This window comes from Gossypium raimondii, chromosome 6 (genome assembly GCF_025698545.1).
Source record: "Gossypium raimondii isolate GPD5lz chromosome 6, ASM2569854v1, whole genome shotgun sequence".
Taxonomy (NCBI): domain Eukaryota; kingdom Viridiplantae; phylum Streptophyta; class Magnoliopsida; order Malvales; family Malvaceae; genus Gossypium; species Gossypium raimondii.
The window spans coordinates 50,494,504-50,566,592 of NC_068570.1; the positions used below are offsets into that span (position 1 = coordinate 50,494,504).

Below are 72,089 nucleotides of genomic sequence, written 5' to 3' on the forward strand. Positions count from 1 at the left end.
CTTAAGGCCTTAATTGTAAAGTTTATTATTTTTAAATTTAGTACTAGACAGTTTTACTTTTAGACTGTTTTATAGCAACTAAGTTAGCAAAATTAAGTACAAGTCCATTGTGATGCTCTATACCCAAATTCGGCGAGCAAGTCGGGTGTAGGGTGTTACAATTACAAATTCAACTAAATCTTTGCATACATGCAAAGGTTCTTATACAAATATCTATTAGATTTGGTGCCCTAAGTGTAGTATATTTTTTATATACTTGTATTTTTCAAACAAATTGGTTTAATATTAACATCCATTAATTACATTAATAAATTTTGTATATTGTCCTCAATGTTTTTGAATGAAAAACAAAATGGAAGAAAATATTGACTAATTGGTTATCTAATGTTAACTAATACTAAGCTCAGATCGTAATATGTAAATACAGCTTTTATTAGTAGATAAACCTAGACATGTCCTTAGTCAAATCGAAAATGAGAAAACTGATTGAAAGGTTAATATATTTTCTATTAAGTCAAATTCGAAAAATGCTTTGTCTTGAGCATCGAAGCGAATGACTCCTAGAATATAGAGACATAAATGTGACTGACTGGACTGACAGTACATTGGATAGGACCCAAGCATAATAGACCCTAGATCTATTTGTGGATTTATTCACTTGTGACATTCATAGTGTGACATACCTTAATTCTAAGTGGATGATGAACTATGTACACTTAACTTGTATACTTTGATGTAAGTAAAACCTTGAGTTCAAATAGATAAAGAATTGAAAACTGGTGCGTTGGGTATACGACTTCTGTAATATGTAGCATCATTCACAATAGCTGAATTCATAGTCCAACTAATGACTAAATGATATGCTCTCATCGGCATTACATGATAGACGAAAAGTCGTGTCCACAGGTCATTTTTCTTTGTGATCAACGACTTAATTACTATTTGATAGTAATTGACTTTTCATGAAGGAAGATGTAATAGTCACCATAAGATAAAATAGGATCATATTAGGAGAACAAATTTATTCCAAAGAGATTAAGTATATCCTATGGGGGTTTGACAAGGTCATTGGAAAAGCATTGATTGAGTAACTTTCGTACGGATATGTAATTAGGGAGAGTTTAGTCATGATACTATAGTGGAATAACTTCGTGACTAAATAAGTTTATAAGCAATAGGCAAAAAGCTAGAACTTAACTATAAATTATTTGAATCCTAATTACATATATCCAGTTGGTCCCGTTGCTAGCTCATTGAAACCATAAATGAATTGCATGTAGAACCAAATAAACAAAAATAAAGAGAAATGATGAAGTTAGAGAAATTTCACAAATGAATTCATTTTCTCACTAAGTATATTAATGACTTAAGAATTAATTTAAGGTTTTCAAATTATTATTTAAATAAAATAATTGAAGTTTGAAAATAAAATTAAATTAATTAGTCATTATGAATTGTTGAATATGAAAATTAAATATATTTCCTCTTAGATTCTTTTATGGTAAAGTTGTCATGACTTTAACGAAATTAGAATTGATTTGGGAAAATTATTTAATTGAGAAACTAATTATTTAATTTGATTAATTAAATTAATTAATTAATATTTTCTTTTGGAAGTATAAAAAAAATATCAGGTTAGATTATATTATAAAAGTTAGGTCAAAAAACCAAGAAGCACATATAATTCGATTCAATACGTGAGAGACCCAATCTGCCTCACATAAACAAGTAAGGGGCAGCAACCCTAAAGGAATTGAGAGGGTGTGCCACCCCTCCCCCCTTCTAGTTAAACTAGAAGACTATTTTTCTAAATATTATTTGTGTTATACTTATTCAACTAGGATTCTCCTATCTCTCCCTATAAATAGATGATACTGGTAGAGCTATTAACACAAGTTTTTACGCATAAACTGCATATATTGTTATTCAGCCAAAAAGTAGTGGAAATTTATTTTCTGAGAATAAATTTGATTTTTTGGAAATAATAATTTCTAGTGGTTTCTATTGAGAGAATTACTTTCCTACTAAAAGTAATATATCTCTTTTGGTTTTGTGTTTGATTCTTTTTATTTGAGCCCACACTCGAAGCAATTTGGGGCATGAGGATAGCGGTGAAGGTCACCCAGTTGAAAGTCGAGAACGTTTTGGATTTATCTCACGCAAAATATTTATTGCTATAAATTGTTTATTTAAACCAATTTCACGTTGGGGAAATTGTTTATTGCTATAAATATCAATAACTGGCTCGTTTTCAAAATATTTAAACTTTCGCTGTAACTAAAAATCATTTTCTTAATCAGATTTTTTGAACAATATCAATTAATGAAAATATATTACAACCTCATTTCAAGGGTGGCGCGAAGCTTCCTAATCAAACCCATTAACTTCTTGATGAATTCGATACCTACATGTTCAAGCAACTAACACACTAATCTCGAAGAGCTTAGTAAGTATAGTCAAATTTCCTATCTTACCCTTATTGGATCAACATTGAGTCTTTTATAACATAGATTTAATATTATTTTATGCTTTCTTCAAGCTAATTTCAGATTAAGACTTGAGTACTTGCAATGAGGTTAATTTAAAATGTTCAAGCCATAGACTAAGGAGGTTATTAATTGTCAACACATGTTTACTCATTAAATTAGTACCTATTCAAACCAAACTTGTCTTCAGTCCATTTCCAATCTATATACACTTTTATTAATAATTTCATATTCATTCACATTTCGTCTACTTACCATATCGAAAATCAATTCCTTGCTTCCTATTAAGGCAATAGCTCTCTAGTACCAAAATTTTCATTATCACACGTACTAACATTTAACCCACTATAATCAATTAATAATTTATTTCACATTTCCTCATACATACTTAACTCATATTTAGGTTTATGGCATTTATTTTATCCTCATTTAACAAATTACTAATTAATCTCGCCATTTTCCTATTTTAGTCAAGTCACTATATCCAAGTTTATTGTTAATGCATGACATACTTATAAATTAATTTTTCTTTAATTATGAACACATAATTTTTAGTAAACACTAGTGGAATATGACTCGAATTCTCGGGATCCCAATAGATCATACCCACATATTTTGCACTAATTGTGCATCAAATCTAAACACACCAACATATAAGGCCCAAAGTGCACCAAAGTGCAATGTCGTAAGGCTATATATCTCCATTCATGAAACATATTTTTCATTCAAGTCGAGTGCACATTGATCCCATAACATGCATACATATCCTAAATATTCAACTAAACTTACTAGGGAAATTCATTTATTAAGGCAATAAAGAAATTAAGATTTCACATCATGGTCCACATATTAACACATAAATATGTACACATCATTCAAAATATAACATTCTTATTATTTATGCTTCATATAAATATATATAGATACACAAATCACATATTTTCATTTATCCCTAGGTGACCATGTCACCATATCAAATTATCAATGTATATTATATAATCCCAAAGACCAAAAATCAAATTAATATTAAATGATTGTTAATTCACTTCATTGTCTTTCCATTTGTATATCACATATTAGCTTCTGTATCCCTAGTTGATTCTTATAATTTATTCATCCATATATATTCCAACAATAGAATTTCACATGACATTTAAAGTTTCTACAATTCATCACTAGTTCATTCCCATGCAATTAAAACTAAGATTTAATCAATGGCTTTTTAAAAGTAATTGTGATATAAAGATGGAACAAACTTTTTGTCCCTTATATATATATATATGCCCTTTTGGTTCCCTTCCGATCATAACTTAACACATGTATTAAATCTTTTCTATACTAATAAGTGTTCGTTCGTTAACGTTAAATCTTGTTTCATTCAACTTCATATAAACGGAAAAAAACAATTGTTAAATTTTAAAATAAATTCACATTATCAATTTTTATAAATGTAAAAGTATTATTATACATTCATCCATATTTAATATCTTCTCTAACTTAATTTAACTTTAATTAAATTATTTAACAAATTAAAATTTTAATAAACAAACAAACATGTTTTCTTATTTTATAATTTTTAAATTATTTTAGTTTTTTTAATTTAATAGTATTTTATTTATTTTCTTTCAAATCATGTTTTATTTTTATGCAATCAAGTTTTAATTCCTTTAATTTTTAGGCTTTTTAAATTCTTTTTAATATCTAGACAGGTTATTTTTCTTTTTAATTTCTGTTTCTATTTCTTTAATTTTTAATCAAATTTTAGAATTTGATAAAACCACCGATGGTTATAATTTTTCAAATTTTGATTTTTTTTACTAGTGTGTTTTTTTTCTAGATTTTTAATGGTTGATTTTAGTTTTTTTTCAATTTGTACTTATGATTTTTATTCTTTTTTAATTATTGATTTAAATATTTTCAAATTTTATTTCTTTTTGTTATGTTTTTTCCGGCATTCAACGTTTCCCCAAAGTTTTAATTATTTTAATTAAAATTAAATAAATTTAGAGATGATAATGTGATTGAGGGTAGAATAATATTTGTATTTCTTTAAAAATTAATGATGTGTCATTATTATATTGGTACTTAAAAATTATATATTTTAATATTATGTTAATATAAGTTTTTTTTAATAGAAAAAGACGTGGAAGCCTAAGTGCAAGCAACAAACTTATTCTTCTCCATCAACATTCACCCTGGATTTGCAAGAATCCATGAGTAATATACAAATATTCCTCTTGGTGGCACCTTTAAAACACTTTTTCTATGTCTTATAGAAAATATTAACGATGGACTGCCTCCTACTGGGTTCCACAACTACCCCATATTCGGCTTAAAGCAAAAAGGCAACAACATCAAATTTGGAGTTGGGTTCTAAGTGGTAGGAAAGGTCAGGTTCTGATTGAAATGCAGAAGGAAACAGAGTGATGAGAAGATGAAGAGAAGTTATGAAGTGGAAGCATTAAGTTAGATGATGAATAAGATTAGGTTCCCAAAGGAAAAAAAATAAAATACAGTTGGTAGGACCTAAAACTGACTTGCCATTAACTGAACTGAAGGCTAATATAATGGAGGCACTTTCCATTTTAATGCAGCAAACTGCATCAACTTTATCGATCTCTCTAATCTCTCCCACCTATATCAATACATATATACATTGAATTTCATCTCTAAATCAAACTTGATAAACTTCTCTTTTCTTGCCTTAAAATAATAGTAATGACAGCTTTAAGGAATTCTTTTATTATGTGATTTCACTCTTGGAAATTTTAGAACAGTTTGCTCATATTCTCAGGCAAAGCAATGGAGTCAGAATTCTATTGGAATATTTTCAACAATATTTATAACATTCCAATAAATATAAATGAAAAGGCGTAATTAATAAAAAATTATATATTTTGGTTATTGAAAAGAATTATAACTATTTAAACAATATTATTTGAATAGTTATGTTTAATCAAGAGATATTAGATGAATAATTATGTCTGCTTTGAAGATATTATTATTCAAAAAGACACCTATTGAAAGATGTCTCTATGAAGAGACATGAAAATTCCTATAAATTGGAATTAGATTTTATTTGGAAATATACCAACAAGTTCTAAAATTATTTTATCTTTCCTCCATATTCTAATATTATTAGATTGTTCTATAAAGATTTACTACAGAAATTCTTTTTAGAAATTGATTTTCTTGTTATGCTTTGTAAAGTGCTTAGTGGACTGTTTTCGTCAGTGCAAAACGCAAATAGTCATTGGGCTTCATTATATCCTCGAGGTTCATTTGCTTGAAACTCATTTGCACACCAAATATAGGTGGGGGCGAATAGAGTCTTAAAGATAGTGGCTTGATACACGCCTTGAAGCCTTGTCCTATTTCTTCGTTTTCTGTTCGAGTTGTTGTTCGTTTTTCATTCGTGTGCTCGAGATTTTCCTCACTGAAGTTTTGTACTAATAACTTTAAGGTTCTATTCTTCATGATTACTACAATAATTTTGAAAAATGCAATACACATATGTTGACTAAAGTTACTAGAAACCCTTTCCCTAAGGTTAAAAGAAAAACAAAATCACTTGATTTGATACATAGTGATTTATGTGGCACGCATAATACTCCTACATTAGGTGGAAAGAAATATTTTGTTACTTTTATTAATGATTGTTCTATATATTTTATGTATATTTATTGCATTCAAAAGATGAAGCGCTTAATAAATTTAAAGCTTATAAATCAAGTTGAAATTGATGTTATTGATATTGTTTTGAATCAAGATATATTATTTTTATGAAAATAGATTTAATGCTATTTCAAGATAATTACAACCAAAACAATTAATTCATTATTCAAATGAGAATGAGATTTTATTTGAACAAATTGATAATAATGATGAATCTTGTCAGGAATTAGGATGAAGTAAAAGGATTAAAAAGGTAAAAGATTTTGGACCAGATTTCATTATGTTCCTTGTAGAAGGTAAAGGTGAAAGTATAGACAATAAGATACCTTATTGTTATAATATGAAATCTGATCCTTTTACATTTGAAGAGGCAATAAAATCTCAAGACTCTGCTTTTCGGAAAGAAACAATAAATGATGAGATGGATTCAATAATGGGAAATCAAACTTGGATCTTAGTTTATCTTCCATCGGGTTTCAAACCAATAGGTTGTAAATAGATCCTCAAAAAGAAAATGAAGGTCAATGGAGCCATTAATAAAATTAAAACAAGGTTGTTAGCCATAGGTTTTACAAAAAAATAAGGTATTGATTACTTGGATATGTATGCTCCAGTAGCAAGAATTGCTACGATTAGACTCTTAATATCACTTACCTTAATATATAATTTGGTTGTTCGCCAAATGAATGTTAAAACTGCATTTTTAAATGGTGAATTGGAAAAGGAAGTGCACATAGAACAACTGAAAGGATTTGTTGTTCCAGGACAGGATCATAAGGTATGTAAGCTTATTAAATCTCTAAATGGACTTAAACAAGCACCAAAGCAATGACGCCAAAAGTTTGACAAGGTTGTTCTAGCTAATGGCTATAAAATAAATGAATTTGATAAGTCCATATATAGCAAATTTGAAAATGGAAAAGGTGTCATAATTTGCTTATATGTAGATAACATGCTCATATTTGGCATGAATTTGGAACAAATTAAAAACACAAAGAAATTCTCGCCAAACAACTTTGCTATGAAGGATATAGGTGTAGCAGATGTTGTTCTTGGGATTAAAATAACCTAAGAGGAAAGCACTATAGCTTTATTACAATCACATTACATTGAAAAGATGTTTAAAAAGTTTGATGTTTTCAATTGTTTACCAGCATTTACACCCATGGATCCTCAAATAAAATTAGTATCTAATGTTGGTGGAAACATTGATCAATTGAAATATGTCTAATTGGTTGTCTTATGTACATAATGACTTGTACAAGACATGATATTGCATATGTTTTTGGGAAATTAAGTAGATAAAGAAGTAATCCAAGTAGTTTGCATTAACAAGCTTTGAATAGAGTACTTAGGTACTTAAAGAAAACTATTAACTGCGGTTTGTGCTATAATGGATATCCTTCAATTTTAAAAGGGTATTTGGATGCTAGTTGGATTACAAGTTTGGAAGATCATGCTTCTACTAGTGGATGGATCTTCATTCTTGATGGAGGAGTCATTTCTTGGGGTTCTGAAAAACAAAAATGTATTATTGATTGCACCATGGCAACCAAATTTATTGCATTAGTTGCTGCATCTAAAAAAGCACAATGGTTAAGAAAATTGCTTTATGATGTACCTCTATGACCTAAACCAATTTCACCTGTTTCTATCCGTTGTGAAAGTGTGACTACTCTAGCAAAGGCATATACCCAAGTATATAATGTAAAGTCTATACACATTAGATTAAGACATAGCTATGTCCGAAAATTAATCTTTGATGGAGTGATCACTATTAATTATGTGAGGTCAAGTGAAAATTTGGTGGATCCTTTGACAAAAAGTCTTGCTAGAGATGTAGTCAACAAGATCTCAAAAGGGATGTGACTCAAGCCCATTAATGAGAGTTACCTATGATGGAAACTCAACTCAACGCTTGGTATAACATTAGGTCTTAAGTTCAATAAGACAAAGTACATTATTAGTATGTGACTGCTAGCACTATAAATATATCTATCCTAATATTAAAGTGTTAGATACCCGTAATGATAAGGGAATGATGAGTAATATAGATCCATAACTTAAATATGTTAGAGTGTTATAATTATGAGAGCACTCTTGATGGGATCTACCTATGTGAGTAGAAGTGTGACCACTTTTAAGAGCTCAAAAGGGTTGACTCTGACAACATTCATAAAAAGAGGACACAAGCACATGGTCATAATAGTGTCCCTGGATACTATGCATTAACCAGTGTTGAAATTATTGTGTGAGATATTTTTGGTTAATCAAATGGAATAGTTGATTCAAAGCTTAGTCTACCATATAATTTCGATTAACTTTAACATGTTTTCGTTAAGTGAAGGTTCAATTGTAGCACAACTTCATTTATGCAAATTGATTTCAAAGAATATCAAAATCTAAAATATCTTGAAAATGGGGGGAGATTGTTGGAACATTTTCAAAAATATTTATAGTGTTCCAATAACTATAAATGGAAGGGTGTAATTAATCAAAAGTTATATCTTTTTTGTTATTGACAAAGAATTATAACTATTTAGACAATATTATTTGAATAGTTATGTTTGATCAAGAGATACTAGATCAATAATTGTGTCTCTTTTAAAGATATTATTATTCGAAACGACATCTCTTGAAAAATGTCTATATGAAGAAACATTAAAATTCCTATAAATAGAAATAAGATTTTATTTGGAAATATACCAACAAGTTCTAAAATTCTTTCTATATTTCCTCCATATTCTAATATTATTAGATTATTCTATAAAGAGTTACCACAGAAATTTTTTATAGAAATTGATTTTCTTATTATACATTACCCAGTGCTTAGTGGACAATTTTCGTCAATGCAAAACGCAAATAGTCATCAGGCTTCATTGTATCCTCAAGATTCATTTGCTTGAAACTCATTTCCACACTGAGTATAGGTGAGGGGCGATTAGATCCTTAAAGATAGTGGTTTGATACACGTTTTGAAGCCTTGTCCTATTTATTCGTTTTCTGTTCGAGTTATTATTTGTGTATTCGAAATTTTCCTCACCGAACTTTTGTACTAACAATTTCATCATGAATATGTTCTTCAGACCTAAACTTTTTTGTTTCACTGGTTTAAGGAGAAGGAAATGAGATTTTAACATTTACCGTAAACAAATGTTAGTGAGAAAATAATTGAATACGTGTCTCAAGGAGAGCAACAGAAGAAGCATATCTAAGGAGCAAAAGAAGAATGAGCAACAAAATGTTTGGTGTACACCCATAGATACATGACCAAATAAGCTTGCTATTTTTGAATTCAAGCATGGTTACAAAGAAAAATGTATATGTTTAATCGTATACGGAATATGGTAGTTTTATTTAATGAATCACTTTATAGTTCATGTCCCATCAAAAAAGGAAAAGAATGAATTACTTGTTATTAGAAAAAAATAATGAAAGATAATAAATGTTAGAGTAGTTAGGTAGCTAATGCAAAGGAGCTACCTAGGCACAATATTATAACAAAATCTTGGGTAATATTTCAAATATGGAAGGAAAAATAGCGTTAAATTTATACTATTCTCTCTTTTTTGTGAAAAAAAAAAGAAACATCTAATTAGTTACATCCAAATGGTCTGAGAAAAAACCTCTAGACTGATCCACATTTAAGAATTTCCGAACCATAATAGGGGGAAAATCAAAAAATTGCAAATCAACTCTAAAAGATAAAGCTCCTTTTTCCATACAATCAGCAACTTCATTTTGCTCCCTTGGAATATAACACAATAACCAAAAGTTCTCTTAAGATAGAATACTCTGGATTCACCGAATCAAAGCAGAGTTCGATGTGTCTGAAAACCTCCCTTGAATGGCCTGAACAACGTCCAGACTGTTTGAAAGGATTATTACACAATAATGACCTCTTCGCTGGACGAGCTTAATCCCTTCAAAAATGCCCCAAAGTTCAGCTTCAAAAATCGAGCACTTTCCAAGATATCGATTAAAACCAAAGAGCCACTGTCCGTTCCTATCTCTCGCAACCCCCCAACATATGCATTTCCAGTATCTAGTGGCATTGCCCCATCTGTATTAAGAAAGATCTTAGAACCATAAGCTTGCTCTTCCAAGGGAAGACCAAAATCGCCACTAGGAGTAACTCTAGAGGGTGAATAACATTGAGTAGCCCAACATAAGGCATTGTTGACAATCTCTCTCAAACTCCAAGAATGACCTTCAAAAATGAGAAGATTACGGTTCTTCCAAAGCCGCCAAATCAGAATTCCAAAAAGACAATCCCAGCTAATTCCTCCCTCTGAGATCACTGAAGCATCTTGCACATTCAAAAGAATCCAGTCTTGTAAATTAAGAGAGAGAAAATTCGTTAAACGATTACATGTTATGACCTGGCTCCACATATCCTTAGTTGCATTACAATCTCTGAGAATATGAAGAATATCTTCTGAAGGAAAACTACATATAGAGCATGAAGGATCAACTACTAAACCTCTTTTAACCCTTTCAACATTACTGAGGAGACGCTACTTAAGAACCAACCAAATAAAGAAACGAACTCTTTGTGGGCTTGGAGTCTTCCAAACGCACTTCCTTTTTTCATCCTTCGAATTCCACTCATCACCATTGCAAATATTATAAGCACTTTTAACTGAGAAATTTCCAGACAAAGTATGGCACCAAGTGATTTTGTCTGGGCCCTCTGAGAGAAGAGAAGGAGGAATACCCATAATCAACTCGATCACCTCATTCGGAAGCCAAAGTCTGAACAAATCAAGGTTTCACAAACCATCCTCATTGACCATATCATTGAGATAGCACCCTGGGCCAATATTGACATTAGCCGGAATAAACCTGATCAGCTGCTAAACACTAGGAACCCAAACATCTTCCCAACAGCGAATTTGGCACCTGTTCCCAATAGACCAACATAAGTTTTCTTGAAGCAACGACCAAATTTTAGTTAGAGAATTCCAAAGAAAAGAATGGTCTCGCCTAATAAAGTCAGGAAGAGTATCCTTTATACGGTATTTAGCCCTGATAACCTGAACCCATAGGGCCTCTTTATCAGTTATGATATTAAACCCGAGCTTTAGCAGGAATGAGATATTCTGGTCTCGTAGTTTCCGTAAACCAAGCCCTCCACAACATTTAGGTTGGCAAATGGAATCCCACCCAACCAGAGGCATTTTCTTTTTATGCTCAGAAGAACACTAAATGAATTGATTCACCAAACTCTTAATTTCATCGCAAACTTTCCTAGGGATCATCATGGACTGCATAAAGTAGCTAGGAATAGACATGAGAATCGACTGTGCCAGAGTGATGCGGCCAGCAATGGATAATCTTTTTACATCCCAGCTTTGGAGTTTTCCTCTAACTTTCTCAACAACGAAGTGCATAGTAATATTAGTCACCCTCTTATGAAAAAGTGGAACTCCAAAGTAATGACCAAAATTTTGGACTTTTTGGAAACCAAACAAAGAACTAATCGATTTCACCACCGTCACATCCACACCTTTAGAAAAAAATATGTTCATTTTCCTAGCATTTATTTTATGCCCAGAAAAATCTCAAAAACTGCCCAGAATGTCCTTTATGAGTCTATTTTGCTTCGTATCTGCTTTATTGAAAATAACTAAATCATCCACAAAGAATAAATGAGAGATAGGAGGACTAGACCGAGAAAGGTGAATGGGGCTCCATTTACCCTTCGAGATAGCCGATTGAACTATTTGGCCAAGCCAATCCATGCATAAGACGAAAAAATAAGGGGGTAGCAGTCATCTTTGCCTAATTCCTCTAGTTGGACTGAACATAGACAAAGAAACTCGGTTTTACAAAACCAACATCGAAGAGTTAGAAATAGAGGACATAATAACATTTATGAGAAAAGTAGGGATACCGACTGCTTGAAGCGAAGCATTGATGAAGTCCCATCGCACTCTGTCGTAGGCCTTCTCCAAATCTATCTTGATAGTCATCCACTTTCTTTTAGAAGAACTCCGCATATAGTGAATTACCTCTTGGGTAATAATGACGTTATCAGTTATATTCCTTCCTGCAATAAACACAACCTGCTCAGGACCAATCATCTTTGAAAAAATAATCTTAAAACGATTCACAATAACCTTCATCACGAGTTTGTATAATACAGAGTAGAGGCTAATCGGACGATATTGAGCAAAATCCTCAGGACTATCAACCTTGGGAATGAGGACAATTAAGGTATTATTCATATCAACATCGATGGTGTCCCCATTGAAAATACTTCTAACCTAATTGCAAACTGCATCTCCAACAGTATTCCATTGCTTTTGGAAAAAAAACTGCATGAAAGCCATCCCTACCAGGAGCTTTGAGAGGAGACATGTCAAAAAGAGCCCCATTAATTTCCTCATTAGTGACCTGCTTCCCCAAAAAATAAATATCATCTTGACCAAGGCGAGGAAATTTACTAGGAGGCAAACATCTTATAGGACCAGAAGGCTCCCATACAAATTCTAGAAGAATTTATTAGCCTCGGCTTCAATAGCTTCTGAATCATAAATCCAGTCCCCACAATCATTACGGATCACAGTAATACGGCTATTCTTCCTTTGACACAACATGCAAGCATGAAAAAACTTAGTATTGCGATCTCCAAGATGAAGCCAATCATAGCGGGCCTTCTGTTTCCAAAAGAGTCATTTATGATGAAGAACATTCTCCAACTCCTTCCGAATCTTTAACTCCACCTAAGCTAGATGATTAAAACCTGAGAAATCCATAATTTTTGGGAGATGCGTGACCAAACTATTAGGAAAGTGCTAGACCCAAGCTTCATTTTCCAAATCCTAATCAAGCCTCTCAAAAAGCAAACCCCTGTGCCAAGTAAAGGGGGGCCTCTGTACCCTAAATCATGAAGCTTTGCCTTGTCCATAAAGTCACCAAAGAAAGGGCATTGCCTACCTTTAAACATACCACCTAATTTCTCAGAGAAAGAAAGAATAGCATTGAAATCACCAATTGCAACCCATGGGTAATTTCCCATAGGAATTGAACATTTCAAAATATCCCACAAATCCTTACGTTTCTGCCTATTTGGGCTCCCATAAACGAATGAGATGAAGACTAAAATTGAGGAAGACGTAGATCTAACCTGAGCCAGAATAAACTGAGAATGATTATAAATGATCTCAAGAGGGACAGAATTTTTTCAACCAATCCAAATGCCCCTCGAGAAACCAATCGCTTCAACGCGATGAGAACAAGGGAATCCCAGCTTGGCAATAATATTATCAGCTTTGGAACCACTTACTATTGTCTTAAGCAAACTAAGAATATCAATACTATATTCCTGATTATATTACCCAAAAGTACGAGGAAACTTATCGCTGGCACATCCCTAACAATTCCAAGAAAATATAGTGAAATTCATAATAAAATACAAAAATTAGAAACCGTACCTTTTACTGTCAAGAGACAGTATCCCCATCCGAGATCAAAGCCGCATCATCCGAATCAGAGTTAAGGTCATTACTAATATTTGAATTTGAAATGAATTTAGCCATTTCCTCCATAGATTCAGCTAACGAAACTCTAGAATTCTCGGAAGCTTTGAAATGACTTCCCCGACCACACAATGCATTAGAAGCTTTTCGACTACTACGCCCATTCGAATCTCTACCTCCATGCCTCTCTTTGGAAATGGAAATTCTGTTACCTAACCTTTTTCGGGATAGACTGATCGAAGTAATTTTTTCTTTCTTGTGAGAAGTATCTTTAAAACTAATTGCTGAATGTTTTTCGAGGTCTAAAACACCATCAAAAATGGGAACAGGGGTACCCCCAGAGCCTTCGAAAGCAGGATTAAAATGAGCTTTAATGTTTTCAAAAATTCCAGCATTTAAATCCCCTTAAACCTCAATCGATAAATCACCACGAACAACATTGTCCAAAACCATGTCCTTACTAGAAGAGAAGTGATGTGATGATCCTGCAACACCAAAATTTAAATTAGAATTAGAAACAAAATCATCAATGTTAAAATCTTCATTCGAAATCTGTGTAGTTGCATTGCTTATCAAAGGCCTCTTCTCCAGAACTTTTCCAAACTTCCCATTAGCAGCCTGGCCCGAAGATATCTGCTTAGCAGGCTCCACCGCAAGCCCAAAATCTAGACGACCCAAGTCCTTCATTTCCTAAGCCACCGTAGCAGCCCCCTTAGAAGACCCAACATCTGAAGTAGGCTTATAACTTGGACCAGAGATTGAGCCCAAAACCCTTAATGATTTGTCCTTAACCCTGGTACTAAAGCCAACAACTCCCTTAGAATTTATTCCAGCCCCTTTCACCGACAAAGAATCACCAGCAGAGACAGCGTGATTATCGCTAGTCTCTCTCACCTTCTTTAACGCTGAAAATCGAGAGCTCAACGACTCTTTACGAAATTTTGCTCCGTTATTCACTCTGGCGTTGCCTCGAGCATTCATCAACCCTCGTCGAGATCTTCTCTCTACCAACATCCAGGGATTGAACTTCAGCCCCGTTTCTTCAACAGCACCACCGGTGGTCGCATTTGAACCAATATTCACCACCTCTGAAGGGGATTCAAGGGTCTGATGCACAACCAACATTGGGCATAAATCCTTGACGTACCCATATTTGCCGCAACCAAAACAAATTGTAAGAAAGGCCTCATACTCCACCCTCTGAACGGCACCGTCAACCAAGACCTGAAAAATTAGGGGCTTCTCGAGATTTGAGAACACAGCAAGATGAGCAAAGCGGCCTCTAATTCTATTATCCGTCTGGAAGTCCAATTTGACAACCTTCCCGATAAACTTCCTAATAGCCTCCACAATTTACCGTCGAAACAAAAAGCCCAAGAGACCCAGCAGTTAAATCCAAGCCAAAACCACACTGCGATACGGTTGCATGGGGCTAAAATCCTTAGTCCAAGGTTGAACGGTGAGATATTGTCCAAAAATAATCCAAGGTCCCTGCGACAAGATACGATCATAGTCAGCCCTATTCAAAAAACCAACCAGGTAATACCCATTCTCAATAACCATGAGATCAGACGGGGAAATAGTGTTGAAGTCAACCCCCATGCAGCAGCCAAGGTGGCCATGCAGGGAACGTGCTTCAACAGCAAACCGAAACTGCATTGTTTCATTTGGTTACTCAAATGAACATTTTGTATTTTAGTTTGTTTTGAACTTAGTTGGTAGCTGCATTTTGATGTAATTAGGTGATGAATGACAAGTTTAGGTAGTTGCTTATGTGTTCAAACAAGTTTACCAAGTTACTAGGCAATTTAGTGGTGTTAGGTATGTTATTAGGTGGTAACTTGTTTGTTTTGATGTTGTTATCTCATATATGTATTGGCATTATGCCTTGTGAAGTTGTTAATGAAAAATTCAGCTCATTTTCATTCAAATTTATCTTTTTCTTTTCTGTTTTCCATTGCAAATTTCTTTTTCTTTCTTCTTCGATAATGTCTTCAGCAAGGCTCGACACTTGCTGTCCAAGCAAAGTAAAAACAAGCTTGTTGCTGCCTCTTGCACCAACAATTGGTATCTAGAGCCCTTGTCTTAGTGGACCTGTTGCTTCAAACTAAGGAACCTGATGGCTTCTTCAGGATTTTCACCATCAGCCCCACCAGTCTTCAATGGAGAAGGCTTTCACATATGGCTGGTAAAGATGAAGACTTACATGTAGGCCTTTGATCTGTGGGAAGTTGTCAACGCAGATGCTGAGCCAACACCACTGAGGGCCAATCCCACAATAGCTCAGATCAGGCAACATGCTGATGAGAGGACCAAAAGGCACAAAGCCATGTCCTGCATTCAAAACTGTGTGTCAGATGTCATCTTTACCAGAATTATGGCCTGTGAGACTCCAAAACAGGCCTGGGATAAGCTTAAGGAGGAGTTTTAAGGCACTGAGAGGACAAGGCAACAACAGCTATTGAATTTTAGAAGGGATTTCAAGAATCTGAAGATGAAGGAAGAAGAAACAGTGAAGCAGTATGCAGATAGAATCATGGCAGTGGTTAACAGTATAAGGCTACTTGGTGAGCACTTTGATGAGGCAAGAATAGTGGAGAAAGTCCTCTCCACTTTGCCTGAGAGATATGAGGCCAAGATATCCTCCCTAGAGGACTCAAGAGACCTAGCTAGCATCTCTTTGACCGAGCTAATTAACACTTTTTTATGCTCAGGAACAAAGAAGAGCTAGCAGAGCTGAAGATCACCAGGAAGGTGCATTTCATGCCAAGGCCAGAGAAGCCTCGAGCATCAATGCTCAAAGAGGCAAAAAGCCTTGGAAAAGTAAGCCTAAGCCTGATGCTGCAAGGAGCAATAACCAGCCCTGCAAACATTGCAAAAGGCCAGGTCATCCAGAAGACAGATGCTGGTTCAGCCCAGATGCAATATGTCAACACTGCAAGAAGAAAGGCCATGTTGAAAGAGTTTGCAAAAACAAAACCAAACCGAGGCAGAGTCAATTTCAACAACCAAAGGTTGAAGCTCGAGTAGCTAAGGACAGTAGTGACCAAGAAGAGCAGGCCTTTGCTGTTTCTTGCTTAGCTGCTGAGAAGAAATGTTCAAAAGGCTGGTTATTGGACAGTGGCTGCACTAACCACATGTCACCAAATGCCTCCTTGTTTAAAACCTTGGATAGAAGTTGCAAAACCAAGGTCAAGGTTGGAAATGGTCAATTCATAAGGGTTGAAGGAAGAGGAAATGTGCTGATATGTACTCCTACAGGCAACAAGATCATTCCAAATGTGCTATTGGTGCCTGAGATTGATAGAAACCTTCTCAGCATAGCTCAATTGCTCGAGAAAGGCTACTCTGTTGTGTTCAAGGACAAATAGTGCCACATTGCTGATCCAAGTGGATCAAGCCTTATAACAGTCACAATGACTGACAAATGCTTTGAGGTTCATTGGCCAAATGACTTAAAGTTAGCATACACAGCCTCTGTTGATGATTCTAAGCTTTGGCATCAAAGGCTCGGGCATGCCAACTTCAGATCAATGGCTCGAATGGCCAAAGAAGGCTTGGTAGAGAACTTCACCAGCTCAGTGGAGCATGATGATATGTGTGAAGTGTGCCAAATGGGAAAACAAGCAAGACTGCCATTTCCTACAAACTCAGCATGGAGAGCCACTGAAAGACTACAGCTGGTGCACTCTGATGTATGTGGACCTATGAGGACTAAATCACTGAGCAAAAACAGGTATTTCATTCTCTTCATTGATGATTTTACAAGGTTTTGCTGGATTTTCTTTCTGAAACACAAGTCTGAGGTAGCTCAAGTGTTTGTGAAGTTTAAAATGGCTGTTGAGACAGAAACAGGTTGCAAGCTGAAATCGATAAGGTCAGAAAATGGCACTGAGTACACTTCAGCTCAGTTTCAAGCTATTTGCAATGATGCTGGTATCAAACACTAGCTTACAAATGTCTACACACCTCAGCAGAATGGGGTAGCTGAAAAAAAGAATAGAAGTCTAATGGATATGGCCAGATGTCTCCTGTTTGAGAAGAAACTGCCCAAGACCATGTGGGCTGAGGCAGTAAACACTGCTGTCTACCTTCAGAATAGGCTTCCTACCAAAGCTCTTGCATCCAAGATACCTTTCGAGGCTTGGTTTGGATTCAAGCCTTCCTTGGCACATCTGAAGGTGTTTGGTTGCCTGTGCTATGCACAAATACCAGCAGCAAAGAGGGATAAGCTATCTGAAATGGCTAAACCAGGTGTCCTAGTGGGTTATAGCTCAGTCAAGAAAGGCTACAGGGTTCTGGATCCCTTGACAAGCAAAGTCCAGGTGAGCAAAGATGTCATTTTTGATGAAAAAGCTTGCTGGAATTGGGAAAAGAGTGAACCAGAAGCTACTTCAGAAGACCTGGTGCCTGATCAAGCTGAACTCGAGCAGCTTGGTCCTGAGATGGATGTTGATGATGTGCCTGTGAGAGGCACAATGTTCTTAGGTGAGATTTATGAAAGGGCACAGGTTGCTATAGCTAAACCTACCTGTTTTGAAGAGGCTGAGGCAAATGAGGGTTGGAAACAGGCTATGGTTGATGAAATCAACATGATTGAGAAGAACCAAACATGGGAGTTGGTTGAAAAGCCAACTAACAAAAAGACCATTGGTGTAAAATGGGTCTATCGAATGAAGCATAATGCAGACGAAAGTTTAAACAAGCTGAAAGCCAAGCTAGTTGTGAAGGGCTTCAGTCAGAGATATGGTCTGGACTACATGAAAACATTTTCTCCAGTAGCCAGACTCGATACAATCAGATTGCTGGTTGCTATAGCTGCTCAAAACCAGTGGACAATCCACCAAATGGATGTCAAGTCTGCATTCAATGGATTCTTGGAAGAGGAGATATACATCGAGCAACCTCCAGGATTCATAATGCCTGGTAAGGAACATTTGGTGTATAGGCTAAGAAAGGCCTTGTATGGCCTAAAACAGGCCCCTCGAGCCTGGTATGCTCGGATTGACTCATACCTAGTCAGTTTGGGATTTGAAAGGAGTGCTAGTGAGCCAACACTCTATGTTAAAAGAAATCAAAATCGAGCTGAAACACAGCTCATTGTCTCACTCTATGTTGATGATCTTCTAGTGACTAGAGGAGACAAGTTCATGTTAGCTGATTTCAAAACAAAAATGAAGGAAATGTTTGAGATGTCAAACTTGGGATTGATGACATATTTCTTAGGAATGGAAGTAAATCAAGCAAAAGGAGGAATCTTCTTGAGACAAAAATCATTTGGCTTGAAAGTTCTAGCCAAATTCTCAATGGAGAATTGTAAACCAACCAGCACACCTATGGCTGTTGGCATAAAGCTATCGAGCGAAGAAGACCATGAATCTGTCTGTGAAACTGATTACAGAAGCCTTGTTGGTTGTTTGCTGTATCTGACAGCAACAAGACCTGATATTTTGTTTGCTGTGAGCATGCTATCAAGATTCATGCATTGCTGCAACCAGCAGCATTACAAAGCTGGAAAATGGGTGCTGAGATATATCAAAGGCACCTTGAGCCATGGAATACATTTTAGTAGGGCTGAAGAATTGAACACTGACAGTGATTGGGCTGGTTCAAAAGATGATATGAAGAGCACCTCTGGTTATTCTTTTACACTTGGCTCAGCTATGATTTGTTGGAGCTCAAGAAAACAAACAATAGTGGCTCAGTCGACAGCTGAAGCTGAGTATGTAGCAGCTGCCAATACTGTTAATCAAGCTATGTGGCTGAGAAAATTTTTGAGCGATTTGAACCTACAGCTGAATGAAGCAACTGTGATACATTGTCACAACAAGTCAGCTGTTGCTATTGCTAAAAATCCTGTCTTCCATGGCAGGACAAAACATTTCAACATTAAACTGCATGTGATAAGAGAAATGGAACAAGCTCGAGAGATCGAGCTGATTCATTGCAGCTCAGAAAATCAGATTGCCGACATCTTCACGAAATCACTTGGTACATCGAGATTTCTAAACCTAAGGAAGCAACTAGGAGTCTGCTGCATAGAAGCTGAGGAGGAGTGTTGAAGTCAGCCCCCATGCAGCAGCCAAGGTGGCCATGCAGGGAACGTGCTTCAACAGCAAACCGAAACTGCATTGTTTCATTTGGTTACTCAAATGAACATTTTGTATTTTAGTTTGTTTTGAACTTAGTTGGTAGCTGCATTTTGATGTAATTAGGTGCTGAATGACAAGTTTAGGTAGTTGCTTATGTGTTCAAACAAGTTTACCAAGTTACTAGGCAATTTAGTGGTGTTAGGTATGTTATTAGGTGGTAACTTGTTTGTTTTGATGTTGTTATCTCATATATGTATTGGCATTATGCCTTGTGAAGTTGTTAATGAAAAATTCAGCTCATTTTCATTCAAATTTATCTCTTTCTTTTCTGTTTTCCATTGCAAATTTCTTTTTCTTTCTTCTTCGATAGTTTCTTCAGCAAGGCTCGACACTTGCTGTCCAAGCAAAGTAAAAACAAGCTTGCTGCTGCCTCTTGCACCAACAAATAGGTTTCCACATGCTAGTGATACGATTGTGTAAAGTATTGTAACCAATACTTTGCCCTAAAAGTTTGATAACCACTGTTAATTCCATTTCTTTGAACAAAATTTCTTTAACCCGGTCAGAAAAACTAATGGCCGGAACCCCATTAACGATAGATGTTTGCACGTCGCCGGCTAATAAATCAAAATCTCCATCACTTGCACTATCTCTTCCAAAGGAAGAAACATTGCGGTCCATCATGGAATGATTCGGATCTCCATCCAAAAGCTTATCCTTCCACGAGGGTGCTGAAATCAGATCAGGGTCGACGACCATATCTACTGATGCCTCATCAATTCCGCCCTTAAATCTCACTTTCTTGGTGGTCCGGTCCTCAACAGAATGGGAATCCCCATCGTCTTCGTTAACAGACGGTGGCAAAGAAGGAGAGAGTTGCTTAGACATTTTTTAATATTTAATTGTTGAGTTTTGCAATCTGCAATACCCTTTCATTGTCGATAATTAATGCAATAAAAGTAAATAAATACATAAAACAGATCACAGATGAGTTGGATTAGTTCATATACCGACCGGATATGATTACACGTATGCATATCTGTCAAAAGGAAGAGACGAGATTAAATTTGATTAGAAATTATGAGATTTACACCACATAGATTTTGGTAGGCATGCATGCATAGACATGATATATAATGCGTCTGAAATCTGCAAATGCAGACCATAGCCTGTATCCTTCAGAATCAATAATTTCTTGGAAGATTTGAGAGCAAGCCGAAAGATTAAATATATTCAAGTTATTCTAGCAGCAGCTCTAATTTGCTTTTCATGTAATTTGATGGGGAAATTAACTAGTACAATATTCTACATATATAAATCAAATATTTAATTCAAAAAAAACAATAAATATTTGAAAGTAGTCATTAACTGATATGATTTAAACTGGTGAGATATTAATTATACCTTTTATCTTATAAAAATTTAAAATTTTCATACTATATATGCACTGCAGATTTCATGGCAACATTAGGAAGAAATATTCCTGTTAATTTAAAAATTTATGATGTTCCCCAAGTTAATTGAGATAGAAATTCTACTTTTGTATTGATGTCAAATATAATTCCTATTGCCAAATGTATTTAGCTTCCTTATCTACCGATATATATACTATACGTGCATGCTTATTAGTAAAACCTATCAATATTGGAGCTGAGACACTGAAAACTAGTTGAAAGCTTACAAAGTTAATTTAAAGAAAGGGAAGGGAAGGGGAGATGTTTTTCTCTTTCTATAATTTTTATTTCCATCACTCGCAATTACACCTCTCACCCACCATAAATGCTATTGCACCCTCTCGATGGGCTCTGCTATTTATTCCTTAGCTGCCACATCCTCTCCACCTGTTTCTTCAATTCTCTTCATTTTCCTCACCCCCCCCCTTGGAACTTCAAACCCCTTTCTCTCTCTCTAGACTTTAACCCTCTTCTCTCTCAAGGTAGGTCTCTGTCAAACCAGTGACCCCAAACTTTTAAAAACCACCCTAAAACCTCCTTTCATTAATCTTTCTCAACAATGTTCAAAAGGGCTTTCTTTTGTTTTGCCTATACGGCCCTGTAAAAAGTCTCTACTCACGAAACCTATTTCTTTCCCTGGACCAGCTTGTTTATAGCACCCGATCTGTGTTCACACCATTTGCCATTCTCTCTTTCATATATTCGCTTATAAAGCTTTGCTGAGAATCAAGAGAGAGTGCAAAAAGTGTTTGTAATCTTTGGTTTGTGGGGACTTTCTATCAAAATCAACCTAAATACCACCAATATAGGAAAGCGGGGCCAAGAATCTAACAAGCAAGAGACTGATATGTGTAGCATGTATTGCTGCTGGTTAGGGTTTTAAAGGTCAATGGCTATCTGTGTCTCCCAACATGAGGTTTCTAGTGACCAGCTTACCACTGCATTTAAGACAAGAAAATAGTTGCCCTAAGCTCTTAGTCCCCTTCTCCAAATAATCCATACGGTAATTTTCTTTCCTCCTTTTTTTCCCCAACTTTTGCTGCCCATTTTATTTCTCCGAGGTTCTTTCACTTTTCCCATGGGAATAGATTAGGATAAGCTTTCGACTAATCCATCATTTTAATCTTCGAAGTATATGCTACCTTTAAATATAGTAGCAGTTGGTTATTAAGATATTCAAAGAAAAATCCTTCTCGATAAGCGAACTAGACCTTTTTTTTCTTTGAAAGAGAGATGGTATATGGTTTACAGCTCCATTGTTTATTTGCCTTTCAAATGTTTTACGATTCCATTGTCATGCACTGGTTTTGACTTTTTTAACTTTGTACTTACATTTTGTGTCTTTCGTTACTGTTCTACAGTTTATTTAACCCTTTTCCCCCTTTATTTTAGTTTGCTTGACTTGTGTATGTTCTCTCGGCAGAACCCAGAATATCCATACCGTCGCCATTCGAGCACTTTGTTAACATGTTTAGCCCCAACTTATTTGAGAGTCCCCATATGTTCGACATGTCTCATAAGACCTCGGAAAGTGAACTAATGGGGAAGATCAGGGATGATGATTATGAGATCAAATCAGTCAATGAAACTATGGATGCTCCCTCTGGAGATGATCAAGATCCTGACCAACGCCCTAAAAAGAAGCGTTATCATCGTCATACCCAGCATCAAATCCAGGAGATGGAAGCGTAAGTCTTGTTTTTTTTTTTCCTCTTACTTAAAGATAAGAAAGATTAACATGACTAGTTCTTCTTTGGGGAATTGATTCTTTGGACACTTTGTTGCTCAGATTCTTTAAGGAATGCCCTCACCCTGATGATAAGCAAAGGAAGGAGCTTGGCCGTGAGCTAGGGTTAGAACCTCTACAAGTCAAGTTTTGGTTCCAAAACAAGCGCACCCAAATGAAGGTATATTTCCATATATAGGTGAAAATCAGGAGCTCTAATATGCTTATTTAAGTATTTAGACTTGTTTTATGAGTAAGCTTTTCTGTCTATGTAGTAAGCTTTCCTAGCTTAGTTGCTAAAGTTCACCTTCATTAACAGGCCCAACATGAACGCCATGAAAATGCTATACTGAAGGCTGAGAATGAAAAACTCCGAGCTGAGAATAATAGGTACAAGGAAGCTCTCAGCAATGCTACATGCCCCAGCTGTGGAGGCCCAGCTGCCCTTGGAGAGATGTCATTTGATGAGCAACATTTGAGAATAGAAAATGCTCGGTTAAGGGAAGAGGTGATTGAAAAATGCTTCACACATCCCATCTTATTATCAAGTTACCTTTTTATTATACTTTTTATATTTTGGTTTTCTTGTATTACAGATTGATAGGATATCTGGAATAGCTGCTAAATATGTTGGCAAGCCTTTATCTTCATTGCCTCACCTTTCATCTCATTTACATTCGCGCTCTGTTGATCTTGGAGCTAGCAATTTCGGGAATCAATCAGGATTTGTAGGGGAAATGGATCGCAGTGGTGATCTTCTGAGGTCTGTCTCTGGACCTACAGAAGCGGATAAGCCCATGATTGTTGAGCTTGCTGTTGCTGCAATGGAGGAACTAATACGAATGGCCCAATCTGGGGAACCTTTGTGGGTTCCTGGGGACAATTCTACAGATGTGTTGAACGAAGATGAATACTTAAGATCTTTCCCTAGGGGAATTGGACCAAAGCCTTTGGGGTTGAGGTCTGAAGCTTCAAGAGAATCTGCAGTTGTCATCATGAATCATGTCAACTTAGTTGAGATTCTCATGGATGTGGTAGGATTTTCTTTTTCCCAAGTTTGGGTCCATTATATAAATTTTTAGATCCACCTCCACTTATTTATGACAAAAACGATTGATTTCCAGAATCAATGGTCAAGTGTGTTTTGCGGTATTGTTTCAAGGGCTATGACTTTAGAAGTCCTATCAACTGGAGTTGCAGGAAACTACAATGGGGCCTTGCAAGTGGTACTAAGTACATCTATATGCTTTTCTTTTCAATAGCAATCTAATAAAATTTCTGGCATGGATGCTCTTTCCCTAAGCTCTGAAAGCATGCCTAACATCTTGCATTTTCAGATGACGGCTGAGTTCCAAGTCCCTTCACCACTTGTACCAACTCGGGAAAATTATTTCGTGAGGTACTGTAAGCAGCATATTGATGGAACTTGGGCAGTGGTTGATGTTTCCTTGGATAATTTACGCCCTAACCCAATGTCCAAGTGTAGAAGAAGGCCCTCAGGTTGCTTGATCCAAGAATTGCCAAATGGATACTCTAAGGTTACTTACTCTTTATTTCAACGTGTATATATTTGTTGGGCTGCATTTTATGTTGCCGCTTAACGTGTATACAATGTCATCTTTTCATTATACTTTCAGGTTATATGGGTCGAGCATGTAGAAGTGGATGATAGAGCTGTCCACAACATATACAGACCAGTAGTTAATTCCGGTCTAGCTTTTGGAGCAAAACGTTGGGTGGCTACGTTGGATCGACAGTGTGAGCGTCTAGCAAGTTCAATGGCCAGTAACATTCCAGCAGGGGATCTATGCGGTAACACCATGTTTAGCAGCTTATAATTCTCTTAGTCCTAGGGATACCTTGTTGAATGCAGCGCATTCCATGTTTCTCTGATGTTACCATATCGGTTCCTTTTGATCTCTGCAGTTATAACAAGCCCAGAAGGGAGGAAAAGTATGTTGAAGTTGGCAGAGAGGATGGTGACTAGCTTTTGTACAGGTGTTGGTGCTTCAACGGCCCATGCTTGGACAACTTTATCGGCAACAGGCTCCGATGATGTGCGGGTTATGACCCGAAAGAGCATGGATGATCCAGGAAGGCCTCCTGGTATTGTACTTAGTGCTGCAACTTCCTTCTGGATCCAAGTTCCACCAAAGAGGGTATTTGATTTCCTAAGGGATGAGAACTCTAGAAGTGAGGTACATTAATTAAGCTTCCAATTATGCCAAAACAATGGTACACCTTTTATGTTAGAATATTATACTAATTTGCAGTTTTTAAATTGAATTTATAGTGGGATATCCTATCAAATGGTGGCCTAGTTCAAGAAATGGCTCACATAGCTAATGGTCGTGATCCAGGCAATTGTGTCTCTTTACTCCGCGTAAATGTAAGTTGGCAAGTTAAACACATGCTTTAGATCTTTAATTGACGACAATCATCCATCAAGCTAACATCTCTAACTGGAAACCGATCTGCAGAGTGCAAACTCTAGCCAAAGCAACATGTTGATACTTCAAGAGAGCTGCACTGATGCTACAGGGTCCTACGTGATATATGCCCCGGTCGATATTGTTGCAATGAACGTTGTCTTAAGTGGCGGGGACCCGGATTATGTCGCACTATTGCCATCCGGTTTCGCAATTCTTCCCGATGGTCCAGGAGTTAATGGAGGAGGGATTCTCGAAATCGGCTCGGGTGGCTCTCTCCTTACCGTTGCTTTCCAGATTTTGGTTGATTCAGTTCCCACAGCAAAGCTTTCTCTTGGATCAGTGGCGACTGTCAACAGTCTAATTAAATGCACGGTTGAAAGGATCAAGGCTGCCGTAAAGTGCAATAATGCTTGACCAAACATGATATAAAAAAAGGTGAGCAATCAACTTAATTAGTCCTTCACTATATTTGGAGTTTGCAATCTAAGCTTATCCCATTTCACAATGTGCTGCAGGGAAACGAGAAGAAAAGGTGTTTGTCCGAAAACAAATTTAACGATTGAAGAAGTCAAGAGCGCACCTTTCAATTCATCCTTTGCGGTCATGGTGTTCTGTAAGAAGGCAAAATCACCAAGCCTGCAAGGATAGTAGGTTCGGGAATTGACTTTGCCAACGAGATTCTAATATTAGATATGTTGGGAGAACTCCCCATTTTGTGTAGGCTAAGAGTTCAATGTAGGAGTGGACTTTATACTAGTCTAATTTCTTTCCGGTTTCATGTGTTATTGTTGAAGCATTAGTTAATTTGGACTTATTCCTCCATTAACAAACATTTGTTAATTTCTGCTTTATATTTTGTTTTGGTTGTTTCATAAATTAATGAATAGCTTAGCTGCTGCCTTTCTCCTACTTCTTTTCTTACGCAGAATCGCATTTTAATTTTAGTAGTTGGACATCACTACTGTAAATATTGCTTAGGACACTCCCAACAGCATCAGCTTATTTCCCTCTAAGACTGATAGATGTTTTAGGTAAATTAAGCGTCAGTGGAGTGAACGTATCGCTCCATAATTAATATATTTTGTTTCATCAATTGTAATGTGTAATTTTGAAAATTGCAGTCATTTCTATAGATGTTAAATCTAATCTCAATTTTTCTTTTAATTTTTTTTCCCAAGGTATCCATTACGAATGTGCAATTTTTTTTTTGAAAGAAGTATATAATACTCAAATTTATTTATAACTATATACATAACACAAGGTGCATATGTCACGGGCCGCAGTTCAAAGCTCGTGACCATCGCACCAAATGCATCCAATAGGGGTCTATTACTCAGATGGGGATCATTTGGCCCACGAGAACTGGCCCGATTCAAAGAGATATTGGAGAAACCTGTCAGATTGAAGCTTGGTTGGCCCGATAACGAAGAGATGACAACTTAGGCTAATATGGTAACTAATCTTAGAAGATAGAGGGAATCATATCTTGTAAAGATTAGATTAGATTTGATATGGCATATCTTGTAAATCCCTAAAATAAAGGGATATGGTTAATCTCATTCGTCGATGTAATTGTATCTTGACCGTCGGTTTTAGGAGAGCTCAACTATAAATAGGGAGCCTCCCCTCAGTTGTACTCACTCCATTCATTGTTTCATTATTCTTTGTGAATAAGAGAATAGAGCGCATTTACTCAAACACTTTGCGAGCGTTCTTTCTATTGTTCTTTGTTGTTCTTCTTTTGGCATAAATCGCTTCCGCTCTTCAATTTGGTGCCTTGGAGGAGTTCTTAAGGAATCCTCACTTGAGTTAAGGCTAACTTAGGCGAGTTTGGACGAACGGATCGCCTAAGGCCGCACGGATCGCAAGAGAAAACTCTAGCCCCGTGACACATACACCACGTTAGCTCATTTTTTAATCATCCATTAGAGTTATTTTGTGATAAAAATCAAATTATAGATATATAATTAAAATTTTAAAGAAAACTAATTCAAATTAATTTATCCTTTAAAAAACTCTTTAAGTTTTTAAACTATTGTTATAGATATATTATTAAATTATACAAAATTTTCAAATTTTCAAATACCACTAAAAAGTTAATAAGTGAACACATAAAGAAATTTAAAATTATAAATATTGTTTAATAAGTTGATTAAAATTTTAATAGTGTTTAAAAAATTATCAGAATTAAATATTAGATTTTATAATATTTCATAATTTTAAAAAATAAAATATGACAATGTTTAAAATTTTATTAGAAAAAAGTTTTAGTTTGAGATAGTCGTTGATCAAAACAATCGTTTTTTAAGCATATCCATATTTGAAACAATTATATTTTGAATACCCATGTTTGAAATAGTCGATAGTGTCGCAAACACCCTCAGCATCGTTGTTCTATCGAGGTGGGTCATCTTCACAACTACCAACTCAAACAGTAGGGGATGTACGATGGGAGGCTAGGATACGGTCACAGTCAACGATCAACCCTGACATGCACGTGAAGATGAAGCTGAAGTCGATGAAGAACCATCAAACCAAATAGTGCGACGGAACAAATTTATTAAATTATGTTATTTTGTAATTTTGTATACTTTTTTTACATCCCAAATGTACACTTATTTATAATATACGAAACAAATTTATTAAATTAGTTTGATTTGTACACAATTATATTGTGAGTTTAAAATTTACAATTAATTATGTTACTTTTTCATTTAAGATTTTCTCCATATATTTGTTAAGTACAATTTTTTCAAAAAGCAAATAATTGCTCAAATGTTTCGGAAAAATATTAAAACTATGGTTTGTGTATTGGAATATATCTTACTTCAATAAATAATATTAACTTACATTTTACAGAAAAAAATAATGAATAAACAAATAAATTAGTGTTTTCACTGCAGGAGTTATCATACAATCATTAGCTCTTCTCTTCGATTTCTACATTTTCCCTAACCAAGTTGAAATGGCCAGAGAGAAAATGGACTTTGTATGGGGCATTTTAATCTGACATGGCAGTGAAAACGCCCTCTATAGGACGCGTTTTTAGCCACATGTTTGACATGTCAATGGAAAATGCCTCCTATAGGAAGCATTTTCACTACCATATTAGATGAAAACGCCCCCTGCAGGGAGCATTTTCTCTCTGACCATTTCAACTTAATTGTTTCTGAGCACCTGCAATATGGGATTCTTGGGATAAAAAAATGTATGCCCCTTTATACCTCTCCCCATCCCCTATATAAATGCTCCTTCCATCCCCTACTTACCCACATCTCAGTCTCCTCTAATTTTTTTTTTCTTTTTCTCGCATGTTGAAATTTCTGGGTTTAAAGATTTATTTATCTCTCGCTTTGAAGGAGATAGAGTTATAGTTTTAAGTTCTGTTTGGGTTCACAATGATGTTATTGAGCTCAATAGCCTACAAATTTCACCTGCCGTGTGAGTATCACGCCATCACCTGAGAAGCCGAGATCGCTTTGCAACTCGAGGTCCAAGTTGATGGTGATTATACAGGCTTGGGTTGAAGTGTAACTAGGGCTTCAAGTTTACAAAGGTTATGCTATCAAAGGATAGAGCATAACTGGGGCCTTAGTTTACAGTGGTTATGCAGGCATGACAACCAATTTCTCCTCGTCAAAGAAGTATGCTTTATAAAACCCACACGGAAGTGTAAACAAGAAAAACAGAGAGACCTTCCAATATAATCAAGTAATTCGTATTGTCCATGTCCACCAAAGACAGTGACCCTGTTAGTAAAACCTATTACACCTCCATTATGTCACAAGTTTTAAAAATAAGGTCAGTGCCTTTGGTGGACATGGATAAAACGAAATACTTGATTACACTAAAAGGCCACTAGGTTTTTCTTCTTCGTACGTCTATTTCAGTTTTATAAAGCATCCTCCTCTGAGAAGGAAAAATTGGTTTTCGTTCCAGCATAACCACTGCCAACTGGGGCCCTATTTGTGTTCCATCCTTTGACAGCATAACCTTTATAAACTTGAAGCCCTAGTTACACTCAACCCTAGACCGTATAACCACCATCAATTGGGACCTTAAGCTGCAACGCGATCTAGCTTCTCGGGTTATAACTCCATACTCATATGGCAGATGAAATTTGTAGGTCACCTAGCTCTACGGTACCATCGTAAATTCAAACATTCCTTAAAACTATAACCATATCCATCTCAAACATGGATAAAAATAAATATGCAAACTTCTAATCAACGATCGCAAGAAAAAAAATAAAAAAATTTAGCTAAGTGAAAATGCATCCTATAGGACGCGTTTTCACTACTACATTAGTGACAATGTGCCCTTTACGGTACAGGTTGCATAAGTGAAATCTGTTCTGTATAGAAGTATACTACCTCTATTTCATGTTGATTAGAATAAAGTGTTTTAACATGCATTACTTCTATTGGACTTTGATTAGAATATGGTTTTACAAACCTATAAATAGACATAGTCGTTTCTCCTCTTTCATCATTCAGATTCGACATAGTAAATTTTCTTCTCCTCTATCTGTGGGTTTTTCTCGAAAGGGTTTTCACGTAAAAAATTATGTGCAATCTATTTTTCTTTCTTTTCTTTGCGATACATGTCCATTATCGACGTTCTATTTTTAACAGAAATTATAAGAATTAATTTTGTATAATTATTTTCTATATCCTAACTAAAGAAAATGTTATGTTTATGTATGATGTGAATGATGATTTTAGAATTAATTTGATGGATGATTTTAAGTGAATAACTAAAAGAAAGTGTGAGTGGTTTAATTATGAAAATTGTAGTTCAAAATTAATTATTGTGAAAGATGAATTGTGTATTTGTCACGTTGAAAGTTATAAGTATTTATTTTGAATATTTTTAAATAAGTTGGAGAGTGTTTACTATGAGATTAATTTTATAAAAATTAAAGTAATGAATAAATTATAAATTTGGCAAAATTATGTAATCAATGAATCAAAATGAGAAACTAAAGTTTGGATCTTGGTGATTAAATTATAAGGATATGATGTTTAAAGTATTGGAATAATTGCACCTAAATTAGCATATGGAATTAAAAGGACTAAATTGAGAAATTTTAAAAGTTTAAATTGTAAGTGTTGAAATTTGGAAATTTAATATTTTAATTATTATGCATTGTTTTCTATTTTGAAAAATTAGAAAAGAGAACATTATGTGATAAGAGTCGAATGTATATGGACCAAATTGTAAATATTTTAAAAAATAAAAATTTGAGAAAGGGACTTATTTATAAATTTTGGGAAATTCTGGACTATTTTTAAAAGAAACAAATTCTATTTTCAAGGAGTAAAATCGTAAAACAATAAAAAAAATTAATATCGTAAAAATTACAAAATTAAAATAAGGGATAGACCAGACTAGTGTCACGGGGCTAGACCTTTCGTCTCGCAAACCGTGCGGCCTTAGGCGATCCGTTTGCTCCAAACTCGCCTAAGTCAGCCTTTACGCCCAAAAGTGAGGATTCCTTAGAATTCCTCCAAGGCACCAACTTGTATAGCGGAAGCGATTGTGCCAAAAGAAGCTAAGCCAAAGAACAACAGAAAGAGCGCTCGCAAAGTGTTTGAGTAAATGCTCTCAGAACTCTATTACTCTTAAGAATTCAGAATACAATGGAATGAGTACAAATGAGGGGGAGGCTCTCTATTTATAGTTGAGCTCCCCCAAAACCGACGGTCAAGATACAATTACATCGACGGATGAGATTTAACCATATCCCTTAATTTTAGGGATTTACAAGATAAGCCTTATCAAATCTAATCTAATCTTTACAAGATATGATTCCCTGTATCTTCTAAGATTAGTTACCATATTTGCCTAAGTTGCCATCTCTTCGCTATCGGGCCAACCAGGCTTTAATCTGACAGGCTTCTCCAATATCTCTTTGAATCGGGCCAGCTCTTGTGGGCCAAATGATCCCCATCTCAGCAACAGACCTCCATTGGATGCATTTGGTGCGCTGGTCACGGGCTTTGAACTGCGGCCCGTGACATTCTCCCCCACCCATTCTCGCAACGGCCTCGTTGCGACTTCCGAATGGCACTGACTTGATTCGCCCCGGTCTCGTCTCGACGCCTTAGCCTTTCCCTTCCTTCGGGACTCTTGCCTCGGCTTACGTCGCTTCTTAACTCGAGCCGTCCTACTCGCTGCATTTACTCTGGTCAACTGTCCCACATGCATCGCTTCCTTTTTCTTGAAGTCTGATGCACCACCCACCTCTCCCATAGGTGGAAGCCTTGTCGATGACTCGGCCAACTCTGACGCTTCACTCAACTTGAGCCTCATTGGTCCCAGCTTCACTGTTTTCATCGCAACTCTTTCCTCTAAGTCCGATGACAAACTCACCTCTTCCTTGGGTGGAAGCCCCTCCGATGACTCACCAAGCTCAGACGTTGCCTTTCTTTTGACTCCGGCTTGTTTTGGGCAGTTCGCAACTCATGCGGACCACGGCACAAGAAGCACTTTACTTGCTTCCTTTGCTCCTCTTTGCCCTCTTGGCTTCGGCTTTTCCCTTGCTCGAACCAAGCTTCTTGGGCTCCTTGTCCGCTCCATCGTTCCCTTGATGAGACTTCCTTGGACACTTCCGCAACCTATGCGGACCATGACACAAGAAGCACTCCACGGCTTCTTCTCGCTTTTGGCCTCCTTGGCTTGACACCCTTGTGCTCGAACCAAGTACCAAGGCCTTTTCCACCGGCTTCTTCTTAAGCCTTGATTTCTCGGACATTTCTTTAACATGTGTGGACCGTCAAAGAAAGCATTTCACTTGTCCCTTTTCCTCTTGGGTTTCTTCTTCCCAACTCGTGGTTTCCCATTACCACCATTGTCGCCGTTGCCATTGCCATCAACTCTATCTTCCTTGTGATCCCTTTCACATACGCCCCTTTCCTCGGACTTGGAAGACCCAAGCTTGTCTTTCCCTAGACCAAGCTTGACCATGGCCTCAACTACCGTCATGGCTTCCGACAGCTTTTGGACACCTCTTTGTTCCACCTCCTGTCTGACCCACGGCTTCAATCCCTTTTGAAAAGCAAGCAATGCCTCTCTTTCGGTCACCTCTGAAACTTGGAGCATGAGTTCCTTGAACTCTCGAACATACTCCCCCACTGTGCCCCGTTGCATTATCCCTTGTAACTTTGCCCGAGCTTCTTCCTCTGCAAACTCTGGGTAAAACTGTCCCTTCAATTCGCATTGGAACTCTTGCCACGTCCCAATCTCACCATGCCTTTTATCTGTGGTCCTACCTCGCCACCATAAAAGCGCAATGTCAGTAAGAAACATTGAAGCAGTGTTTACCTTAATCGCATCCTCCACGATGCCTTTGGCACGGAAGTAGTTTTCCATCCTCCACAAGAAATTGTCCACATCACATGCAGACCTTGTCCCCACAAACTTTTTCGGCTTTGGGACATCCTTATTACTGAGTGCTGCATTAGCCACTCCTTTCCCCACGGCAGCTTGACACAAGGCCAGCTCTCTCTCGAGCTCCTCTATTCTTGTGCTCAAAGCCCTCGTCGTGGCCATTGTTTCCTCCTTCAAAGCCATCATCATGGCCTCGAGAGCATCATTCCTTTCCGACAGTTTATCCCTGTGTGAATTAAACAACTCGTTTACCTTATCCATGGTGGAACCAAGAGACATCTTTACATAGTCTCTGGACTGCTCCTCCCAGTTTGCTATGCGATCCTCGAGCCCATCGAGTGCCTCCTTTACATCCTCCATGGAACCCTCGAGTTTTTCCACACGCCTCTCATCGCCGATATTGTCTCCCTCAAAGACTTCCTCGCCCATCTTTGTTCGAACTCTTCTCTCGACATCCCAACGGTGCCTTTGAACCAACAACTCAGATATCACTTGGTTCAAAACTTGGCTCGGATACCACTTGTCACGGGCTAGACCTTTCGTCTCAAGAAATGCGGCCTTAAGCGATCCGTTTGCTCCAAACTCGCCTAAGTCACCTTTACGCCAAAAGTGAGGATTCCTTAGAATTCCTCCAAGGCACCAACTTGTATAGCGGAAGCGATTGTGCCAAAAGAAGCTAAGCCAAAGAACAATGTAAAGAGCGTCAAAGTGTTTGAGTAAATGCTCTCAGAACTCTATTACTCTTAAGAATTCAGAATACAATGGAATGAGTACAAATGAGGGGGAGGCTCTCTATTTATGGTTGAGCTCCCCCAAAACCGACGGTCAAGATACAATTACATCGACGGATGAGATTTAACCATATCCCTTAATTTTAGGGATTTACAAGATAAGCCTTATCAAATCTAATCTAATCTTTACAAGATATGATTCCCTGTATCTTCTAAGATTAGTTACCATATTTGCCTAAGTTGCCATCTCTTCGCTATCAGCCAACCAGCTTTAATCGACAAAGCTTCTCCAATATCTCTTTGAATCGGGCCAGCTCTTGTGGGCCAAATGATCCCCATCTGAGCAACAGACCTCCATTGGATGCATTTGGTGCGCTGGTCACGGGCTTTGAACTGTGGCCCGTGACACTAGACTATCCGAATAACCAGCCTAAAAAAAAGAGGTTAGACCATTAACCCACAAATAAATTAAATTGGTCGATCAAATTGATTGAACCAACTGCCGAATCAATTTTTTATTTTTAATATATTTTAATTTTTAACAATTTATACAATTAAATCAAATAAGCTAATCACATCAGACAAACTGATTAAATTAAAAACCAATCGCAAACTAAATCAGCGGAGGGTGGAAAAAAACAAAAGGGTGAAAAGGAAACCATCGGAAAAAAAAATTAGCCTTTTGGTGATGTTGAGTGGAATAAATTCTTAGTAAATATGATGACGTTTGGTCGAGTCTAGAGGTGTTCATGGGCCGGGCGGCCCGGCCCGGCCCGACGGCCCGCCCGAAATATGGGAGGGTTTGGGTAAAAATATAGGCCCGAAATATGAGCTTGGGCAAAAAACAAGGCCGATTAAAAATGGGCGGGCCTCGGCACAACTTTTTTGCCGGGCCGCCCGGCCCGAATAATAAATATTTTTAATTTTATTTTTTTTTTTAACTTTAAAATACTTTTAAAATACTTTTTTAAATTTTTTTAATTTTAAAATTTTTTTTAAATTTTTTTAAAATACTTTTTTTAATTTTTTTAATTTTAAAATATTTTTAAAATACTTTTTTTAATTTTTATTTTAATTTTTAAAATAAATTTTTGGTATTTATTTAAAAAAGGGGCCGGGCCGGGCCCGGGCTTATGAATTTTTTCCCGGGCCGGGCCTAGGCAAAATTCTAGACCCATATTTCGGGCCGGACCAGGCCTTGGCCTAGGACCCGGGCCGAAATTTTTTTTGGGCCCGGCCCGAGCCCGGCCCATGAACACCTCTAGTCGAGTCCCTAGACAACTGTAGTAGCTTCTGATATATAATGAACAATGGCCGTGGTGCCGCTGACTGCCGCTGCATCAGCAAGGAACTATTGCTGGCACGAAAATCGAAATTTGTTGTTGCAGCAAATACAAACAGATAGTTATTTACTGCAGTCTGCAAAAACCAGCAGCCATTAATTTTTTGCTTATTAAAGAAAAGCTGTCAAATTTTGAAGTTGTTGGAGAAAGTTAATAGTAAAGAGAAAGAGCAGACCATATATGCGTGTATAAGAGAGATTTAACGATTACCAGAGGAAAGTAATGCAGGAAATTAGTTATTCATAATGTTGAGTTGGTAGAGATCTTAATTAATAAAAACCAAACTAGCTACCAGACTCGCCTGACGCACTGATGCACTTCTTGCTTCACTTTGCTTTTGTATATGCAACTCTTCCATGTAAAATTTGTTTATTAGTGACATAAGGATCCAATTAACCTCTAGAAAACCATAACAAACAAATTAATATATAGAATTGAACAACTTCTATTGAATATAATATTTGAAATAAAAAAATTTACAACTGATAAAATAAGTCTAAACTCAAATGTTTTCGTGCTTATTTTAAGTTCAAAAAACTTAAGCCCATGCCAATGTAGGAAAATTATATCATAATAGTTGTTACCATATCAACCAGTACATATTAGTCTTAAATCCGTATCAAGTAATTTAAGTTTCGTTCTTATCACAATTTTGATGTGTCTTGGTCATTTTAGTATACATTAATTCATTTCGGAACAATACCATGACATATGTCACTTAAACCCATATCAAAAATTTAAGTTTTGTTCTCATCTAAATTTTTATGTGTTTTAGTCATTTTAATATATATTAGTTGATTTTGATTTTGGACAATACTGAAATGTGTCCACGCATCAACCTTTATCAGGTAGTAAAAAATTTAAATCAGTTTTTAATATTTTTATTTTAACTATTTATATTTTATAATTATATTTAAACTATAATATAATCTTTCAATTTGTATGTCTGCATATAGTTCTTTCTTTTGAATGACATTAAGTAGCAATGAAGCCATGTTATATGGTAAATTAATGAGAAAAACTATAATAATTTTACTTATATATGAATCCTTTTATAATGTGGATACTTTTAAAATATATCCATATTATAATTAAATTCTTAATTGAGTAAGTAACACGAGATAATTAAATAACTAAATTATTAATAAATGTCGAAAATTTTTAAAAATTACCAGATTAAGTCTTTTTTTTTTAAAGAATTACGGGGATAGATTACGAAAACACTTCTAGTTGGAAGCATTTTGATGCCCACGAAACCAACTAAAAATCTTACAAAAGTAAGTACACCTATCAATTAATAGTATAGCTACGGTGAGCAAAGATATTGTTCTCACGAAGACCAAAAGTACTAGTAATTACCGTATTTCTTTTATTTAACCGACAAATTGGAGTAATTGATTAAAACCAAAATTAACTAAATCAATTAACTAAGAAAAAATAAAGAAAATAAAGGATTAACAACCAAGAAGCGAGACAATACCTAGGAAATAATTCACCTAGACTTCGTCTGCCATTATCAATCTAAATTACGCAATTCCTTCTCTTAGTATCTTGATCCGTAAAAATCCCTAAATTATGCTAATATCTCTCTTCAAGACTAAGAGCAACTAACTCTAGATTGATTAATTGAAATTTCTTTCTAATTAAAACCCTATTATCACGTTAACTCAATCTATGAATTCTCCTATTAGATTTGACTATAATTTGATAGATTTCTAGGATTGCATGCAACTCCACTCAATTACCCTAGATCTACTCTTAAGCAGGGTCTATTTCTCCTCTGATTTAAGCACGTCAAATATGGATTAATAATCTAGAAATATCAAACCAAGAATTAAGCACACATAATTGAGAATAAAATCCAAGTATTTATTGCATAAAAATAAAAATCATATAACAAAATCCATCCTAGGGTTCATCTCCCTAGGTATTTGGAAAATTAGTTTATGATAGCAAAAAAAAACATCTCAAAGACAATCTAACCACAAGAAACAAAAAATTCATAATAAACTTCAAAGAAATCTCCTTCAATCTTGATAGAAATCTGCTTCAGAGTCGGCTTCAATGGTGTTTTTGAGTTGTTTTCTTGAGTATTCTCTGATGACTCACTCCCCTCTTGTTATCTTTGTCATATATAGGTCTTAGAATACCCTGAATCTTATAATTACTATTTAGATTGCAATTCACAATTTCCACACGGTCTAGCACATGGTCGTGTGGCAGTCCGTGTGGCTCACATGGCCATGTGTCTTGCCCATGTGGAATGGCCCGGCCCATGTGGCTCCTAAAATTTGCTCCAATTTTCGCTCGTTACTCACTCCTTTTGCTCTCAAATGCTCTCCTAAGTATAAAAACATGAATTTAAAGTATTAGAAGCATAAAATTTACCATTAACATCGAGTAATCACTCAAAAACACATGAAGAACGAGGTTAAAATATGTTATTTTTAGCACCTATCACATTTTCAAGTGAAATTCAGAAAACGCATCTAGCTGTAAGCGTTTTAAGTGATTTGCAAAAAAATGCTTCCAGCTGGAAGCACTTTCTGCCATATCAACACTAAAAGTGGTAGCACTGATATTTCTTTTTATTTTTTGGTACTGCCTATTAATGTGAAAATAAAACTTACAAAACAGGTCTTTAAATAGACCCCAAGTCTCATTTCCTTTATTTTCTTAAGCGATGTGGAATGTGTGATGTGGGATGTGGGATGTGGGATATGGGATATGGGATATGGGATATGGGTATATATAGACTTATAATCCATTTGAAGCTCGTTCTTAGACAATGTGATATTACTTACTCTTTTAACTAACAACATAAGATGACTTAAGTTTTTAAAATTTAAAACTCTTTTATAAATATTATCATTATAAAAAAAGTCCAATAAAAAAACTTATACATATAGTAACACATAATATTTTATATATAGGAATAAAAAGAAAGACAAACTTACACATAATAGTAACACAAAGTTGCACATATTTCATTTTCTAGTTTATTTTATATTTTAGTATATTTTACATCTAAATTATATAGATTTTTTATATAGACCGATCGATTTAATAGATTTAATATAGATTAAATTTATTTCTATTTAATTTAGAGTTCTAAATAGAGATAATTAGAGCCAAAATCTTAATATTTATATATAAAATATTATGTGTTACTATATGTGTAAGTTTGTCTTTCTTTTTTATATCTATATATAAAATATTATGTGTTACTATATATGTAAGTTTGTCTCTTTTTTTATATATTTATATATAAAATATTCTGTGTTACTATATGTGCAAGTTTGTCTTTCTTTTTTATTGGACTTTTTATAACGATAATATTTGTATAAGAGTTTATAATATTTTATTTTGTTAGAGTTTAATGTTATGCAAAGTTTTGTGTTTAATTTTTTTAAAATTAAGTGTAGTCTTTCATCTTATGTTGTTAGTTGAAAGAGCAAGCAATCTCACATTGTCTAGTAACAAGTTGCAAATGGATTATAAGTCTATATATACCCATATCACATATCTCACATCGCTTAAGAAAACAAGTGAAATGAAACTTGGGGTCTGTTTTGTATGTTTTATTTTTACATTAATGGGTGACACTAGAAAATAAAATAAAAAATTATTGGTACTGCCACTTTTAATGTTGATGTGGCAGAATGGAAGTATTTTTGTAAAATTGACCTATTCTCATAATTATTCCAAAAAAGGGCCTAATCTGATAAATTTTAAAAATTTTCGACATTTATTGGTAATTTAGTCTAATTGAGCACTATTTGTTTTTCTCATCCTCCCATGCAATTTTTTATCATTCTTTTTGTTTCAGTTTTTTAATTAAAATTATTTGTATTTGTTTATTTTTTATAATAATCATTGTTTTTGAAAGATATTATAAGTTAAGTAATTTTAATTTTTAACGTTATTTTGATTTTTTCTCCCACACTATGTTATTAAAATAGTTTCAATTCAATATTTTGAATCGGGCATCTTGTGCTTTTTTCTAGAGAAAATTTGGAGAAAGTGCTGATTTAAAAATATTATTTAGGAAATGTATTTTTTTTTAATATTTAGGAAATTGACTGATTTTGAAGTGAGAAATAAAAATGTGTTTCATAAAGCGTATTTTTGACTTTTTAATACATTAGGTCTTTTGGTCAAATAGCTAAATATTAGTGATTTTATCCTTAAGTCCTGGGTTTGATTTCTCTCCTACTCACATTTTTTATTTTTATTTCTTATTGTTTTAAGCTTTGCTTTTATTTTTAGTTACTTGATTTTAACAAATTAGTTTCTTTGATTACATAATTAACTAATAGTGAATTTATACTTGAATCCTAGGTTTGATTCCTTTTCTAAGTATAATTGTATTTTTTTATTTCATGTTGTTTCAAGTTTTTTTAAATTATTGTTTTAATTAATAAATATATTATTTTGTTATAAAATAAAGAGAGATGGAGAGAATAAAGAATAAAGAAAATATGAAAGCAATAGAGAATGTACTTTATTGATCAAAGGGATGATTACAATGCTTCATTAGAGTCTCTATTTATAGGCATAAGAAGTATAAAAGAAGTAGAGATCTAATTCTAATAACTTTTAGAATTTAAAGTACATTAAAACTTTATCTTGATCATGATGGACATCCACTTAATAAGATATTCATAACATTCCCCTTTGGATGTCTGTTGGTAGATAATGTGCCTCGTTAAGCAACGAATAAGTAAAATAATGAAGAAATTGAAAAGATAGAATAAAAATATTTTACGTGGAGAAATCCTAAAAGACCACTGGCAAAGATAATTTCACTAAAATGACAAAAACAAAGAGTACAAAAGATGGAGATATAATTAAACCTTGAAACCCGAAATAAGAACCCTTAAAACGTAAACACAAAATTCTCTGAAAGCTTGTAAAAACTAATACTTAAATGTGTAATGGGTTATTTTTCTAGGGTGGAAAAAAGACATATTTATAGGCTAAATTTATAGGTCAAATAATATTAAAATAACCTACACTAATCAGAGTTTAAGTGGGGAACTAAAAATAGAGTTTAACTAGGAGAAGAAAAGCCGAACAGTACGAGGCATAACTCTACAAATCTCCACATTGACTTGTATTTCCACAATGTCTTCTTTGTCAAAACCCTCCAGGGGCTTATCTCAAACTATGCAGGATATTAATTAGTCAAAGTTATGCTTAGAAGCTGGAAACTATTCTTCTACTTGTGTACTACCAAATCAAAACTGACCCAGGTCTGATTTCCATGAACGTAGTGCCCTATTTTCTCAAAATCTGTACCCAAAAGAGAACCTCTCTTATACGAAATGGTTATACCTTTTTCCCTCTTATGACCAAGTTATCTCCGCTTCAAACGAGTCGACTTTGACTCTTTAACAGACGAGGGACGTCTTGTTTCACCAGCATCGTTGATCATTCCAGAACATAAAGATTGCCAATCTTTTTATCTTTCATCAAAATGAAAGCCCCACATGATACATTAATGTTGTTTGACTCAATGTTAATTCTACAACCCTTCGAGTCTAAAATTCCTAAAAAGATGATATTTTTCTTTAAGTCAGGCAATGACTGACATTTGACAGTGTCTTAATTGTCCCGTTGTGCATCCTGATTTGAATAGTACTAATACCAATTACCTTACCGGGTGAACCATTCTCCATGCGCATAGTTCCACCTTCAACTGAACTATATGTGGAGAACCAGTCCCAGTTGGGACACATGTGGAAAGAACACTTCGAATCCAATATCCACTCGGACGTAAGCTCAAAGTTTTCACTTGTTGATACCAACAAGAAATCATCATTCTTGTCATTTTCCAAATTAGCACCAACTAAATCTTCCTCGTTGCTATCAACAGTCCTTTGATTTTGCAGTTTGTAACAATCTGCATTGATGTTACCTAACTTCTTACAATAGCGACATCTTTTATCTCGTTTTCTTGATGCTACCAAAATCGAGGCTTGCCTATCTGAATTGCTATTCGAACCAAACTCAATGTCGAGTTCGTCTTTTCTCAACAGATGACCCTCCGTATCCTTGAATAAGAGATTGTCTTTGTCACAAATCAAGGTTTCCCTAAAAGTCTTGTATGAAGGGGATAAAGAGCACAATAATAGCATAGCCTGATCTTCATCGTTAATTTAAACCTCAATATTCTCTAAATCATTCAAAAGAGTAACAAATTGACTGATGTGATCTCTAAGGTGCTCACCTTCGTTCATTCGAAACGTATACAATCACTGTTTCAACACTAATTGGTTAGCTAGAGACTTTTTCGCGTAAAGGGTTTCTAGCCTTTTCCATAAGGTGAATGTCGTTTTCTCCATTAAAACCTCTTGCAACACATTATTTTTTAGGCATCATTGAATCATGGATAGAGCCTTTTTATCTAACTTATCCCATTTTGATTTATTCATTTCTGCAAGCTTCTTTTCTGTAGTGACCTTCTCAAGATCACACTAAATCAAAATTGCTGTCATCCGAACTTGCCACAGATTGAAATATATGATGCCATCGAACTTATCAATATCAAACCTTGTTGTTGCCATCTCTGAATAGGTTGATTATGAAAACTGAACTAGCTCTTGATACTAGTTTGTTGGGGATAAACTCAGTTAAGCAATGAACAAATAAAATAACGAATAAATTGAAAAAGAAAACACAAATATTTTACGTGGAAGAACCCCTTCGAAGAGGATAAAAAACAACGAACAAAGATAATTTCACTAAAATGACAAAAAACGAAGAGTACAAAAGATAAAGATAAAACTAAACCCTAAAACTCAAAATAAGAACCCTCAAATCGTAAACACAAAATTATCTGAAAGCTTGTAAAAGTTAATACTTAAATTTGCAATGGGTTATTTTTCTAGGGTGGAAAAAAGACCTATTTATAGGCTAAATTTGCAGGTCAAATAATATTAAAATAACCTACACTAATTAAACTTAAGTGAGAAGCTAATATTAAAATAGCCTACACTCATCAGAGTTTAAGTGAGAAACTGAAAATAGAGTTTAACTGGAAGAAGAAAAATTGAAAATATGAGGCATATCTCCACGTATATAAAGAAAAATATATATAAAAAATTAGTTGATGTTTTAAAATAAAATATATTGAACATAATGATAAATATCACTTTTAATATAATTATATATTTTTATTATATAATTTGCATTAATTATTTGATTTTATAAATATAAGAGTTATTAATTAAAAGATCAATTAAAAACTTAAAAATATATTATTAATTAAAACATTAATTAAAAAAATTTGAAACAACATAAAATAAAAAAAATACAAATGTGCTTAAAAAAGGAATCGAGCTTGAGCTCAATAATAAAATCATTATTATTTAACCATCTAATCAAATGGGCTAATATGTTAAAGACACTAATTAAAAATAAAAACAAAGTTTGAAATAAACAAAATAGAAATATAAATGTGAGTAGAAAAAGAATTGAACTCAATACTCAAAGACAAACTACTAAGAGCATGTTTGGTTGGGTGTATTGGCCGGTGGGCCCCACTTAAGCCTCCTTTATTCCCTTGTTTGGTTCATGGTAATGCTATTACGGGTGTAATACATTCCTAACCTAGTCGGTGAAATCCACCGATTTGTAATACATCCCCAAAGCTCAGTTTAGGTGCTCTTCGTTTACCCTCCCTGTTTTACCCTCCTGATTGGCTTTCCCATTGCGTCTCCTCTTCCTTCCTTCTGCTTTCTGTCGATTTGCTCAAGTTTCAACCGATTTGCTCCCTCTGTCTCTCAAACTTTTCTTTTCTTTTACTTTACAACCATTGCTGGAGTTCTTGCAAGAGCGACAACTATACCTAGATGAACAGATCTTGAAAGCAAAGATCGAGCTTTTGAACAAGACAAATATTCCATAAGAGCCTGTACCGCACCGATGATGTCCCTCAGGACATGGTCGATAGGAGAGTCGAGGTTGTCGCTCGTCTCAAAGCTTTGGAAGATGCCGCCGCTCCTCTCGTCACTTTCTTGCAAAACGCTAACGCTATTCAGGAACTGCGTGCTGATAAACAGTATAATCTCCACATGCTTAATGACCGCTACGAGGTCTGTTCCCCCCCTTTTTCATGAATTTAAGGTTATTTTTATGTTATTTTAACCCCTTCTTGATTTTTAGCGAATAACCCATTCAAGTGTGAAATTGTATTAGTCATAACATTATGTGATTTTTAAGGAAAATATAAAGAATAACCAAATAGATGCATATGCTTTCTTGTGCTAAAATTCTAGCATGCTCTTTGTTGTTACAGTTTTGATTTTGCCTGGGTTTGAATTAATTGAAGTTTTTTTTTTAATTTAATGGTGGATAAAATTATTTTTTTAACAGATTGGTCCAGATCAAATAGAGGCATTATATCAGTATGCAAAATTCCAATTTGAGTGTGGCAACTACTCTTGTGCTGCTGACTATCTGTATCAGTATCGGGCTTTATGTACTAACAGCGAAAGGAGCTTGAGTGCATTGTGGGGGAAGCTTGCTGCCGAGATACTGATGCAAAACTGGGATATTGCTCTTGAAGAACTTAATCGTTTGAAAGAAATAATCGATTCCAAGGTTTTGGTTATATCCCCATTGATTATTCGGTTTTTATTTTGACAATTTGCTTTCCGATTATTCGTTGACTCATTTATTGGTCTTTTTGCTGCAGAGATTCTCATCACCTTTGAACCAAGTTCAGAGTAGAATATGGCTTATGCATTGGAGCCTCTTCATCTTTTTCAACCATGACAATGGAAGAACACAGATCATTAACCTATTTAATCAAGACAAGTATGTCACTTTAACAACTAAACTTAAGGTTTCCATGTTTTGTTACTGATGTTGTTAGTTGCATCATTTGTGTGGTAGTCACATCTGTGCTTATTTGTTCTTTGTGCATTTTCCTGTCTTTTTATGCCATGACTTACTTCTGTTTCAAGATCCTGCTGTGTTCACATGCTTCGGTTTTGATTGTGTTGGAATGGAACATGTTTAGAAACTTTGTGGATTTCTTTTATCATTTGCATGGTTTTTTTAATATGAAAAGTTAATGCACTGCCTGCCATGTAATTTGCAAAATGTTTGTTCAAAGATTTGAGGCTAAAGTAGGTGATATCTTCGCATTGACAAAGAAAGTATGTGTCCCATAAAGAACTGCAATCAAACCAAAAACAAAGAAAGTAGTGTTAAACCACCAATGAACATGTCTAGAAGTGTGTATATGGTATATGCCCCATGTTTTGAAGTCTTTACTCTTTAGCATGTCTAAGAGAATGTGTATAGTATTTGCATGTTGAATTTTATATAAGCAAATTAAGTGATCAGTTTACTAATGCAGGGAAGAAGTAGATGAGTTGTGCCGAACATTGGAAGAGAAAGAGGACAGTTCATGTACTGCCTCAGATCAGTTTTCTTGTATCACAATATAATGAACCTTGCTAAACAAGTTATGCGTGCAATTTAGTTGGAGAGGTTTTTTGTTAGGTCATGTAAGACTTTTGTTGGTAAACTATTAGAAATTCAAGAGCAAATTGGGTCCTCTAATATAAAAATGAGCAATTTAGTCTTTATATAATTCGTTTTGAAGCAAACAAGTAACTTTTGAATAGTTTTAATATTTTTCTTATCTAAATGCTCGAGGAAAAAATTGAAAATAAACATGTCTAAAAGTTTAATCATAAAAAATCCATCTTTCTACAGAAAATATAACAAAAAAAAGTTAAAATGAACGAAGAAAACAACATTGAAGACCAAAATTGCTGCAAGTCAAATCTAGAAACAAAATGAAATTGAATACATAATTCATTATTGGGAAACGGAATACATAATTGGGAATATGAAGAAAAACCCTAATTCATTATGTTGTTAAGTAAATTTAACTTGGGTTCTTGATGGTAATGTAACAATCATAAAATCATTATTCAAAGTCAAGTTCAAATATTTTAATATTTGATAGAAGAAATTGATGAAGTTTGTTGATACAATCATAAGAATATTTAAATTTATTAAATTATATATTTTTGTTAAATTATATTTAATAATAATTATTTTATAGTATTATATATTATGATTTTAGTAAATTCATATAAGAATATTTAATACTAAGAATTTTATTAAATTATATATTTTTGTTAAATTATATTTAATAATAATTATTTTAAATTATATTTTATAATATTATATATTATAATTTTAGTAAATTCATATATTTTATCAAATTATATATTATAAAAAATATATTTAATAATAATTATGTTAAAATATGATTAAATTATTTATTATTTATATTAATAATCTTATTAAAATTTAATAACAATAACAATAATCGTTACCTAAACAAATTTATGCTAAGGGTATTCTAGTCATTTTAGTTTTTTCCATTATGCTATTATACCTCTATTCCATTCAACCAAACACAAGATTACTATTATGCCTCTATTCCATTACATTCAACCAAACAGTTGATTTGCTATTACACCTCTATTCCATTACACCTCTAATCCAATACACCTCTAATCCAATACAGCGAACCAAACGTGCCCTAATATTTAAAAACTAATATATTAAATAAATTAAAAAGCGCAGTTTTTTATAATTTAAATAGTTTATTATAATAGAAAAGAAGGGGGGCATATGGATGAAAAACAGAAGCATTCAATATTTTAAGCTGCAATTTTAGAATATAAATTAAAAAAGTTGACATAAAAGAATGTGAATATTTAATTAGAAGTTAATCGGTCTCTTGTAGTGTGGTCTACAGAGATGTTTTACCAAGTCTAGTGCCACCGCTTGGTTATGATGGCAGCAAGTCGGTTACCCATTATTTATTTATTTTGTTTAATTACCAATAATCACTAAAAAGCTACAACAGCAATGTCACTAAACTAATACTCAATTGATTTTTTCTCTTTATCTTTTATTATTTGAATTTGTTTGCTCCAATTTCCTTATATTAATATAAAATAAGTTGTTATGAATATTTTATTAAGTGAATGTTCATCAAGATCAAGATAAGTTTTTATGTACTTTAAATCTTAATAGTTATTAGAATTAGATCTCTGCTTCATTTATACTTCTTATGCCTATAAATAGAGACTTTGAAGAAGCATTATAATCATCCCATTGATCAATAAAACACATTCTCTATTGCTTCCTATATTTTCTTGAGTTGTGAAAAAATTTGAAAGAACGGTTTGACTATCAGAAAATGGTGATCCTCCCTAAAGCTCGTTATGATTGTATGCACTTACGGTTGCAAGATTTTAAGACTATAGGTGAATACAATTCAAAACTTTTCAAAATTAGTTCTCAACTGAAATTATGTTCAGGGAACATAATTGACAAGGACTTGTTAGAGAAAACCTTTTCAACCTTTCATGCTACTAATGTGCTCCTACAGCAGCAATACCGTGAAAAAGGTTTTAAAAAATATTCTAAATTGAATTCATGCTTTTTAATGGTTGAACAAAATAATGAGTTGTTGATGAAAAACCATGAAATTCGTTCCACTGATATTACACCACTCCTTGAAGTGAATGCTACAACACACAATAAATATGGAAATAAAAAATATAGAGGTCGCGATTATGGTCGCGGTCGTGGTAGTGGGGGGCGTGGTCGAGGACGTACTAGCAATCGTTATCATGGTGTTCATAATAGTGATATTTCTAACTACCAGAAAAAGAATAGCAACGAAGGACAACAAAGAGGTGGTCAAAATAATCCTTCAAAGGTTATTGAGATTTTATGTTACCGATGAGGTATGAGGGGGCATTAGGCACGTACTTGTCATATGCCTAACATTTAGTGAAACTTTATCAAGCATCCATTAAAGGGAAGAAAAAAATATTGAGACAAATTTTATATCCCAAAATAATGAAATGGAGGCAAAAGAGGAGGGTGATATAATTCATGGCCTTAATGATATAAGTAACCTTCTGTGGCAGATTTCTATGAGAATCATTAGAAATGTTATTTTAGCATTTTATGTTGTTTTTAAGTATGTTTCGTTTTCTGACATAAAGAATAAGTTGGTGTTATTTTGACATTTTTATGTTATTTCAAGTATGTTTATTTTCTTGATTAAAAATAGTATGTTTATTTTCTTGCAAGTTATACTTATTCAATAAATATTTGCAACGTTTCTAATGTTATATTTTATTTATTTTATGAAGAATATGAATGATCAACAAAATTTTGTTGGATCTAAAATCAATGGAGACATGTGTCTTCTTGATAGTGCTATAACACATACGGTACTCAAAGATAAAAATATTTTTCTCATTTAACAATAAGTGATGCTTATATTAATACAATATCGGTAGTACAAAACTTATTGAAGGCTCGGAAAAGCTATTATATTATTACCTAAAGGTAGAAAATTTGTTATTGATGATGCTTTATTTTCACTAAGTCTCAAAGAAATTTATTGAGTTTTAAAGATATTCATATTAATGGATATCATATTGAGACAATGAATGAGAAAAATATTGACTATCTATATATTATAAATGTTGAATGTGGAAAGAAATATGTTTTGGAAAGACTACCTGCTTTTTCATAAGGTTTATATTATACACATATTAGTGCAATTGAGACACATGTTACTATAAACTAGAAGTTTGTAGAACCACGTACTTTTACTATTTGACATCACCGGTTAGGTCATCCCGGATCTATTGTGATGCGAAAAATAATTGAGAATTCAATTGCGCACCCATTAAAGAACCAAAAGATTATTGAATTCAAAGATTTCTCTTGTGATGCTTGTAATTAAGGTAAACTGATTTTTAAACCATCACCAACTAAAGTTGGGATTAAACTCCCGCATTTCTTGAACGTATTCAATGTGATATATGTGGGCCTATTCATCCACCATGTGGATCATTTAGATATTTTACGGTAGTAATAGATGCATCTAGTAGATGATCACATGTATGTTTATTATCGACTAGCAACTTGGCATTTGCGAGACTACTTGCTCAAATAATTCGATTAAGAGCACAATTTTCAGATTATGTAATAAAAACTATCCGTCTTGATAATGCTGGTGAGTTTACATATCAAGCTTTCAATGATTATTGCATGTCAATTGGGATTGTTCGAGTTGTGTGACCCAAATTCTAAGAGATTGCTTGCAAGTCAAGTTAAGCAAAATATATTTTCTTTCTAGAATATTTAGTATTTATTAGTATAATATATTTAACATTTATTAGTATAGTTTATTTGACCTACTAATTTAGCCTATAAATACGTTCTTTTATAAGTTTAGAAAATACACTCATTAGAGATTAAAACTCATAACACATGTACAGAATTTTGTGTTTACGTTTTGAGAGTTCTTTATTTTCGAGTTTTTAAGGTTTAGTTTTTATCTCCATCTTTTGTACTCTTCATTCTTTTGTCATTATAGTAAAATTATCTTTACCCGTGGTTTTTTATCTTCTTTGGAGGGGTTTTTTCACGTTAAATTTGTGTGTTCAATTTTTCAATTTATTCCACTATTTTTTTCTTATTGCTTAATCAGGTTGATCCTAACAAGTGGTATCAGAGCTAGTTTAATTTTCATAGATCAGCCTGTTCAGATATGATAGCAACAAGTTTTGAACTTGAGAAGTTCGATGGTGAGAGAAATTTCAATCTACGGCAAGTTCGGATGATGGCAATTCTAGTTCAAACCGGACTGAAAAAGGTTGTTACCAGGAAAAAGCCTGAGAATCTAAATCAAATAGAATGGGAAGAGCTTGATGAAAAGGCCTTGTCTGCAATCCAGTTGTGCCTCGTGAATACGGTATTGCAGAAGGTATTGATAGAGAAGACCTTATCTGCCTTGTGAAAAATGTTAGAACCTCTTTATGTGACTAAGTCTCTGGCTAGCCGTTTAGTGTTGAAACAACGTCTATTACGTATCACATGAGTGAAGGTGAGTTTCTTAGAGATCACATCAGTCAATTTATTACTCTTTTAAATGATTTAAAGAACGTTGAGGTTCATATTGATGATGAATATCAGGCTATACTATTATTGTGCGCTTTACGCCCTTCATACAAGTCTTTCAGGGAGACCCTGATTTATGACAGAGACAAACTCTTGTTCGAAGATGTGAAGGGTAATTTTTTGAGTAGAGACGTACTCGACAATGAGTTTAGTTTGGATAGCAAGGCAGATAGGCAAGCTTCCGTTTTGGTAGCATCAAAGAAACGAGACAAAAGGTGTCGCTATTGTAAAAAGTTAGGTCACGTCAAAGTAGATTGTTATAAATTGTGAAATAAAAAAGTTGTTGAGAGTAACGAGAAAGATGTAGCTGGTGCGAAGTTGGACGATGAAAGCGATGATGATTTCTTATGTGTCAACAAGCAATAACTCCAAGCTCACGTCTGAGTGGATCCTAGATTCGGGATGTTTTTTCCACATGTGTTCCAATAGAGAATGGTTCTCCACATACAATTCAGTTGAAGGTGGAGTTGTGTGCATGGGAAACGATTCATCTAGTAAGGTAATTAGTATTGGTACTGTTCAAATTAGGATACACGATAAGATGATCAGGACACTCTCAGATGTCAGGTATGTACCTGATTTATGAAAAAAATCTCATATCCTTGTGTATTTTAGAATTGAAAGGATGCCAAATCAACATTGAGTCGAGCTACAGTAAAGTATCTCATGAAGCTCTCATTTTGTTAAAAGGTAGAAGAATCGGTAGTCTTTATATTCTGGAATGTTCTACAGTGACTAGTGAAATCAGACGTCCCTCGTCCGTTACGGAGTCGAAGTCAACTCGTTTGGAGCAACTTAGTCATAGGAGGGAAAAATGTATGACCATTTCGTTGAATAAAGGTCCTCTTTTGGCTGTAGGTTTTGAAAAGTTAGGGCACTGTGTTAGTGAAAATCAGACTCGGGTTAGTTTTAATCTGACAGTGCATAAGTCGAAGGCTAGAAGTCTTCCAGCTTCTAAGCACATATTCAACTCAGTTAATTTCCTGCATAGTTCAAGATAGGCTCGTGGTGGGCTTTGGAAAGATAGGCCCGTGGTGTGCTTTGGAAAGGATGGCGTTGTAAGAATTCGTGTCAAAGTGGAGATTATTAGAGTTGTGTGACCCAAATTCTAAGAGATTGCTTACAAGTCAAGTTAAACAAAATATATTTTCTTTCTAGAAGATTTAGTATTTATTAGTATAATATATTTAGTATTTATTAGCATAGTTTATTTGACCTACTAATTTAGCCTGTAAATAGGTTCTTTTACAACCTTAGAAAATACACCCATTAGAGATTAGAACTCATAACACATTTAGAGAATTTTGTGTTTACGTTTTGAGGGTTCTTTATTTTTGGGTTTTTGGGGTTTAGTTTTTTATCTCCATCTTTTGTACTCTTAATTCTTTTGCCATTAAACCTGAAAATTTGTGTGTTCAATTTCTTAATTTATTCCGCTATTTTTTTCTTATTGCTATAATCGGGTCGATCCTAACAGGGATAAAAGTTGAAAATTCTATAGCTTATGTCCACACACAAAACGGTTTAGCTAAATCATTTATCAAATGCCTCCAACTAATAGTTAGGCCCTTACTTATGAGAACAAAGCTCCCTATTACAGCTTGGGAATATGCTATTTTGCATGCAGCAACACTTATGCGTATCAGGCCAAAACGTTATAATAAATACTCCACATTGCAATTGACTTTTGGTTAGGATCCAAATATTTCCCATTTTAGATTTTTTGGATGTCCGGTATATGTTCCAATTGCTTCACCACTGTAACACCCAAACCTGTATCCGTCGCCAGACTAGGGTTAAGAGGCATTACCGAACAATTCACATCATTATTCAAACATTTCATATACATCGATCATGTATCATCATATCACATTCATTCATAATCACATTGTCCCTTAAATAGGTCTACGAGATCTAAAACATGCTTTTAAGAAGGTTCGGGACTAAACTGGTTACACATAAAAATTTCCAAAACTTTAAGAATTTTTTAAGTAACAAACGTCACACACCCGTGTGAACAACTGTGTGGACGAATATAGGCCATTTGCAAGGCCAATTTCGCCAAACATAAAGGTCAACCCTACACAAGCACAAAATATACCATTTTCATACACAATAGGCAGCTTAAACATTGTGAATTCATGCATCAAACATGCCATACCAATTCAAACATTTCATCTATTCATATACAAACTTTTTTCTAACCACAAACATACCAAATCGATATGATGTATTATTTAACCAAACAATCATCATATAAACCAATTTAACAAGGCATGTAAATCGATGTCTTTTAGACCTAAAATACTCCATTCCTTTTTCATCATCTTAATTACAACCTAACCTCTCAATACCAATATAAACAAACATGTAAACACCATTATTCATCAATCGTGAATATCAATTTGGACACTTCCACTAATGCATCAATAAATTTACTAAAACTTACCACATAACCACAATCACATACCAATTATAAGACCATCTACATATCAAACCTCACATTATAAACAAGCCAAATCTCATGGCTGAATACATTTCAAACATATAGGCACCAATAGCCAAAATCACTTATACTTTTAACAAACCAACTAACCTATACATGCCACATAACCAAAATTACAAATCTTTTAAGTACCGAAACCATAGCAGGATAGTGTGATAGGATCTCTGATGACTTCCAATCTTAGCGAGCCTTCGAAACACTATAAACATAGAAAAATAACACAAAGTAAGCTATAAAGCTTAGTAAGTTCGTACGGCTAATAAACTCATATTAGCAATTAAACACATTTACATAATTACATAAAGTATAACACAATTCATATGATCTCACTATTCAATTACATAATCACTTACATAGCTAACCTTAGCTTTCACAAGTTTAATCAATTTAATTCTCATATAACATTCAATTTATACTTCCATATAGCCAAATGAGCACATTTTGGTATACAACATATTTAAACACATATCTTTCTCATTTCATGTACATGAGAAGGTATGAACTCACAAATTCACTTTCATTCAATTCTCACATAGGTCTTGTATGTACCTATCTTGCTTAACTCAATCGTACTTTCATTCTCAACTTTCACTTACTTGTTGATTTCTGTCACGAATACTTTGCTTTCGTTGTACCATCACTTATAACCATGTTTCATCCACTTTTCTCGTTGAACTATTTGGAATACTAAAGGATACCCAGGGATCTCGTAGACATAGTATTGTAACAATGCCATATCCCGGATATGGTCTTACATGTAACCTCGTATCGATGCCAATAGCCCAGCTATGGTCTTACACGAAATTACATATTGATGCCAATGTCCCAAACATGGTCTCACACGAAGTCTCATATCGATGCCATATCTCAGATATGGTCTTACATGTAATCTAAGTAACCCTAATGTCATGACATTTGTATCCTATCTATTCCTAAGGTTCAATCGGGACTTTTACTTTGTCGAATCTCCGTCAAACATTTCCAAAGCATTATAATCACAATTAAATTCAATATTTAAGCATTGACTATAATTATCTCAATTAAGCATTTAAACATGCATAATTTAATGCTTATTAAACATACGAACTTACCTCATTCGCTGAAACGATGAATTAGGCCAACTAATCCGATACTTTGATTTTCCCTCGATTTAGATCCAAATTCTGCTTTCTCAATCTAGATAATATCAAAATTAACTTATTTAACTATCTTCTATTCAATTTAATCCAAAATTTACTTTAAAGTACATTTACACTTTTGCCCCCATAATTTCACATTTTTGCAATTTAGTCCTTATCACATAAAATCATAATTTCATGAAATTAAACACAAATCCAAGCTAGCCGAATTTTCCATATATTACTATCAGCCCATAATTTCAATTTATTTCACATTTTAAACACTAAATTTCCACATTTCATAATTTAGTCCAAAATTGATATTTTCTCAAAAATCACTTTATAAAATATGAAAATCTAACATCAAATATTCATAATCTATCATAAATCATCAATTTACTCAAGCATTCAACAATGGAAACATGTTAACTCTTTAACAGTTTCGAATTCAGAGGCATGGGCTAGCTAGATTACGAAGTAACGACCTCAAAAATGTAAAAATCATTAAAATAGGAACAAAAACGAACTTACAGTTTAGCTCACAATCTAGGTCGAATATAGCTTCATCCATGGTTTTTTTTCTTCATGCATTTTCGGTGGTGGAAATTAAATGGTGAAGATGACACCATGTTCTTATTATTTAACTTAATTTATTTCATAATTACCATTATAACCTTATTAATTAACCTTGAAATTTTCGTTAATAAAGCACATATTTGTCCATTCATAATTCCAATGGATTAATTACCACATAAAACCTTCAACTTTGAAGTTTCATAACTATCTAATGCTTTTATCTTTTAGAATTAAACTTTTATGCCTTACACGATTTAGTCCTTTTTACCGAATGAAGCCTTTAAACGGTAAAATTTCTTTACGAAAATTTCACACAATAATTCTATCATGTTGTAAACCATAATAAAATAATAAAATAAATATTTTGACTTCAAATTTGTGGTCCTGAAACCACTGTTTCGATTAACCCTAGAAACGGGCTGTTACAACCATAACGAACAAAGATGGGCCGTCAAAGGAGGTTGAGAATATATGTTGGTTATTAACCTCCTTCTATAATGAAGTAAGTTGAACCATTAGCTGGAGATTTATTTACTGCACCATTTGTTGATTGTCATTTTAATGAAACAATATTCCCAGGATTAGGGGGAGAGAAAATACAACTGGTAAAATAAATTCTATGAATAGATCATCATTGTCTCAATTAGATCCTCGTACAAGTCAATGTGAGCAAGAAATTCAAAGTATCATACTGTAAGAGCCCATTTTTGCCCGGGAAATAGACCCAAAATCCAAAATAAAACAGTCCATTACATTAATGGCCCAAAACCAAAATTACACCCAACGGGCCCAAAATAGAAAAACCTAGCCCAAATGACTTTAACAGTTTCGGTAGAAAGGAGCAAACCCTAAGCCCCAGCGCTGCATGCCCAGGCTCCAGCAATGCGCGCCGTTCCACCTCCTCGCACGCCGCCACCGCCCAAGGCTCACCAACCACCGGTCGTCCACGCGTCTGACACCTACAAAAATTAAATACAATGGCAAAAAGAAGGCACGCAGGTAGTTAACAGACAGTAAAGAAGAAGAAAATGTTTTTTAATTAGGCTATAAAATCCCGAATCAAATCGTTGTATTTTTTTACGAAGGCAGATCAATAAAATCAGAAAAAGAACAAAGATTTTAGAGGTTGAAATCTTATTTCGTTTTTTTTTCTCATGTTTTTCCTTTACTCTATTTATTTATTTTTACTTTTCGGTTTTAACAAACAAAAAAGGAATAAGAAGGAAGGTAAAAGGAAATACCCGAAATTGCCGCGAGCCCCATCGCCGGAGACTTTGTTCGGTCCCTGAAATCAGACCGGTAAAGGAGTGTTGGGGGTTCTTTTCTTTCGACTTTCGAGCCCAGAAGGTCCGGCCTTCAAACGGTCTCTAAACCGGGGGAAAAATCCGCTATTTGCGTTGCTTCGACCACCGCCTACAGCGGAGACGCGACGGCGCAGAGGGTGCCCCTGTTGACCGGAGGCGAGGACCGAGAGAGAGACCTTTGGCTCTCTGTTTTTTTTTTAAAATGAAAGAGGATGAATTTGTCTAAAATTTTTTGGGGTTTTATACACCCCCTAAACGGCGTCGTTTAAGGCTTGGCACCATAGCCCTAAAACGACGTCGTTTCGCTCCTTAGCCCGAATACCCGACCCCTTTAGTAGAGGATCCGCGCGCTTTCAGGGCCGAATGGGCTATTTGCGCTTTGGGTCCCTTCGCTTTGATGCTTGTGTTCAGTTCAGCCCTCTTGTCCTTTTTTAGTTTTTTTTAATTTGACCCCGAAGGTTTCGCGGTTGATTCATTTCAGTCCCAGTGAAACGCTGCGCATGGGATTTCCGGAAGAATTCCAGGATTAGTCCCTGGTTATTTTACCCGCAGTCAATTTCAGTTCAGATTCAGGTTTTATTATTTAAAAATGGTTTTGAACACCTTTTAAATGCAACATATTTATTTTGGAAATGCTTTATTTGTTTTTTTTTAGATTTTTTTCTTTTCTTACATTATTTTATACTTATATATATATGTACATCACTTGTTTTATTTATATATGTCATCTTTTTCAAAAAATAGTTTTTTTATATATTAACCTCAAATCTCTTGTTTTGCCTTATCTATTTTAAACTCCTCACCATCATTTTAAATTTTTTCTTCCTTTTTACATTTTATTTGATTTTAGTTTGTTTTATACTTTTTTAAAATTCCGCTTAATTCATTCGTCTTTATTTATTAATGCTAGTATTCAAATAATGATTGTTGAGTGTGCATTGTCATTGTGTGTACCATAATTAGTTTACTCGTATTTTCATATTATTGTCATGCATTCGTGTAATTATCCCATGAACAATTATTCCATGTTTATTGTTATATTGTTATTCCATGTCATCATATTGTAAATTAAATTCCGACATAGTTATTCCAACTTAGGTTACTTTATTTTATTCCAAACAAAATAAATGTTTACCTTCAAATAGATTACCCGCTATTATTCGAAATGGAATTTTGCTAAAATGAGGCAATATCTTGCATTTTAGGAAATTCGAAGAATCGTACCCTAACTCACTGGGTCTCGATTTTCTTGTTAAACCTAAATGGCAAAATACCCTTTTAAATTTCCAAACGCATAAAATTTCCAAAATAAAAGCAATATTCTATATTTAGAAAATTCGAGAAAATCGTGCCCTAACTTACTGGGCTTCGGTTTTTCTCGTTGATTCTAAGTAACCAAATATCCTTTTAAAATTAAAATAAATGAGTTTTAAATAAAAAGTAAAAGGTAAGCTTACTCTCAAAAATACGAGGTGTCGTGTCCTAACTTACTGAATGTGACATCTTGTTAATTCGAGATAAGGAGGCATTTTTCATTTTGATTTATTCGAGTAATTTTTTTAAGATAAAATAACATACATAAAGAAGGATCGTATTTTTAAATTCTTTAAAGTTCTCAATTTTCGACACCAAGACATTAAGTAATCAACTGGGTACCAATTTTGGGCGTATCGAGGGTGCTAATCCTTCCTCGTGCGTAATCGACTCCCGAACTCATTTTTCTGAATTTCGTAGACCAAAATCGTTGTTTTAATAAAAATTAAATCGTTTATTAAAAACAACCACTTTTCGAGGTGACCCGATCACACCTCATCAAAAAAGATTGGTGGTGACTCCCGTTTTCGTTTTTTTTCAAAATCCAAGTTGACCCTATTTTATCAAAAAAATGGTGTCAACACATACATTTGCAAAACATCGCCAATCATCTGCCAAATTCATTTACTAACCTAAAGAGAACTACAAAAACTTACATACCAGTTGAAAATGCTCCAATACTAATTGATATCGCAATAGGGAAAACTGTTAGTGCAAAAGAAAGTAATCTGTGCCTGAAGTGTGCAAAACTAGTTGGTTCCAAAGATAAAAATCCTCGCAAAAAGAAAGGAGCAAATACTCAAGGTGATTATATTATAGGGAAAAGTTCCTAAGAAGAGGCTAAAGATATAACTAATCATAATCATAAAACCCTATAAGGGATTCAGGCATTTGAAAATGATGATAACGAAGAGATCTCGATAAGTTATGTTATTTTGGGGGAAAAATAGAATCGAAAAAATATAGTTATCGACAAAAATTTTGCATATAATGTTTCTATTGAAGTAGAAAAAGAAAATGATGATCCTGAGCCTAAATCTATTGAGGAATGTAGAAATAGAAAAGATTAACCAAAATGGAAAGATGCAATTCAAGCAGAATTGAATTCACTTTCTAAATGTGAGGTTTTTGGACCTGTAGTCCAAGCACCTAAATGTGTAAAGCCGATAAGATATAAATGGGTATTTTTGTAAAAATAAAATGAAAAAAAATTGAAGTTGTAAGATATAAAGCACGACTTGTAACACAAAGATTTTCGTAAAGGCTCAACATTAATTATGAAGAGACATATTGTCTTATGGTGGATGCAATCATATTTAGATATCTTATTAGTCTGACAGTACGTGAAAAACTTAACATGCATTTAATGGATGTTGTTACAGCCTATTTGTATGGTACACTTGATAATGAAATTTATATGAAAATTCCTGAAGTATTTAAAATCCCATAAGGATATAGAGTTTCTCGGGAAAATTGCTTGATCAAATTAAAGAAAAGTTTATATGGATTAAAAAAATTTGGACGTATGTGGTACAATCGTCTCAATAAATACTTGTTAAAAGAAAGTTACAAAAACGATCCAATTTGTCCATGTGTCTTTATAAAAAGGTTTGGATCAGATTTTGTGATAATTTCTGTTTATGTTGATGATCTAAATATTATTGGAACTCCTAAAGAGCTCCAAAATACAGTAAATTGTTTAAAGAAAGAATTTGAGATTAAAGATCTTGGAAAAAAAAGTTTTCTTCATCAATGTCTATGACTTGGAGTGATCGGAATTTTATGATATGGTTTATTGGTAATATTTTTGACTATAGTTTTAAAAAAATTAAATCAATTTCTGAAAATGAGTTTAAAATACCTTTAATTTTGAAAATAGGACTAATTTGTAAAAGAGTCAAAACTGAGAGTTTTTATGAAGCAAATTGCTCAGAATTTTAAATTGAACTTAAAAACCCCCATGTTACAGCCTTATTTTCACGATAGTTGCTCTCCCCTTTGCTTGTGTCGTTTATTACTCTACCAAGTCTCTTCTACTTGATTTTGATCTCTAAATCGTAATTACTCTTGATTTCTCGTATCTCTTGAACTATAAATCTAAAAAACTTGATTACTTTTATCTTCTTCTTCAAGAGTGGATTTTCTGGAATTTCACCAAAGTTCATTTTTCTTGCATTCAAGGTAACAAATCATCTTCTTATTGGTTTTAAGTGTTATCTAGACTTTGAAATCGAACTGTTAGCCATTGAAACACATGTTTTATATAAAAGCCAAAAATTAGCTCGGTAATGGTGGATTTTGAGAGTTTGCATAAAAATGTGATTTCAAAGTGTTTTTCAACTTGTTTTAACATGATTAGAAGGTTTCTAAATTTAATTTGAATTTTTGTTAAAGATTTCTTGAATTTTAATGAATTTTCAAAAAATAGTCATAAAAGATGTCAAAAAAATTGATATCATGAATTGAGTAGTTTTGTGTAGTTTAAAGGTTGAGAATTAGTCGTAGGTGACTTATAAGATGAACAAAATTGATATTAGGTGAAAAGATTAAGTATTGATCGAGATATTCAAATATAAATATTTCTATGTTATAAGTTTGGTATCGTTTTTCCAGGTGGTATCAGTACCATCTAAAAAAATATTGAAACCCTAGTGTCAGTATCGATACCTACATGACAGTTTTGATGTTTTGTTAAATGGACCTTATGCATGTTTAATTTTTATAAGACTACTTGATGTATGGTTAGCATGTAACATTGATAACTAACACGTATAATTGAATTAAAACCTATATGAATACTAAAATGAAAGACACTTCATTTAAGAATGAACTTTTACTTGTTGTATATGACATGAGACGATGGTGTGGCATCCCGTATTCGAGCTTGGCGACCAGGCCAGGTATAGGGTGTTACATTTGGTGGTATCAGAACTCTAGGTTATTTAATGCTCGGACCTAGGTGATTGTTGTGTGTTTGGGATTTCAAAACCCATGTGTCAAAAATTTATTTGGATACTTGAGTTGCTTGGAACAGTTGGTTGAATTGCATGAGATTGCTTGAAATGTCTTTGATTGAATTGTATGTGGGTCAGGAACGGGAACACATTGCCTCGATCCTACATTTTGCTTACAAGAAGAGACTTAGATCATCTCCTCGCCACTCACACCATTTTTTTGGTTGTTTGTTTCTTTGTACGTAAGTATTAGATTAGATTCAATATGCCTCATAAACGTGTTAATGTGAGAGCTAGTGCTCAAGAGGATGGTACATCCTTTGCACCTCTTGTACCGCCGCGAAGAGTGAATATACCTGATGATGGTGTAGGTCCTCTAATAAATATGATAATTGGAGCATTTCAGCGGATTCCTGGTGCTAACCCTGCTCCTGCACCTATTATCTGTGGGTTACTGCTTGAACATTTTTGGGCATTGGGTGGTAAAGAGTTTTCTAGGGTTAAAGGGACTAATCTGACTATAGTTGAGTACTGGTTGGAAGGAGTGGAAAGGATCATTGAGCAGATGTCCTATTCTGAAGAGGAAAAGTTGGGTTGTGCTGTGTCCTTACTTTATAGTGAGGCTTATCGTTGGTGGAATACTGTGAGAAGAGGTATTGTTTTTGATAGGTTGAGATGAAAGATCAAATTTATTTAATTTGAGATGAAAGTCCTTGCAAGAATGATGAATAGTTTCTTGGTCTTGAAGTAACATATTTAAGTGTCATAGGGGCATTGATGTATCTTGCAAACAACACAAGACCAGATATAGCTTTCATTGTAAACTTGTTAGCAAGATTTAGTTCTTCTCCAACACGTAGACATTGGAAATGAAATTAAACATGTATTTAGATATCTCAGATGGACCATTGATATGGGGTTATTTCATTCAAATGGTTTAAAATCCCTATTAGTTGGCTATGCTGATGCTGAATACTTATTGAATCGACATAAAAGTTAATCTCAAACAGGATATTTATTTACATGTAGGGGTACTGCCATATCATGGCTTTCAACAAAGCAAACATTAGCTGCTGCTGCTTCAAATCATGCAAAAATAATTGCAATGCATGAGGCAAGTCGAGAGTGTGTTTGGCTAAGGTTATTGACCCAACATATCTAGAAGATATGTAATTTGCCTTTACAGGAAAAGATGTCAACTATCTTATACAAAGATAATGCAACATGTATAGCTCAATTGAAGGGTGGTTACATCAAAAGTGACAAAACGAAACATATTTCACCAAAAATATTCTTCACCCATGATCTTGAGAAAAGAGGTGATATAAATATTCAACAAATTCATTCTAGTGATACTTTAGCAGATATTTTTATTAAGGCATTGTCAACTTCAACATTTGAAAGACTACTACACAAGATTGAAATGCGTTGACTTAAAGACGTAATGTAATGTTGCCATTAGAGGGAGTAAAAACAAGATGTACGTTTTTCCTTTAACCAAGGTTTTGTTGCATTGAGTTTTCCCGGTAAAGGTTTTTAATGAGGTAGCTTGTAATAGAAGATTGTGTACTCTTTTTCCTTCATTATGTTTTTTTAATCCCACTGGGTTTTTCCTAATAAGGTTTTAACGATGCACGTTATCTACCAATGGACATCCAAGGGGGAGTGTTATGAATATCTTATTAAGTGGATGTCCATTAAGATCAAGATAAGTTTTGATGTAATTTAAATTCTAATGGTTATTAGAATTAGATCCCTACTTCATTTATACTTCTTATGTCTATAAATAGAGACTTTGAATAAGCATTGTAATCATCCTATTGATCAATAAAATACATTCTCTATTGCTTCCCATACTTTCTTTGTTCTTTATTCTCTCTATCTCTCTTTATTTTATAACAATGGTACATTAGTTTTAGTTTTGATACTTTCAAATATGACTCTTAGAGAATTTTTATCCCTATCTCGTTAAGTAACTTGAAGTAAAAGATAGACATTGGAGATGTATTCAAAAGATTTGAACAAGGTTTGGAAATTCATTATCTTACTTTACATGGAAGAGATTCTAAGATTAATTAAGGGAGATTGGCAGTATATATAGAGGATCTAATTTGTTGAAAGTAAGGTACTAAGAGAGAATTTATATGTTCATAGAAATAAACTTTTATTAAGTGTATTTTGTTTATTCACCTTTGAATGATTAGTTAATAACCTTTAGCAAGAGATGGTATTTAAGGAGAATTTATACTAAATGTGTTAGGGTGAATTCACAATTATCCGAGGGTTAGGCTACAATTACCAAAGCTTGTGGCTACATTGTGTACTACAACTTGTTGCCACAAATTACAAGCAAAAGTACTTTCAATTGGTATTAGAGTCCCCACCTAACATAATTGGTGACATCTTATGTCTATTAATCGAGCTGATAATCATCAATGACATCTATGAAGGAAAGAAATTAATTGTACGTTACTCTTCGATGGATCTAATTATGTCTATTGGAAAGCTCAAATGAGAGCTTTTATTAGACCAATTGATGAAAAAATATGGAAAGATATGTTGAACGGATGGGATCCTCCCCAATATCCAAACTTAGTTTAGTCAATTCTAAACTCAATTCACATGCTCCATTAAGTCCTAGAATTGACTAAACTCTAGCTCTGATACTACTAAATGTAACACCCCTCACCTATTACAATGTATTGTACGAATAAGAGGTGCTATTAGAGCACTCTCAAACTTTGACCTAAAAACTTTTTTTTAATAAAATGCTCATTTGACAACATATTGATATTATTTAAAACCATTTGAAAATGTTTAGAAAATTTTAATCACAATTATAAATCATTCTGGAACTCTAAAAGCATATATGGATTTTACTAATTTATAAATTGAGTGTTCGTAGCTTATCATTTTAAAACGTGGTCACTCGAGTTAGGAACTTAGGTTTTTAATAAAAAAATAAAACTTTAAAAATTTAAATAAAATCTTAGAAATAATACAAAAATGTTTTGAAGGCTTTAAAATCATTTAGAAACATTTTTTGGGTGATTGGAGGGGCCTAGGGTTAAGCACTAGCCTTGGAAGGCTCAAAATGGCCAAAACAATGTAAGGGCACTGTCCAGGGACCTAGTTATTGATGCTTAAGGCCTTAGGTACTGAAATTTAGTCTCTATACTATGGAATCTTGCATTCTTTCAAATTGGGTATCGATACCTAATGCAAGGGTGTCGAACCTTGAGCTCCTCAGATTGAAAATTGGGTTAAAAACACATAAAAATCATGTCTAAACATTCCCACAAAAATTTTATATGTCCCAAAGCATTATAAACCAATTTAAAACCTCATTTAAACATGTTATACAAGTCATAATCACATTCAAAGTAAATCATGAAATAAAACATGATTAAAAATACATAAATAACATAAGACATAAATCGAATTTTTACAAATCCAATATCCAAACTAAGGTCGCCTATACATGCCAATTTCTAATAACAAAAACATTGAAAAAAACGGTGTATAATCTCAATATGATTGATGATTCTAAACTCCCAAGCTCGGACCTTATACTTCTTTTCGAATCCAAAACCTATGTGTTTTAAACCATTAATGCACAAACTTAAAAAGCTCAGTAAGTACTCAAGGATTTCTTATCTTACATTATCCGAATTAGTGTTGAAAGATTTCGTATCTTTATCGCATTAGGACTTAATGTTCAAGTATGTTCCAATTATGTAAGTCCACATCACTTTTTAAGGTGTTTTCACTTATTAGAACTTATTTTCTCATAATTGAGCTTTCACATAAGTTGTCTTGTTTACAATTCCACTATAGAAGTATTTCCTTTAATGTTTTCATACAATATGTACACTTTATTAAACTCACCAATCCAAAATTAAGTCTTCTTTCTTACTAAACCTAAGGCCTTTTAACTTAAATTTCTTAGTTCACAAACTAAATACTAACATATATAACAATATTTATTAACACGTTTTATCTTATATACATCCAGTTTCCAAATTATCACAACTTTTACTAAATTAAATAACCTTAACAAGCTTATTACCGGACATAAATTCGTTACTAGATTAGTGCACTTTTATTGTGGACTTATAAGTTTATAATTAAATCTTAATGAATTGAGTACATCACTTATTATTTATCTTAATTTTCTTTGTTGACAGATTTGACATCTTAGCCCCTTGTAGCTTTAGTAGGACAAACTCAGATACACAAGATTACCATCCAACACAACCAAGATATTGCACCCTAGGTGCCCCAGCCAAACACCCAAGGTATAAGTATAAATTGCACTATAAGTGCATTCCTTCCAACACAATCAAGAGCACAAGTGTACTACTCCATAAGGCATCATAACATGTCTCCATGCAAACACATAAGCGTACAAGTGCACATCTAATCCCTATGACATGCCAATTGTATCCTAGTTAATCTACCAGGCTCACAAGGGCATTTCGTATCATTAATCAATTATAAGATTCACATATGAGTTTCATATAACACATATCACATTATTAGTGCTTAATGGCACCCAAATACTGCATATATCCATTCATAACTTTAAATTGTTAGATAAGGGACTCGTATTGCCACACAAGGCCTCCTATGACTATGAAATGCTTAACAAATTGTTCATTTCACATGTGACTTAACTTATTCTTATTCTTAATTCAATTACTCATTTGATCATTAGGTGACCATGTTACTGTAGCATACTTTTCAGATAAGTATTATCGAATCATCAAAAGGTTATTTTACAAATAAGTGCTTATTAAACAATTTAGTTTCATTATTCATAGTAAGTGAATTCTCATTTTCATATTTCTTAGTTACCATATTTCACAAAACTACTCTTAACCATGTCTTAATCTTATGTTTTCATCATTTTGCTTTACTAAGCATATTAACACGCACGTGTTCATTCCAACCATCAAACTTATGCCATGACACTTATTTTCTCAAAATATCATACTCATGTCATTTTTTATATAATTTAAGCCAAATTCATTAGAGTTACCATTTTTTTCCCATTTATCACATAATTTATTTAATCATTTATTTCACTAATGATCATGTTCCATAATCACATTTTTAATGGGGAAGATAAAAAATATAATGTACTTACCTTTGGATGTTCTAAAACACATAATCGAATCTCCCCAAGCTTGAATCCATGCTCATCTAGGCTTGGAAGCTCCATAATCATCATTTAACATTTTCCATAGACCCAAAATATACCAAAATATTAATACAAACTCTTTTTAAACCTTCTCATAACCATCAAACTCAAACATCATGTTATGAGAATTAGAAAAACACCATTCTTACCTTTATGAAGCTTTCTTTCTCTAGCTTCATTTTCTCTCTTGAGAATCCAAGAAGCCTCAAGTTGAAATTTGGTGAGGATGATGATTATGAAAAAGTTAAGAAAGGGTTTAATATTAATATTTTTGGTATATTAGAGCTCATATTTCAACTTCATTTTCTTTCTCATAAAATAGGCAAAATGGTATTAATATTTTGTTAAATATTCATTTTCTCTCTCAAGAATCCATGAAACCTTAAGCCTACTTACAAAAATTTCAAGTTTAAGTTCATTTATTGGAGCTCAAATCTCTAATATCATAATCCATTGGTCCAAATACATTTCATATATCAAATATATTATCCAAATAATTTTTCTTTTATCATCAAATTCTTGACAAATGACTAAAGTGCTCTTTTGTGGCAAAATTACTATTTTGTCCCTTTTATGCCTCTATGTACAATTTCTTCACAATAAATAGTTATTAATCAACCTAAATTTCATATTTTTCATTTAATACTTAATAAGCATTATTGGGAATCAAAATTATAATTTTTTCATTTCTCTATAAAATTGATAAAATTGCGAGTTAGTCCCTATACTTTTGAATTTCTTCCAATTGAGTCCAAAAGTGTTTTTTTACCACACTATCATATATTCCAACATGTTTCCATGTCAAGTAACCAATAATAAGTCATTTTTCTCATTTTAGACAAAGTTACTCTTTATTCCTCAAACTTTTTAAATTTTGTGATTTGGTCCTTTCATCATTTTTCACTTCTAAAATTCATTTCATTAATTTCTCAAATTCAAAATCAAATTTATTTTCATAAGAATTTCTTTCTTTGGCTCAATTTCCAAATTTTCATGTAAATTCACTTGTCTAGTATTGGAATAGTGTCACATCTCTAGTCAGAAATTTTGAGATGTTATATTGTCGGCTCAGGTTAGGAGGTGTTACAAATTATAAGAATAATAGAAATCTAACATGCTCGTCCCATTAAAAATATGATAACATTGCAAGTCCTCTTCTGAAAAGTCTTACATGTTAGAAACCCCCCATCCAATAGTGAATCTCATGTATTTTGCTCAAAACACAAACCCTCCATTATCGCCTCTATAGCTTCTTTGATTGGATCCAAGGCCTCTTTATTGGAAGAAAAAAAAATGTCTTCAACATACTTCTAATAGGTGGTTGTTCTCCCCCTGACTTAGCCACATACAACGGTAATGTCGACAATGAGCCATCGTGATAGTGAACCATAGTTGAGGTCTCTCTTTGACCTCGTTCTTTTTGCTAATGTTTTTCCATTCTAATGCATAAAAATCAATTGACTCCCAATAATTGGAGCTGAAAATTTAGTATTAGTGTTTTAATCCTCCATTAAAATCTTTGGATTTTTCCTTGATCGATGCGACCAAAATTTTCGGTCGCCGTTTGTTTATTTTTCATCATCTCCGGTGAGCTAGACTGCATAGGTGCACCGTCTTCTGCCCGATTCCTATTCGCTGGACCAAGCTCTTTGAGATGGCCGTACCGACCACAACTAAAGAAAATATTGGACATAGCTTCATGTTCAACCCTTTGAATATGATTCTCGATCATGATTTTTGACACCAAAGGGTGTCGAAGGTCAACGCTAATGGCTATCCTTGCAAAGTTTCCCCTCATACCATTATCAATATTATAGTATATTTTCTCAACCTAATGATATCCACAACCTTGTAATTTTTTATGTAATTAATTGAGGTAGTGGCCCTCGGGCCCTTTTATTGTCAAAAGAAAAAAAATATTATAATATATTTTCATGACATTTTCAATGATATTCCCGATTGCTCATAGATTGCTCCTTTTGTATAGCACTTGGACAATCCTGGGAGCCTGATCCATGTGGAAGAACTCTTGAGCCGTTGAGAAGGAAGAAAACCAGGGTTGAACTATTAGATACAGCCCATATACAGTCCAATGATATTCCAATGATCTTCCGATTGGCTAGGAATACCGAAGGAGTGCATGAGTTTTTCTTTGATAGACTTTTTCAACACTCGGGGGATCCACCGCCATCTCGCCAACATCAAGTGGGTTATCTTCCCGCCGCCACACTTTCTTGGTGGCCCTACCCATGTCCATCCGTAGTTAACTGATCCTGCTCTAGTGTAGTCGTGAGAGAAAAATCTTAGGAAACGTGCAATTTTTATAAAATCATGAGAGAAAAATAGACTACTTACATAATTAAGTATGACTTAAACGAATCCTCATTACTGTTGTCAACCAAATTAAAAGCATTCATAAAATTAAGCAACACATGTTTAAAAATTATCACGATATTTTATTAAAAAATTCCTTAAATTATGCTTAAATTTTTTAGTCATTCAAGTACATCCATCTAAAAGAAGATTTTTTACTTACTTAAATTTACTCCAATGCGCAAATATTCTTTTAAGGGTAAATTACACCTATGGTCATTTTTGTTTACTTCAGGTTACGTTTTAGTCACTTATGTTTGAAATGTTACGTTTCAATCACTTATGTTATCGTGTTGTAACATTTTAGTCATTGAGCCATTAATTGTCGTTAACGGTTTAACGGTAAGCTAATGTGGCGCATTAAATCATCATTTCAAACAAAAAAATTAGGTTAAATTATACAATTGGTCCCCATATTTTTTTCATTTAGAGCAATTTAATTTTTTCTTTTATGTTCTTTTAACTTTCTTTTTTTTTTCATTATTTTCCATTCTCTTCTGCTTCTCCCTCTATTTTCCTACCTTCTCCATCTCTTTCAACATATCAGGAAGTTGAATTGGCAGTGAAGAAAAAAGCATGGTATGGGTTTATGGGTTTTGGTTATAGGCAATGATTGTTTTCAACTTCCTACTTATTTCTTCACTGCCAATTCGGCTTCTTGATATGTTAAAAGAAATGGAGAATGTAAGAAAATAGAGGGAGAAACATAAGATAATGGAAAATAAAGAAAAAAAATTAAAGAACATAAAAAATTAAATTGCTCAAAATGAAAAAATATGGGGATCGATTGTATAATTTACCCTAAAATTTTTGTTTGAAATGATGATTTAACGTGCCACGTCAACTTCCCGTTACACTGTTAGCGACAATTAATAGCTCAGTGACTAAAATGTTACAACAAGATAACATAAGTGACAAAAGCGTAACATTTCAAACATAAGTGACTAAAATGTAACCTAAGGTAAACAAAAGTGACCATGGGTGTAGTTTACCCTTCTTTTAAAAGGTTATTATGTACTTAAATATTCATTTAAAAAAAGATATTTCGTATTTAAATTCACTTGCACCCATAACATTAGATAGTTTTCAATAGGCTTAATATAACATTTAGTGCCTGGGCTTGGCACTTTATTTTTTCTAATTTGGTATCTATATTTTTTTGGCTCAATTTGGTACTTGAATTTAACACTTTTTTTTTAATTTGGTATCTAAACTTTTTGGGTCATATTTGGTACTTGAACTTGACTTTTTCCTAATTTGGTACCTAAGCATTTTTTAGGTTTAATTTGGCATCTAAACTTATTAAATATTATACAATTACGTAAAACACTAATGGTATTACAAATATATTTGTTATGCAACAAAAATATAAATCAAGATTAAAGGAAATTCATGTTAAAAATTAGATATTAAGCAATGCTTAATGAATTAATATTAAAGAAGAAAAAAGAGTTTTAAAACCCCAAATTAAAAGGAATTCATTATTTTGAATTAATAAAATAAATAAATAAAAGTAAAAGTAATTGAACTTATAAAGTACAAAAATATCATGTCATCTATTACATCTCGATCATACATTGATTATTTTTGCGACCTCATAAAAATAACATTATTAGTATATTGGAGTAATTTGTAAAACACTTGACAAGTTCAAGTACCAAATTAGGAAAAATAGTTAAGTTCAGTACCAAATCGGGCATTAGAAAAGAGTAAGTACCAACTTAAGAAAAGTGTCAAGTTTGGATACTAAACTAGACCAAAAAAAATATTAGATACCAAATTTTTAAAAAATATATCAAATTCGAATACTAAATGTTATATTAAGCCTTACATTGATACCGCTAAGCTAATCCTCAATTGATGAATTATTACTATATTTAAATTTAAAAACAAAATACATAAAATAATTATTAATTAGAGAACATAAATGATTACTTTATTTACACGAAAATTCATTTATACATTGCAAAACTAATTTAATATTTGTTAATCCAATATGTATGTGTTAAACTTTATCCATGTGGATAGTGCATTTTGAATTTTAAGTAAATTAAAATATATGATTGTTTATTTGGCATAAAAATGGTATAATATTAAATTTAATCATTAACATTTATATCTTTTGTCAATTTGACCCTTATTCTTTTTTTGAGTTAAATTTGACCATTAGCTTATAAAAGAAATCAAATTGTTTAATGAAATTGTTGATTAAAACATTATTTTTTAACGATTTTGGTGAGGCAACTAACATGACAATCTGCATATACTTCATTCGACATGAAACTATTTTTCTTATATGTTATGTCAATGAATTATTTAAAATTATAAAAATATTTAAAATAAAAATTCAAAATTCAAAAATTTATAAGAGTTCGTGCAGATTACCATGCGAAGTTACCATATTTAAAATTTTAACATTTTAGTTAGTATTTTCATTAAAAATATAGTAATTAAACTTTATTTTTGAAAGTATTGATAGTCAAATTCAAAATTAAAAATCAAATTTAAGTAAAAACAAAATGTTGAAATTGATAAAAAATATGAATATTAAAAATTAAAAATTAAATTTAAGGACTAGAGTACTCAAAAATGCCAAAAAATAAAAAAAAATATGTGAATAAGCCGATTTTTGAAAGAAAAAAAAACTATGCGAATAGACTGTTTTTACAAAGACATGTCCAATTGGAAGCATTTTCAAGTGAAATGCAAGAAAACGCTTGTAACATCCCAAAAATTAGGTGGTTAGAATTTTAACATCCTAAAAATTAAGGATTACTTTTAAATAAGAATAATTCAAATCTTATCTTTTATTCAAACCATTTTTATAAAATTAAAATTTCATATCTTTTTATCTTCTTATCCTAATTTAAAATAATATCTTTTTTTAAAATTCAAATAGAATTAAAATTCCATTATCTTTTAAACTACTTATCTTAATTTGAAATTCAAATTAATCATTTTAAAATCCTAACTATAATTCAAATTACTCCTTTTCAAATCCTAATAGAATTTATCTTTCTTGTTTCTAATTATTATCTATTATTCCCCAATTTGTTATTTTATCAGATTAAAACCCTAAACTTTCTATGTCTATATATATCCTAGTGCTCTCTCAAAATTTTCGATTTCAAAGCTCTTTTAAGCCCTTAAGTTTTGCTGAAAAATATTCTTTAAGTTTTTGAAAAATTCAATCAAGTCCTCATCAATTGTTCTTCCCCAAATTGTTGAATTTAGAGTCAGTAGATTATTGAGTTTTTATCAAGATCAACCCTTGTAGGTGATTGGATTGAGCTTGAAAGAAGAGTTATCGCCCGAGACGTTAGAAAAGTTAGGTGTGTGTGTGTTCTTTTATAAAAACCGAGTCAAATCGTGTCTAGGTTTAGACCCACATGACCATGCACCAATGTTTTACAGATTTTATAGTTTTTTCACTGTTTTTCTAGATTTTACAGTTTTGCCACTTGTTTCCAAAATTTACAGTTCTGCCACTATTTTTTCTAAATTTTACAATTTTGCCACTGGTTTTTCCAAATTTTACAGTTTTGCCACTATTCTTGAAAAAAATTACAGTTTTATTGTGACAGTTATTATTTTACTCAAATCAGTCCTTGATTAGGTTTTTACTGGCATTTAAAGAACTAGGTTATGCAATTAGGTCCTTAACTAGGATTAGAATGAGTGAATACATGAATTTATGATTTAATTGCTTATAATTGATGGCATAAATCTGTGAATGATTTTATGGTTGATAATATGATATAATTGCTCATGATTGATTGTTTCAATTCATGAATGATTATAAATATTCATTAATGTTATACATGTTGAATAAATGTATCATATGTTTTAATATTGATTTATGAATTGCCTATTCTTGCAATGAAAATAGAATGTTGACGGTGATATTGAATAATTGCATTATGAATGATTGCATGGCATATGCATGGGGGGAAGATATGGTAAGGAGGAAGTATATGACAGTAGAACTGCATTTAATTGTGCGTTGTGTACCCACAGCAAAAGCATATTCCAACTGCGTCCATTTTACCATGCAAGCACAACCCTCTGACAACTTTTATCTGTGAGTATGTTGTGCTTCCACTGCAATTGACAAATTTTATCTGCATTATATGTGTGCGCTGTGTATCCACAGAAAAAACAGATTCCAACTGCGTCCATTTTACTGTGTGAACACAACCCTCTGACAGCTTTTTTCTGCGAGTATGTTGTGCTTCCATGGCTATTAGAAGATTTTATTTGCATTATATATGTGCGCTGTGTATCCACAGCAAAAGCAGATTCCAAATGCGTCCATTTTATTGTACGAGCAGAACCCTCTGACAACTTTTATCTGCGAGCATGTCGTGCTTCCACGGCCAGTGGCAGTGAAAACTGCAATTTCTTGATGGCATTAAATCCACAACCCGGTGTGACTAGAGGAGAGAGTTCTAGGGAACCCCTATTGTGGTGTGTAGTGATTGGGGGTAGGACTATTGACTGATAAACGAATTGATCGTTGTACGATATGCGAAACTCATGAAAAGTGCATAACGAATTGACTGAACTATTATATGTCAATTGTGTAAAGTATATTGATTTAATAATTGAATTCGTCTGACTAATTGTGATTGATCGTTAATGGTTGCTTGTTTGAAGTAGCAAACCCGTTTTACCATATTGAATTGATTGATATGCGAGATTGCTTGTTATTATGTTAAATAGATTGATATGCGAAACTGTTTGTCATTGTACTGAATTGATTGACATGTGAAATTGTTTGCTATTACTGTACAAATTCGAATATTGAATTGGTTTATTGTAAAGGGACTCACACAGAGCTTCATAGCTCACTCCTCTTATTTTCCATTTTTTTCATAGAATCTCACGAACTAAGATGCAGACTTGACATGCAAAGGGTCTTGGCTTGTTCTAGCCCATGATTTATTATTATCGTTTTGTTTTACTAAGAACATGGTATGGGATAATTATTTTTAATTACATCTCTTAAGATGAATGTTAGTTATTAATTTTATTTACTGTCGTTAATGATTTAAGTTTATATTAATATTTGACATTTATTAGTGTTAATTAGGATGATATTTATTTATTAAGTGATTTAAACAGGTTAATTATTATATAAGGATTAATGATTTATTTTCCGCTGCTAAAATTTATGTCAGTTATAAATTGAAAAAAATGAGATATTCACTTGCATAAAATAGGTTTAGTGTTAAAAATTTATTTGTAAAAAGACCGAGCCACCCCGATGGTGAATGTGATCTCTCTAACTCGAGCCTACTATTTAGGCTGGGTCGGAGAGGTTACAATGCTTCCAGCTGAACGCATTTTTAGCATATTGACAGAAAAATGCTTCTAACTGCCACATCAACACTAAAAGTGACAGCACCAATATTTTTTTTATTTTCTGGTGCCACCAATTAATGTGAAAATACAACTTACAAAAAAAGTCTTTATATAGACCCAAAGTCTCATTTCTCTTTTCTTGAGCGACGTGAGATATGAGATATGAGTATATATAGACTCATAATTCATTTATAGCTTGTTCCTAGACAATGTGGGATTACTTTTATACCAACATCTTTTTCCCATGTTTGGTGTTGTGAGTAAAGGGGAGAGAAGTGAAGATGTGTGTGTGAGAGCGATATTATTAAATAATAATTCAATTTAATTTAATTTTTTAATATTATTAAAATGTCATGTATCAACTCTTGATTAGTTGAAATAATTTTTCTAACAAATATAATAGCATAGGTCATAATATTTTAAAATTATAGTTTAGGTCGTTTTTTGACAAAAATAAATTTAAATATCTAACCAAAAATATATATTTTGAAGGTTGCTTATTCCAACTTTTATTTTATACAACAATAGTATAAG

At 33.6% G+C, this 72,089-nt stretch overlaps 2 protein-coding genes across 2 annotated transcripts; both read left to right on the top strand.

Annotated features, from left to right (window-relative positions):
- Window positions 1–21,594: 21,594 nt before the first annotated feature.
- On the top strand, window positions 21,595–26,258 carry LOC105773786 (homeobox-leucine zipper protein MERISTEM L1). The gene is made up of 12 exons (XM_012595910.2): window positions 21,595–22,194; window positions 22,615–22,879; window positions 22,981–23,098; window positions 23,237–23,425; window positions 23,514–23,951; window positions 24,042–24,143; window positions 24,255–24,455; window positions 24,555–24,729; window positions 24,844–25,115; window positions 25,211–25,306; window positions 25,398–25,784; window positions 25,865–26,258. The coding sequence occupies exons 2-11, from the start codon at window positions 22,659–22,661 to the stop codon at window positions 25,761–25,763; spliced, it is 2,178 nt and encodes a 725-aa protein (XP_012451364.1). The 5' UTR covers window positions 21,595–22,194; window positions 22,615–22,658; the 3' UTR covers window positions 25,764–25,784; window positions 25,865–26,258.
- Window positions 26,259–42,504: 16,246 nt separating this feature from the next.
- On the top strand, window positions 42,505–43,844 carry LOC105774656 (eukaryotic translation initiation factor 3 subunit E). Its single transcript, XM_012597224.2, has 3 exons — window positions 42,505–42,914; window positions 43,195–43,422; window positions 43,517–43,844. The coding sequence occupies exons 1-3, from the start codon at window positions 42,762–42,764 to the stop codon at window positions 43,685–43,687; spliced, it is 552 nt and encodes a 183-aa protein (XP_012452678.2). The 5' UTR covers window positions 42,505–42,761; the 3' UTR covers window positions 43,688–43,844.
- Window positions 43,845–72,089: the final 28,245 nt, after the last annotated feature.

What these genes read in the sequence shown, in the direction of transcription:
- LOC105773786 (XM_012595910.2), top strand. Translation starts at nt 22,659, where the DNA reads ATGTTTAGCCCCAACTTATTTGAGAGTCCCCATATGTTCGACATGTCT. An exon ending in ACAATGGGGCCTTGCAAGTG is followed by an intron (nt 24,144 to 24,254) that starts GTACTAAGTACA and finishes TTGCATTTTCAG; the next exon opens with ATGACGGCTGAGTTCCAAGT. An exon ending in TGCCAAATGGATACTCTAAG is followed by an intron (nt 24,456 to 24,554) that starts GTTACTTACTCT and finishes TTATACTTTCAG; the next exon opens with GTTATATGGGTCGAGCATGT.
- LOC105774656 (XM_012597224.2), top strand. Translation starts at nt 42,762, where the DNA reads ATGGTCGATAGGAGAGTCGAGGTTGTCGCTCGTCTCAAAGCTTTGGAA. An exon ending in TGCTTAATGACCGCTACGAG is followed by an intron (nt 42,915 to 43,194) that starts GTCTGTTCCCCC and finishes TTTTTTTAACAG; the next exon opens with ATTGGTCCAGATCAAATAGA. An exon ending in AAGAAATAATCGATTCCAAG is followed by an intron (nt 43,423 to 43,516) that starts GTTTTGGTTATA and finishes TTTTTGCTGCAG; the next exon opens with AGATTCTCATCACCTTTGAA.